The 72,089-nt window shown below is 46.1% G+C and overlaps 1 protein-coding gene across 1 annotated transcript; it reads left to right on the forward strand.

The window, feature by feature from the left end:
• The first annotated feature begins 14,722 nt into the window (after positions 1-14,722).
• ankrd50 (ankyrin repeat domain 50) lies at positions 14,723-38,285 on the forward strand. The gene is made up of 5 exons (XM_029252057.1): positions 14,723-15,000; positions 15,961-16,991; positions 22,982-23,211; positions 27,871-31,190; positions 37,902-38,285. The coding sequence occupies exons 2-4, from the start codon at positions 16,525-16,527 to the stop codon at positions 31,185-31,187; spliced, it is 4,014 nt and encodes a 1,337-aa protein (XP_029107890.1). The 5' UTR covers positions 14,723-15,000; positions 15,961-16,524; the 3' UTR covers positions 31,188-31,190; positions 37,902-38,285.
• Positions 38,286-72,089: the final 33,804 nt, after the last annotated feature.

The raw sequence follows: 72,089 nt of genomic DNA on the forward strand, positions 1-72,089 counted from the left end.
ATCAGTGAAGTGCTTCAGATTTGTGATCTCTGGCATCCCAGACTCTGAAATACATGCGTACTGTGCCTTTGCCTGCGGCATCTTGTAACTTTCCATCCATTTTTCATTTTAATTTTGCTACACGTCGGAAATCAATCAGATTGATTTTGAATTACACTTTTAAATGGGCAAAAAGCGCTGAAAAATGGCAAGCACCGAAGGCAAAGAAACAGATCAATTTTTAAAAATGGTGAGGTACAGCTTCTAGGGTAGCGGGGCGTGTAGCGGTTAAGGACATATCCTTATAATCTGGAGGTTCCTAGATCAAATCCCCACTCCTTCTGTAGTACCCTTGATCAAGGTACTTAGCCTGAATTACTCCACCAAAAATTCCCTGCTGTATAAATGGGTGAAATACTGTAAGCATAACAGCATAACAAGTCAGTTATGTACAGTGCTGTAGGTGGTTGTGCTTTCTCATCTCTTCACTCTCTCCTACCAGCAAACAGGTGTATTTACACCAAGCAGACTTGTCGCGCTGTTGCTCCAGGGACATTTACAGCTTGTATTTGTTTTGCCAGCAGAACATGGTAATGCAGGCCTTTCATGCCAGCAACCTGGGGCGTGTTCACTTCTTTATTCCATTCCAAACAGGGAAAACCCCATGTGTTCCTTACTTCCAAGATGACAGGAACTGGGTCGAATCTCTTTACGTGGTCACTTTGGCAGTTTGACAAACACCAAGATTTCCGAACGGCAGACAGCATATGCGTTAGCACAGTTGCCTTGCAATTCAGGGTCCTGGGTTCAAATTCTGCTCCTGCTGCAGTACCCTTGAGGAAGTTACTAACTCTGCATTGATACAGTATAAATTACCCAGCTTCATCAATGGGTAAGTAGCAGTATGGAAAACTAACATCATAAGTCCCTTAGCAGAACAGTGTCAGCTAAATGAATGAGTAATAATCATAGTACCAGTCAAACGCTAAGCCTCGAAAGGTCTCAGACATAAAATATAGATTCGGAAAAGAAACATAATATTTAGTTATCATAAATACTGATATGTCCTGTACCAGATGCAACGCTTTTAAGTGTATCTGGCTATGCTCACATTGCATAGAAGCACGCATGCACAAGCTTTAAACACTTTGACAGGAGAAATAAAAGGATGTAAAGGAGGAAAAATGCTGCATTTACTAGTTGCTCCAATTCTACAGCCTGGGATCACAGTGCACCACGAGGGGTTTCTGTTTTCATTCTGTTTTTGTGTACCTGCAAGATTCAAGCAGTGTTGGGCCCCACACACACTGGGATTTCCCCGCTCGGCTGTTTATCGTGGCCCCTGTGATCCGAGCAGTCCCAGCCTTGTACTTAGACTCTCACTATTGACTACAGTGCAAACAAATTTGAGCACAAACAGATGGTAGCAGGGAAATTTAAAAAAAAAAAAAAAAAAAAAAAACTGCAATCCACCAAATCTTCCAAAAACAATCTAATCCAATTCATTCCTTCCTACCCAAAGTTTCTTGTGTACAGTATATAAACATTTGTCTTGCTCTGTAATAGTAATGATTTAAAAACAAAAAAATGAGCTGTTGGTTTTGTCATGAGGAATTTATTTTATATGTGAATTAGTAATTTATAGTGTGTGACCAAGAGAGAATTCAAATGGTACGTGCATGGAGGGGTACTGGAAAAACAGCAATAGGGGGCAAGGTGGTCAAGGCTGGCACGCTGCACTCAAATTCCTATGCCTTTTAGAGCACCCTTGATCAAAGTACTTACCCTGAACTGAAACAGTAAAACTTACCAAGCTGTATAAAGGATTAAATCATGGTAAACAGCTTAAGGTTGAACGTCGCTTTGGAGAAGAAAATGAGCTAAAAAACTAAATGTAAATGTTTCATTGCACCCGATTCTCTGTCTTGGGAAACTTTTATGCCATCAAGATGTGACGGATACTCTGTCCTCATTCCCATCGTGGTACTCTGCAAGTGTTGTGCAGTTGCATGGTCACCGGAGCCCCCAGCCCCACAAGTATTGCATGTAAACATGCAAAATTTAGTGTAAGAGTTACCTTAATATAACTTTATGTAAAAATTAGCAATCCCTCTCATTGGTTATTTAAAGAATTTCCATGTTTTAATTTCTACGGCCATTTGCCACCATTGTGGCATAATGCAAATTTACCATTTTCCATGTTTACAGTGGTACACACATTCACTGTCATTACATTTCATGCTCATGCCATTTTTCCCATAATTATAAACATATCGGTTGCTTAATAATGAATCAAATATTCTGAATTTACCTATCGCATTTTGTCTTCCGTCACTTTTTTCTCACTGTTGTGTCTCTTTTATTCCCAGAAAGTTTGTTGTTAATATGTAATGTGATTACACTTGTCAAGACCATAAAACACTTGAAAACCAACTTCACAAACCAGCTCCTTTTTTGTAATTTGATATCTTTACAATGGTAAATAGCTTGAATGTAAATGTTAGTGAAAGAAGATATTATTTGTACATGGCTACAGCATTCTAATACCAGGAAATTGACAACATCACTAATAACATCAATTATTGGTAAAAAGTCAGAAAATTTGCCAGTGACCGAAGTGCAGTGGGAAACTGGTCGATGCAAAAGAGGCCATATACTAAACCGTGCGTTTCCTGACCCATTCGTGTGAGTTTGGATGACGGCAAATCCGTTAAGGTCCATCTGCACAAGAGCTTGCTGATGTGCTAATGTGCCAATGCCCTGCCATGTTGCTCTCCACAAAGGAGGAACATCTCCAAGCCTAGCACCAGGGAAATGTGATTTGTTGGTAGGCATCTTTTCCTCATGCATTAGCAAAGTGGCCCTGCTGAATCGAAAAGCCAAAAATTGTATCCATCTCATTTATTTAGCTGAAGCTTGTCTTTTTTCGAAGCAACTCACTGTGAATTGCTCATTTGTACAGGTGAGTATTTTTTACTGTATTTGTTTAGGGTAAGTACTTCGATCAGAGATACCACAGCAGAGGCAGAGATTCGAACCCGGGCATTTCAATTGCGAAGCGTTCCTGGCCATTTGCACCTCTCCAGCTGCATGTCTCCTTCCTGAAGTGGAGCTCTGCAGCACCTTAGTGGTTTCTCTACCCGTCAGTCTCCGCATTTCCACTTCTCCAGGGCTCCGATATCCTTTCAGAACGGTCTCTCACTGGTCGCTCACCGTTTCTCGCCATTCCTGCCATCTTCATGCCCGCAGCAGTGTCAGCGAGAACAGGGCGACAGCAGCGGTACCCTCTGCCAGAACCACGAGCCGACTTCAGCAGATTGTGAATTGTTTATTAAAGATGCCACAGCCCCCCCTCCCCCCACACACACACACACACACACACACACACACACACACACACACACACATACACACAAGCACGCATACACCAGACCTTGATTCTCCTGCCACCAAATGTGCTCTGTCTTCAGTGTGGCTGCCAGAGCATAAAAAATGATTTCTTTACCCGTGGTGCATTTGGCAGAGAATACCACCCATTCAAGAGAAAGACAAATGAGGAGAAGGACTCTGTGTGTGTGTGTGTGTGTGTGTGTGTGTGTGTGTGTGTGTGTGTGTGTGTGTGTGTGTGTGTGTGTCAGTACAGTCTTTGAGGAGCTCGGCCCTCTGCACTGTACATTAATAATAGGCTTACTGTGTCAGCAACAAGGTCTTGTGTGTCCAGTGACTGTCGTGGATACAAACAACGGCCACTATCCTAAGTGTGGAAGCATTTACTGAAATAAAAAGCAGCCCTTGTACACGGCTGACATCGGAAGCAGACACACATTAATTTCTTTGGAATTAACTGTCCTTAGCAGCTCCTGCCATCCTGATGTATGCAAAAGTCTATGCAAATCAATACTGTACATTCAGTTAATTAATCCTTGTGGCACTGGCAAATCCTTTATTCGCAACAAGCAGTCCAAGAGCTCCAGGTTCATTTTGGGTCGCCTTTAAAATTTTTTGCTGCCTTTATCTATTTAAGAATGTTTTAAACCGCGTTTAATCATGATTATCTCGGAGAAATTAATCAAAGTCATAGTAAAGCGACTATGAAACAAAGGAAATCGTTTTTTTTTTTTTTGCATATTCATTTTTCGAGATTCACAGATAAAATGTCACGGTTTAGTAACCAAGTGGTGAATGCTGAAGATGCATATTGTGTTTCTTTGAAATCCAAACCGTGGGCCAAGACCGATACAGTACAGAGAAAGGGTCTCACCACCAATCACCTCGGGCTGCATGAGCAGCAGAAACTTCAAAGGCAACTTGGTTCTCCAGGGGCACAAATAAAGCAGCAGCAATACGGGCGCACAGCTTGAAGTTTTAACAAAAGCTAGAGCGAAGGCCATGCATGTCTAGACAGGATTTTCTGTGCTGCGCTGAGGGCTGTGACCGCATGAAGGGCGGCTCAGTGGCACAGCGGCGAGCACCAGTGCCTCGCAGCCCCTAGGCATGGGTTCGAATCCCATTCGATCTGTTTGGCTATCCTCCGGGTGCTCCCGTTTCCTCCCACGATACAAGGAGATGTGTTTCAAGTGAATTGGTTGCTATAAATTTCCCTTTTTCTGCATGACTGCTGTCCTGTCCAGGGTGTGCCGTGCCTCATTCCCTATGCTGTCAGGACAGGCTCTGGACCACCGCAACCCTGCATCGAACAAGCGGTTACTGAAAATGGATAGTGGTGCAAAAAACATTTTATTCATAACAGTAGCACTGATGTATGCATATATATGTGCATATATATATTCTAATTTACTAGCGCTCATTTGTACACTTTTAAATCCATCGCAAGGCATTTTGCAGGACACATAAGCTACTGCTGATATAATCCCTGATTTCCCCATGGACTCTGGTCAGGACTGACCCTTTTTGTCTCGATCACAGGAGGTGGAAACAGTACGAAGCCAGCACAGTTTTACCATAGCAATGCGCAATTGTTTTTGTCCTGGTTGAAATCAAATGCAAGGTACTGGTACTCTTTTAATGTGGTATCTTCTAGGCAAGGCAGTTTCTCAAGTGCCTTATTAGAAATCTTCCAGTGAAAAAGAGCCCTAATATTTTCTGGAGGAAATGAATGGAGTTACTGTTCTGATTTCATTAAATAATTTTCAGAGCTGTGGATGACACACAGACCAGTTTCCTTGCAAAGAAAGACAGATTCACTGACTAAACGACAGTAGGGGAAACCAAGATACCGTGGCATATGGTTCAATCAGAGGACGATAATGTTGCCGCATTAAAGGACACCTTGACTGACAGCTGAAAATGCACGTTTCCCAGTGACAGGCAAGTGACATCTTTTTCCTGGCCCCTACACCATCGGCTGTGGTGAGAAATGACAGCGGCACGTCGTCTGCGCTGCCTCCCGCCGTCATCGCGATGTACTCCGACAGTTACAGATGGTAAGGAGGCTGATTAATGCATGCGCCATTGAAAGAAAAGGCCTCTGATTACTGCTGCAGTGACTGCTCTTTTCCACCAGCGTACAATTTTCAGCACCTGGTAGATGGTAGTAATGGTCTTAGGCAAACAAGCGCGTGGAGAAAGATGAAAAGAAATTTAGCGGTCACGTTATTAAATGCCTGCGGGACAAATTACGGTGCAAAACATCGCGCTGAATGAAAGCACAGAAGCTGTTTATCACGAGTATTTCATTCCTTGGGGGATGCAATTTTATGCACGCATACGGGATATTATACCTCCTCAAAAGTGTTACATCAAGACGAGGCTTGAGTCCTCATCCGCAGGGCTTTGGTTTTGTATTTGTATTACTATTCCCTTGACATTGAGTTGTTTTAGTACACTCCTTAATGTGCCGTGAATTACGTCACGGGAATGTCCGATGCTCATCACATACCTACTTAATCGTGTATGTCGACTGAATTTTTATCTCTCGTACTCTTGTTAGCGAAGAAGGAGCAACAATAAACCAGACACAGGAGTATCAAAGCACAGTTTCTGCATCTGATACCACCTTGTTGCTTGTTCACATCACGCAAGTAGATACCCGTAAAACTGTGCAAACTGACTGATAGGACTTTGTCTGAAATGCACAGCTTGATGTATTCAAGCAAGCACATTGTATGCTGAACAAGGTGTAAAATATCAGTCGTGATGCAGAAATATGCTTTACAGGCACCAGTTTTTCTATTAAACTGACATATGTTCAGAATTCGAAGTTTGTCTTTTACACAAGAACTGTGGTGCTTGAGGAGACCTTTGTTGGCCAGGAAGGCAAACAGATGGATCTTGGATCCTTTTAAGGATTCTTTTGAACACTAAGGACACTAGTGGAGGACGGAACATACTGGAAGCCCTCTACTGAGGTGGTCGACAAGAAAGGACTTAATAGCATTTAATAACAAGCTTCCTATCAGAGTGAAATAATTATTGTTATTCACCGCTGTATATGGTTTTAAACAAATGTGTGAAGAATGCAGTAGATTGCGCACACACACTTGCTGAAGCCGCTTGTCCCAAGTGGGGTCGCGACGAGCCGGACCCTAACCTGGCAACGTAGGGCGTAAGGCCGGAGAAGGAGGGGACACACCCAAGACGGGATGCCAGTTCATCACAAGGCACCCCAAGCGGGACTCAAACCCCAGACCCACCAGAGGGCAGGACCGAGCCAAGCCTGTTGTGCCACCGCGCACCCCCTAGAAGGTTGCATGTCTCCGTAAATATACTTTTTTTATCATGACTGCCATGGGCGGGGGGTTAGGTCTGAGCCAGATGTCCGGCTCACCCAGGGAAAGTGCACGTGCAATACATCGCCTCTCCTTCCCGGTCTACTGATCGTCGTGTAGCTACTGTCTGGCTCACCAGGCAGGAGGTCGCTGAAAATGGCCTCGCCTGCACTACTGCATCTGTGGCAACACCTTCTCGTCGGTCCCCCCTCATTTTCACAGAGCTTGCGACGTCATGATTCGAGCAAGTGTCCGGCGGTATAACTGGATGGGTAGGCAGGACACATTCGCCTTGGTTGACTCTGACTCCAAATCCAGGCAGATGGAGCTTGTTAGCCCTGTCAAGCCATCCATCTAGAAGGACACTCTGATATAACACTTATGACCCAGGAACCTCGCTGTCACCGTCCTAGCTTGCTAGGCCATGACAGATGAATCCCTGGTATAAAGGCTGGGGCCAGTACTGTGCACGCAGAACTCTACCTAAAAACTCCACTGCGCAAGCTCGAATGGCACGCCCATGTCTACGAGCAACATCATCCCCGGAATAGACTTTCCCTTGTAGCCGCTTTGGCCAGACCTGCCTGTCCCATACTGGCCTTGTCAGCCACCAGCGAGCTCGCAGCAGACGTGGGCAGCCCCCTTCCTAAATCTTCATTCGCAAAGCCAAGCCATGATGATTGCCGGAGCCATGAGCGAGTATCTTTCCTGGTGACAGGATAATCGGGGAATGCATGGAGTCCATTACAACTGGTGGTCTTTAAATGACAAAGCGATCTTTGAGGAGTATCTGTGGCATGAATTGTTTGCTAAGAGAGTAAGATTAAAGGAAAAAGCTAATATAGTTGTTACCAAGTGTTATATGCATGTATATATATATATTCCTAAGCATAAGTCTTGTTATGAAAATTCTGCTTCAGAATAGTATTTATGTAACCACAGCAATCTGTCTATCTATCTATCTATCTACTGTTGATCTACTAAATCTGCAGACTCTTAGACCCTGAGCTCATGGCACAGTGAGAAACACACATGTGTATACCAGTGTCTTGTGTTCAGTCCTTGCTCTAAGCATGAAGTACTGCTGAAAAGCTGTGAAAATAAAGAAAATATTTATCTATCATTTACATAATATTTTTCATGCATTGTGTCTGTAACAAAAGCTGAATTTAACCAAAAACAAAGCATTTACCTAAATTGCAAAAAATATATGAGCATTTTATCCAAAAATCACTTCTTAATGACCCATCTATTAAAGACACTGTCTTTACGGTGGACGTGAAAAATACTGAAGAGCCAGTTGCTGACCTCAGCGAGGTTGTGACCCACAAAGGCCCAAAGCTTGCAGGCAGGTTGCACCCATCATTAACCCCTCTCTCCTCCCCTCCCCTCCCCTCCCCTCCCCAAGGCGGTCAAACACATGACCCCCTGCCACAGAACCAGTCATGCTGGGGGCTGGGGTGGGGGTCGCGCCAAGGGGAAGGAAGCTTCAGGTCTTTGTTTTGTCGAGTGTGAATGAGGAAACCATCAGGTTCCACCCACAGGGCTGCTCGCTATTTCCTCTTTCAACTGCTAACACAGCCTTGAGTCTAATAATGCATACCTGTTCTTTGTTTCCTTTCACAAACTGATCTGTTTTATTCCAAAGAGAGTAACAAAACATATTTTATAATATTTGTAACTAAACTGTCGCATTCTATCAGTTGTCATCCAAATGATTACAATCGGTACCCTGAATTGTGGAGGAGAGTCAATCATTTTTGGACCGTCAGTATCGCCTTCAAACTACAACTCATAAATCAAAAAGGAATCACTTCATTTGGCATCAGGGTGTTTGTGTTATAAAAGCTTGTTATAAGATTTAGGTAACTGAGTTAATATTTAGATGCTTACACAGTTTATTTCTGTAAAAGTTAGTACTGATTCTGCTATTTAAGTTATGAGTTATGTTTACCATAATCAGTGTCGTAATTGGTCATGATTGTCATGTGACTGGAAGATGCAACCAGGAAATAAGAGGAATATATATTGTCTTTATTATGGAAGATGCTTAGTGTTGACATGCCTTGCAGAATGAAACGTGATAGGCAGTAAATATAATACCTGTTGGGGATGTAAAATTACCCTGTTACTGAGAAAAATGCCATTGTACTGAATAATGAGCTCCTTTGTATGAAAAACAGTACATATTTTTCGTAAGCCGTTATAGCGATTTTTCTTAGTACCGGACCTTGTTATATGAGGAAAAGGTATACTCTGTTTATTTAGGTTCCATAAATAGTAGTATTAAAGAACAGAGTTTTTAAATGAAAGCCCATCACTGGGGACAGAGCCGAGGCAGGAGGCAGAGGTCTTGTAAAGATGCTATAAGATAACGATTCTTGGGTCCACACGGTACGGCAAGCATTTTTATTTACGTAGCAACATACTTCTTGGATATGCATTATCAAGCACTTTCGTTACAGATGGCAAAATTTCTCCATATGCTAAGCAGACACGCTGAAATAGTGAAAAGAGTGATTATGCCTGGAAAGTGGAAAGTCTTGTCGCCTTGCTATCAAATTCCATCTTAAACTGACAATTCATATTTTTCTTCAATGACAGCATGGCTGTAAAATACAGAATTGACTCATCAGAGCAACTCCTGCTCACAGATTTTTTTTCCCTCAAGGTTTGCGTTGGCTCCAGCATTGTTCGGCGAGAGTAGCGGTTATATAAGTGGAAAAATAGGAACGAGTGGTTATTTTTGAAACCAAAACCCTTCTTGCATGTCGCCAAGGAGCGCACATCAAACATCCATCTTGGTTCATATCAGTCTGGGGACTTGGTGTGGGTTCTTTGATTCAGCGAGCTCTCATTCAATTATTCAACTCCACGTTGTCTTACAACACGTATAATTCAGCTTAGTGTCCTACATTTATAAATATAGCATATGATTCTTTGTTCATTTATTTAAGAATTTATTGTGCACTGCTGGTTGAGTAGTTAACATAGCATGTAGCAATGTGCTTGAAGGGGTAAAGTTGGCACATCATAGGTGTTTTTTATCTTTATAGAATAAATGTAAATGCAGATCTTATACTTCTAGATAACTGGAAATGTATGTATTTCCACTTAAGCAGCACTTTTATCCAAAAAATGTACTGTGCCTCTTTTATCCAAAAAGTACATCTGTGCCAATTATTTTTACTGGACTAGTCTTGTTAAGCACGGTGCTGAAGGGTACTAGAGAAGAGCAACTCCTGGGATTTTAACCCACAAAATTAGGGTTACATGTCTGTATCTTCCATCACTATTCTACCAATTGAATGAAATCTTGCTGTTAATGTGAATTTGCATGGGAGATACAAGAGACAGCAGTGTCCCCTCAGTATTCAAGAAAGCCTTTGTATAACTCCATTCATTTACATTTACATTTATTCGTTTAGCTGACACTTTTCTCTAAAGCGACGTACATCTCAGCATTCAGTACTGTTGCATTTATGGTCAACTTCGTGGTTGATAAGTCACGTCACCATGAACAAGGATTCATCACTGCACCACTTCTTGCACTGAAACGTACAATTAAAATGAAATTCGGAAGCAAAAAACGTAATGAATAAAGCAACGAATCTAAAGAATATGAAGCTGTATTCAGCTTCAAAGCTACAGAATCAGTAATGTGTGAGACTCCAACAGCATGAAATAAAAAGTGTTTTATGATAACTAGAATAACATTACTACTGGAAGGACAACTGTGAGCTTAAATCACCTGAGGTCCATCTCTGTCCCTCTAATAACGTATCGCCCGTGTCTTCTCCACAGACAGCTGACCATGTAGTCACACTCCAGGGATATGAATATTTCAGCGAGAAGCTGTTAGTTACAGTCTAATGGACCCTCAGCGCTGTCAAACGGTACAGTATCATTGCATGGTGTCGGTCATCTCACATGTGGGGTACTGTAGTATTCATGTTCTATTACAACAGAAGATAATAAGGTAGAACTTCTCCTTGGTGGTAGGTTAATTTCGTTGTCACTTTCGCTGTGACACGGGAAGAGCATTCAAACTCTATGCAGTCTGAGCTGGATTTGAGCCCAGAGCCGTGAGGCACCCATATTGCGTATGTATATGTTCATATTTTCAAAATTGAAATTTGAAAGGGCCCACGTGAACATTTAGTTACAGAGCACAGAGCTGACCAACACAGACTCCAGCCCCCGTAGTGGCGTTTAGAGGGGAATCGGATCGGTGGCGCGCAGAGGGTGTCATTGTAACGTGCTTGTGGGCCGGCTCGCCGCCGGTTTCGCCGATTGCCAATTATTGCCAATCAATTATTCAGAGTCTGTGTACGCTGGAGCAGAGCAGCATGGAGGTGTGCATTACCGACTGGAGTTAATCAGAGCTTATCAGTTCACCACTTACTTCCATTAATCGAATTAATTTCAAAATAAAAAAATTAATAAAACCTATTGCACATAAGAACATGGTTTGTTGTCATGGGGACATTCACAGATGTGGCCTGTAGTTATCCTCAGGGTACCAAACTGTAAAAATACCTTTTCCGCCCTTTCTGGGATGTCAATTAGTATTCAAATACACACTAGATATTAATGTTATTTTTCCAGCTTTATTACAGTGCAGATGATATATCATTAAAATGTAGTGCAAATAGTTGTCATACGTGTCACATAGCGGGGCCAGATTGAGTGAAAATAATGGTTAGCTTGCGAGTCCTGAGTCCGTTTTGTTTTATGAGTTACGGCCATGCCAGTTCATGTTTAGCGGCCTGGAAGAAAATTGTAGCAATTACCCAAATTGGCTCCATTTGCCTAGTCGACGTGAACCCCATCGAGCGCTTTCCGTGCCGCTCAAACTGGCAGCGCGCCGCTTCGACATCGTCTTGGAAGGGGGTTTTAACTCGGTCTCCCCTGACGCTGAAATTAGGGCCCTTGCTGTTCTGTGAAAAAGAGCCGTGGGAATGTTAAAAACACCTATGAATACAGCTTATTTGTCAGGTCACGCGTTTCGTTCAACCCGCGGACAAGGTCGAGGACCTTTCCCTGCAAAACAATCTCTTAGCAGAGAGTTTATTCACGACAACATTTCGTTTATGAGAGAAAAACTCTCACCCCGTTAGCATTTAAACCGTTAGCATATCCTCCTTAGACCCATCCGTTCATTTTTGTCCACTTCAGCAGACATGTGTTTTTAAATGTATCTCTCAAACTGTACATGCTACAATGCTGAGTCGTAAAGCACCTTTCAAAGAACAGTCAGAAGAGTTGAAATGATGCCACACGTTTGGGAGTGGGGCTTAGTCAACTTTTTTGCTGAGTGTCAAGGGAATATTGCAGTGGTCCGTTCCGTCAGCAGTGCCTCGTTGAAACATACGCAGCGAAAAGTTTGCCGCAAAACTAATGTCCTCACAATAAATTGGCAGAATGTGCTGCGAACCGATGATCCGTAAGCACAACGTCTCCGCCTCACTGGGTTTCGGGCAAAGGGACGGCTGTCTGCAGCCCGTTCTCTAACCGCCGAGGCGGCCGAGGCCACAAAGTCCCCGGTATCATTTAATAGATCTTGTGTATTTTGAAATGCATTGGCACCGACCGCAGTTTATCCATCTTTAAGCCCCACTCCCTCATAGCTTACGGGCAGAGTTTGACACTAAAGCACACCTATACGCAGACGTTTCTTCAGGGAAAAGAAGATAAAATAAAAGTCTGTAAAAAATATTGAATATAACACATACCACATTACCCCAGCAACGTGTAAAAGAAGAATTTCTTTCATGTGCTTGGAAAGAGCCATGTTTGAAGACAAATTTTGCTCTCTGCCAATCATGAATAGTTACTACAGTGCTTACAAATTAGATGACGGAGATGCGCAATAAAGCAGGATATGTATTATTTCCCAGAACTATATGTCGTGGATATAAAAATGATCCATATTTTTAGGAGTTTGAAGTAAAAGTGTAGCATTTTTTTTCTTTTGAGCATTCATCATTGAAAAATCATCAATTGAAGCAAGCTGCACAATATAATAACACAGTAGTGTTGTGCCATTCATAATTACTGTAATCCTGGCCTCGGTAACTAGTGGGTCTTGCACCAACAAGACTTGGGTGCAAAATCCTGCCAGCTTCTATTCCAGTCTCAGTCTACATGTGCTTTTCTGTGTCGATCCCATTTTAACGTGGCGAACACATACACAAAGCACCACTACAATTATTTACCTACTTTTACAGCAGAGTAATTCTTGCTGTGCGAGTTCAAGGAAGGTACTTTCCTCAAGGGGGGGGGGTAGGATTCAAACCCAGGTTCTTTGAGCGAAAGGCAACAGCTTCGAACACTAGGAAAATCGGTTTCCCGTTGGTAATTAGTTCCTCGGTGTAGCAAATAATGAAATCTAAGACAATTACATAAGTACAAAATATTAACTCGCACATAGGTGGCCGATGTATTTTAGCAGCAGCGGCCTGCAGCTCGAGGTGTTCTTTTCAATCCACAAGGGAGTTTGGGGAAGAGGTACAGGCCTTTCCCATATGTCATACCTGAGCGTTAACTGATGCTTTTCTCCAAAGCAACTGACAATGTTACGTTACGTACAACTACTCACCTATGTATAAAGCTTGATAATTTTACTGGACCAATTTAGGGTAAGTACCTACAGGTGGGGGGTGGCACGGCAGGTTTGACCGGTACCTCGCTGTTTGGCGGGTATGAGGTTCGAGCCCTGCTCGGGATGCGCAGCGGCTCCGTGCTTCTCCCCGTGTGTGCCTCCCCCACTATATACAGAAGACGGGACTGGCAACTGCCCTCCGTTCCTCCCTTGCCATGAAAACCGCGTGGTCGCTATGGGTCTGGTTTGACTCGATGACATCAACAAGTTACTAGTAACACTAAATAGTATCCATTGTGAGTCGCTTTGGAGAAAAGCGTCTGCTAAGTGAATAAATGTAAATGTAAAACAAACCTGCAGCCGGAAGGAGGACCTTTGGGTCCAAAAGCAGCAAAGCTACTCACTAGGCTACCAACTGTTCGTTTCTTATTTTCAGTATATAATAATAACGAAACTATAGCATGCAGTTTATGCTGTTTTGTAGTCTTTAATGGATTACAATACTTTTAAATGTACAAATAAAATAGCTTTCTTTGGATTATTACTGTGTTCACATGGGATTATAGCCCACTTAAGGTAGTAAACAATGTACGGTACTAATTTTGGATGCTGGGTCGTCTGCAGAGCTGGAATAGGTTAATGAAACTAATGAGAAAAGTATGCTTTCAGGTGGAGTAAAAAGTATTTTTGACATATCATGACATGATATATGAAATCCATCATAGTATCTGCAAGGAAACCACTGAATTCCGGACCAGTGTAATGTTTATGTAGATGAATAAAAATGTCTGTAGTAATTCATTTTTGTTTTTGCAACTGCAATTATTTTCTGTTTCAAAGCAATGTAGGGAGTATTTATGGAGATTGTGTATGTTCTGTTTTCTTTAAGATTTAAGTAGAATAAACCATATTATATCTAATATATTTATTGTCAAATGATATTCATAATAGCTTTTAAGAATATGACTTAACTCTTCTACAATTTCGATGAGGTTTTGTGCATGGAATTAACTGACATTTACAAAAACGCCTTTCCCCCAGCTTTTTTCATTTGTTGCCTAGATTTTCGTGAGTAAAGTTTTGTGTTGTATGGACAAAAAGGTTATTTTCAGAATTCCAGGTTTTCAGAAATAGTATTCCCCTAACCGTTAATGACAAAGAGACCTCCATTTTAGAGCGTCGTCCAATCAAAAGTCTTGTTGCACTACCATGAAACTTCAATTCCCATAAGCACGCGAAAGCCATGTTGAGAAGTTAATGGAGAAAACTACAACTCCCATTACGCCTGGAGAAGGGCGCTGCTGTTGAAAAATACAATTCCCACGCTGCCACAATACGCCGTTGTACGGAGCGACTAGTAAAACATCAACTCCCATAATGCCATGCGCGTGCCATTCCGCGTGTGTCCTGTGGGTGTTAGCGAAGCGTTTCGAATGTCTGTGGGAGGAGAGCTCGACGCAGTCCGAATCTGTGTGGGATGGCAGGAGGAGCCGGGGCGGAAAGAGGGGGAGAGGAGGGGTAGACGCCAACGGATGGAGTGAAGGAGAAGAGAAAGGGAGACGCTGCATCGTAAAGTGCGTTGTCGAACTTAGCACAGCGAGGTCCAGAAGGCGTGCGGACGGAACGGGACACCGAGACAAAGAACGGAGGAGGGAAGACACAGCGGAAAGGAGCGGCGAACGCGCGAAGGTGAGCTCAACCACCACCACCATCGCGCACCGCACCGCACCGCACCGCCCCGCGCGCGCGCACACACACACACAAACAAATCATCTGCCGGATCTGGAAAGTGAGGAGGCAGCGAATGTCGGGCAGTCGGAGCGTGTTATTATGATATGATTATGATTATTAAGAGTTCTGGGTTCCTGTCCACGAGGACTCTCCCCGCCGCGCGCCGCCGCGGACAGGACAGCACACAAAAGGTCCCGAAATGACCGCACGGGTGTGTGTTTTCTCACAGCGGTTCTTAGTTAATTCGCCGCTCGCAGAGAGGAATTCTCTCTGGATTCCTTATTGAAGAGAAAAAGGGTGGACGGCGGCCGGTGTACGGAGAGAGAGCGCCCGCGCGTGTGTGTGTGTGTGTGTGTGTGTGTGTGTGTGTGTGTGTGTGTGTCTCTCTGTCTGTCTGTCTGTGTCTGTCTGTAGGGGTCGAGGGACAGGAAAAGCCACAGCAACCCGCACCGCTACCGCCCCCTCCCCGGCGATGATGGTGATGTAGCGTTTGGCACCGCTTGTGTTCCTGCGTTAAACTGCGTCGTACGAGTCGTAACGGTTTTTTCGAGCTCTCGGTCGGATGGAGCTCAGTCAGTGTGATTTAAATAGCCCCATCGGGGGCGGGAGGAGGGGGGGTAATGGGCGGAGAGACCCCCCCCCCCCACCCCCATCGTGTACTGTAGATCCAGTGATGCCATGGCATTGTCTCATTTCCACATCTGGGTAGTCTTTACTGTGGTAATTCAGCATAGGCTATGCCATCATAACCACCTTTCTCAGTGGTACTGCAGCAGGAGGCGAAGTTGGGTCTCAACACAACAACAACAACCTTCAGGTTACGATTCCATGTCTCTCACCACTTTGCTGTTAGTCGCAAAAAAAAAAAAAAAATTGCTGATAATTGTATTGCGAATGATCCCGTGTGTTTCCTGGCAGCGGCCGAAGCGGAGCTTCTCGCGGGGAGCATGACGGAGACGCTAGGAGATGCAGGAGCTGCGCGAGGCGATCCGAAGCCCCGGCACCGAACCGTTTGACACAGTCCGTCGCGCTCTTCTGATAACGGATGCAATGCCTGCGCCCCGCCTGGCTGCGAAGTATCGGCAGGAACGCGGCACAGACGTCCGGGGACCGCCGAACACCGTTTGGTAGAGGAGATAACATCGCGGGAGTGGGGAAGAGCACCGGTAGAAGCTTTGCGCTTCTGGAGTGGCATTTTGGTGCTCGGCTAGAGGTTTGAGGCACTGAGAAGTTTCTGGAAGTAAAGTCGTCGCAGTTATTTGACTTTTGGAGTAAAAGTCAGTGAATTCTGAGCGCTGCCAGCCATGTTCCAACTTTCCTAGAGGAGAGGGGACGGAGAAGCGCTCCTGGATAAACGCCCATGCAGAGCCGCTGCGCAAGGGGTGCCGAGGACTGAGGAGCGCTGGGCAACCCAGGGTTCGAATTGTTGGCGGAGGATGAAGAGAGCCGCATGAGGCGTTGCCGGAATTGCAGGTCTTGGTCATGGCACAAACGAGTCTGCTCCAGGGTAAGCGGTTCTACTGCAGGGAGTGGGTTTTTCACAAGCTCCAGCACTGCCTGCAGGAGAAGACGAGCGCTCTGAGCGGCACCCCCGGCAAGCAGACCGGCGGCGCCTCCCCTGGCGTCGCCTCAGCGAAGGGCTCGACGTGGGGCGTGCTTCTGGTGGGGGGCCCGGGCAGCGGGAAGACGGCTCTGTGCACAGAGCTGCTGTGGCCGAGCTCACCCCAGGGCGCCCAGCGCGGCCTGCACCGCCAGGTTCTGGCCTTCCACTTCTGCCGGGCGGAGGATGCAGACACGCTGTGCGCCGGCAGCTTCGTGCGCGGCCTGGTGGCTCAGATTGGCCGCAGCAGCCTGCTCCAGGGCTACGAGGAGAAAGTGCGGGAGCCAGCGGCACGCGGCACGCTGCAGCCCGGGGAGTGCGAGAGGAACCCTGCGGAGGCCTTCAAGAGGTATGTTTTTCCAACGCTGACCGCCCTCCTCCTATTGCTTCATTGCCTCTACACATTGGTGCGGCAGGATGGCACAGGAAGTGGTGTTTATTGTCCTGCCTACGCCGGGTGCTCTGCCAAGAGCCCTTCTGCCGCCAGCTCTCGCATGTGGAAAGGTCAGGGTCCTCATCTAGTATTTGGATCTGGCGTTCGGTCTCGGATTGCTGCGCTGCACATCTGGGGGGACGGACCAGCCCATGTCCCCGGTGTGAAATGTGATCTGGTGTCTGACTAGGGACTGAGCGCTTCTAAAAAGGTTGGGGAGGGGGGCACTTTGCCAAGCTGCCGCGTATGCGAGTTAGCGGCTCGACTTGTTTGGTCTTTGGAAGCGGGGCGCCCCGCCATGCCGCATTCCACTCGAGCGCTTTTGGTCTCCGGCCATCTGGTCGCACATGGTGCTGAAATCAAACGTTGCCCTGGAAAAGTAGGTCAAACGCATGGGAAGGTGAACCGCTAGGTAGCCATCGTGTTTTCAGAGCGGGCGCAGGAGTCGTTCCTGAGACATCTGATGGCACAAGAACAAACGGCGAAACGCCAGGCTTGTCCCCAATTCACTTGGACCCACAGAAAGTTTTAGGGCTTTCGCAAGTTGACGAAAGTGAGAGCATTTTGGCGACTTTCGTGCTTTGGGCCCAAAGAGAGCTAGAGTTTGAGCGCTCTCGTCTCGGCGTACTTTGGAACGGACCTTCGGATGGTCTGCGTCATACTTCCCACTGCGTTTGTTTTCCAAGACACGTGGCTCGTCAACGTGGCTCCGGCCAGCACAGGCAAACGTATATTTTGTCTGTCAGTCCAGGCTTGCAGGTCTGAACTCTGCCAAACGCTGAGATGGGAAGGAACCGCACATGCCCAAGAACCAGATGACTAGCTTATTGGTAGAATACGCAGGGTCTCTATGCTTTGTTTGTTTTTCCCTCTTACTCTAATAGAAAACATTTGCATTTCACAGAATGCTTTATCTACATCTTTGTAAAGACTAAAGTTGCTTAAAGGTAATCTACACAAAGCCAGAAGAATTCAAAGATTATGAAGTTTTCAAGGAACAGTGTGTGGAAGGAGAAGTGAACTGGCTTTTTATTGCCCTTTGAAATGTAATCTTAAATTGACTCATCTGCCTGCGTTTCCTGCGGATTCTCTTTTTCCGTGTGTTAAGGCAAAAGGGCCTCTGTGTAAATAGTTCTTTTATTGTTGGGATTGAAATGACTGATGTGGTTATAGATGCGGGATGGATAAGGGTTGGTCATATTGACATTTACATTTAGCTGATGCTTTTTTTCCCCAAAACTACTTAGTGTTAAGTTACTTAATTATTTACCTATTTATACAGCTGGGTAATTTTACTGGAGCAATTTAGGGTAAGTACCTTGCTCAAGGGTACTACAGCCAGAGGTGGGAATTGAACATGCGACCTTTTGGGTCCAAAGGCTCTAACCACTATTCTGCCAGCTGCCCTTTATTTAAGAATATACAGCAAATCAGAGTTGCTGTAATCACGGTATAAAAATGGATCATGGTGCAGTTTTTCCACTGTTGTCTCGTGGTAAAATATTGGATGCGTTAATCGGTAACTAGCTAGTTAACAAAATGTTAGTTCTTGCTTGACACAGTGTTGACACCGTAGTTTGAATATTGATTTTGTGCGAGCTGGACTTGATCCATTTGCGTCTGCGCTTTGTGGTTGGTCTCACTCTTTGTGGTTTTCAAGCCTTGTTGCTGTTGTCCTGTCTCGTTTCTTTGCTGTGGAGTGCCACTCGTGTCCATCCAGCGCACACCCCCTTTATTTCAGTTTGCCTCCTGATGACTTACATTTATTCATTTCGCGGACACTTTTGACCATAGTGACTTGCATCTCGGAGAAAAATACAAAGTAGATAGCGTTCCATCAACAGAAGGAGAGATTTGGATGGAGACTCGCGATTCTAGAATAGATCCATTTGTCACGTTCCACCATATGAAACGGTATACGGTCCAGGTTGGACTTTTCATCACTAGAATGGATTGCTCGTCGTATTGTTGCCTATTCGTTTTCCGCGTTGAAGTTAACAGAGGAGTTTTGCCCATTGGGTGTGTCTACGAACGCACGCTCAAATGTTGCGACTATGTGACTGACAGCCTGGAACGGATTAACCTTGAGCGCTTTGCCCTTGGCTTGTGAAAAGAACGAACGGCGACCTCCCCTCTGACCCAAATAGCTCTGTCCTCTTCCTCACCGATGAAGCATGACTCCCTTGCAACGAGCTTGGTGCGGACGTAGATGCAGATGGAGTCGGCAGACTCTTCCGCATTCAGGTGCCGAAGTCGTGTTTTAGCCCCGAACTTCTGAATGGAAGCTGTGGAGGTTGGTTTCAAATAGGATCGTGCGCTTTACTCTACCTTGACATCATTTCTTTGTTTTGTTTAAAATGTGCAGTACACAGTTCTCGTGGAACATAGAACTTAAATCTGTATCATCTCTGAGGTCACACGGTTATGTCATCAACACACATTCACTTTGTATGTCCAGCTATGCTTGAGTTCTGTTTTGTAGGGAAAAAAAAAATCCTACAGGGGGTCTCCTGAAGTATGCAAACCTTGGCAAGTCTGTAATCCCTTAATGTTCTTACATCTAAAGCATTTCAAAACACGTCTTTAATACGCTGGATTTACAGAGCTTAGAGCGAATCTGTATTGGCATAATGATATAAATGATAAGGTTATTGGTGGAGCGGTCTGCAGACCCTCTCTGAGCCCAAGGCTGAGGGAACGTAAACAGAGGTTGAAAGCCCCCCCCCCATCTGGCACGCAGCTGTGGGATGCGCAAGGCCCGCTAGGCCTGCTATCTGAGTGACGCCAACTGGACGCTTTTGGAGACAAAGAGCAGGGCCGGCCGTGATTCGGCACATGCGGGACAACCCCTCGTTCCCATCAGACTCCACGAAAATGGAAAGTTTGTCACACCTCCCCCAGCAAAATGAATAACGACCCAAATGCACCCGGGAGGTTTTGCGGAGTGCGGAGAGTTAGCTGGTGTGGAGGTGCACCGAGGAGACTGCAGTCTCATCTTGCCATCAGCTTGTACATATTGCCTGAGAGCAAGGCACAGCTGGCATTCGGGGGGAGGAGGGTTGACAGGTCCTCGCCCCCCCCCTTGCGAATGCCATCTGAGGTCCCGTTTGTTATCGCCAGTAGGATGCGCACTTTCTGGCAGACACGTCTCTTGAGTTGAAACGACGCGTTCGGTTTGAAATCGGGCGTTCGTTCTCCGGACAAGCCGTAGGCCCGAGCTGGAAGCCACACTTCCCCTGCCTCATGCCTTCTGGAGTCTGCATATAATAAGGTTTGTTGAATGGCATTTAATTGGATGAGGGAACCACGCGGTTGAATGTAAAATGCGGCGGGGGGGGGGCAGCTGGACGACAGGAAATGCAACATTTCGAGCATGGTAACCCAGTCTTTCTGATTGATGTTCTGCATCTCCTTTCAACGCAGAGGGTCGGGGACCCTCGCTTTGTCTTTAAGACAGCAGTTTAGTCTTCTGCTGTATACAGGCTGCCTCCCAGTTCTCCATCCTGTCCTTAGTGTTTTTGTAATTCCTTCTGATCTATTCTTAATAAAACTTATTGATTTTGTTCTCTCTACATGGTGAAAAAGAAATGCAAAGTGGATATTGGTGTACACATTGTGGAAAAAAGAAAATCGTTGTTTGTGATGACAGTTTACAGTTGGCAGCATATCCAAGAAAGTCTGAATGTGCTTGTCTTCTGTTTTCGGTCGCTGCCAGCAATTGGTTGCCTGGACTGCATGGCTGTGGTTGTCAGCAATTGGTTTGTTGTTGGCATAGAGCTATTGGTTGTCTCATGTTGTGTGCCAGCGATTGGTGGTCACCTGGACCTGGTTACCGGTGACCGGTTGAATGACGGTTGTTGGCAGCGGTTGGTTGTACGATGGCGGTTGCTAACGGAGATTGTTTGACCGGCAATGTGTATCGTTTCTGGTTTTGCGATACCTTTTCCAGGCTGCTTGTCTTGCGGGTGTTGCTGTGAGCCAGAAGAAACAAACCCTTCCCCCACCCTCTCATGATATTGTAATGGGATCATTGGCCCTGGAATGAAGCCCTAGAACAGATCAGCCCTGTGTAATAGTTTGTACTGTCTACTTGATAATATAGTGTAAGAAAATGTAAGTGAAAGGTGATTGTTTAATTTGCCTTGAGTTTCTCCGCTTGGATCATAGTGCAGCTGTAAGGCAGGGTGAATGCTTGAATGTATATATTTTTGCTGCTGTTAAAACATCTTTGAACATTTTTTTTTAGAAATTACAATTTACAGGAGCTAATCTGAACTCCTGACCTGTATCTAGAAGCCGATGATTATCGTGCTTTTTTGGAACGGCTGAGTTTGCATGCCCCTCCCCCGTCTTCATAGCTCATAATTAGCAGAACAAATGACCGATTTGAAAAGGAAATTCTTGAAATGCTCTCAGCACGGCCCTGTTGCCGGCAGCCTACAAGTCGGATTATGGCAGTTTCCCGCAGCGCGGACGGAGCCAGCGATGATGAGTTGCATTAGCGAACCGCGGGCAGGTGGCCCTGCACCTCCGACCCGGACGAGCACCTTTCTTAAAAAGTGGTCGAACGCAGCTCTGCGGAAGCCAGGCGGCTATAAGAACGCGGCGTCAGCTACCGTATGACTTGTGGTCCCTTGTTCCCCTAGCGTTTCGGGTTTACCTGTCGGAGGACCTTGGACCTTGGCATCGGGATGTTTGCGGTGAATGTAGAGCAGGAAATGTACAGCATATCCCCACTGCAACCTTTAACTTTGGGTCTTTAAGAGCGGCAGCTGCGAGACGCAGCGGTGGGCCAACTGTGTGTCAATACGCGGAAGTGTTTGTTTTGTTAATGCATCTGTCCATCTACCTTTTATTAAAAATCTCCTTTTCCAATGTACAAGGTCACAGTTGCCCCGAGCTTATCCCGGAAGCACGGAATGTGAGGCAGGGTATACTAGTTCATCACAAGACAGTGTTAACTAACACACACACACACACAAAGGGCAATTAGGAGTCACCAACTGAGAGACCTGTTTTTGGACTGTGGGAGGAAACCGACACGGACAACGTACACGCTGTGTGGACTGATCCGCGTCCAAACCCACGACCCAGGAGCGCTGAGGCTTCAGTGCTACACGTTGCACCGCTGTGCCACCTTCAGTTCAATAGTGATGTGTAAAAGCACTGAAAATTTAGCATACTCTTTGCATGTATGGCTGAGTTTTGTTCAAATTTCGAACTCATGCTGTGAAAATTCATAATTTTTCTCCAGGGATAACTCCACCCATGTTCTGAACAATATTTTCACTGACGTGATTGCACAGTGTAATGTCTGAGTGGAAAATGCTTGACTTCAACATGATGAATGTAGTTTGTTGACCAGGAAATGACAAAATATTGGCACGCTGAATTTTTTTTTTTTATTTTTATTAACCTGATACCTTTTGGCTATCAGATGGATGACCAAACAGACCTACTCAAAGCGTTAAGTTATCTCCATTGCTACTCCCTGCCTCCCTCTACAGTCTGTCTGCCGATCGGGGTAGGAGACAGCCCATCAGCAACGAAGTAATTTTCACCGTCAGTTGAATATTATTTGAACGCTGCTGTTTTGCAATATTTAAATTCGTTTATGGCTGCAACGAGTCTCCCCGTTTTGGCTGCGTGCTTCGAGTGACCGTCCTCTCTGACGCGCAGCTCAGTGACTTTGGCCGTGTAGGTATCAGCAATCCGTGAGGGGAATAAGTGACAACTGCTGCGTATTTTGGGCAACGATGACCAGTCATTCTGGTGAGGCTTCGAAGGAAGTACGAGGGTCAGGGTTAGTACTCAACTTAGTTTTTCTATCTTGAGATAGCATGTGTACTTGGAGCCCACAGAGACATCAAGGTAATATATAAGAACATTGTTCCTCTTTTTTGCAGGTGCATCCTCTTGCCACTCCTGGCCATTCCGCCCCCCCAGCAGTCCTTGTTCATCTTGGTGGACTCAATCGACGAGGGCTGTCAGGCGGGCGAAGGCGAGCATCGTGCCGCAGGAAGCTCCCGAACCATCGCCGAACTCCTGGCCAGCCACCACGAGTTCCTCCCGCCTTGGCTGCTCCTTATCTGCTCTGCCCGCCGCCAGAACAAGGCAGTCACCAAGCTCTTCACAGGTACGGCCGCGCTTGCGCCCGTAGCTCGCAGCCAAGAACCATTCATGGTGGTTAGGGATTGGAAGGGAGCCTGCCGTTGTACTATGGAGAGACGTACATAATCTCGATTGCACTGTACTTTGCAAAGAAAATACATACAGGGAAATTACATAGTGTGGTTGGATGTGGTCGTTTAGTCTAAATAAATCAATATTGTTTCGTATCGTTTGAAAGGTGGGGTTCGTGCTGCTCGGCAGGTCCGGGAACCCCGCGGCCTATGGAGAGGGCCATGTTCCGGGGCGGCGGTCATGGACTTCCAGGAAGGCCCCTCTTGGGGAGATTGTGGAATGTGGCGGTGCTCCGCAGGCTGGGGGAAAAGCCTCACTCTCTTGTCCTCCCCTCATTTTTTTTTTGTTTATACTTTACATGGATGAATTTAAGTCCTCCATAAAAGATGACTTCTCCAAGTTTCCTTCTTGCTTTTTCTCACTAACAGCCCCGTAAATAAAGTGCATGCTGTTTATAGGGGTGCTGGAGTAGCTGGCCTGGCAATACCAGCAATAATGAGATACACTCGCTCGATGTTGACTCTATCTCGTGCCTCCGAGGTTCTCTGTACCCCACGTGGCACGCACAACAATGCTCTTTACTGGGGATTTTCATCGGAACGACAGACGCAAGCACTTGAATGCAGCAAGAAAAGTAACCCATAAAGGCGCGCTGCAGGAAGCTACGTGTGGTATCCTGCCTGCGATACTGGCCTTCAGTCATTGATGTAACCCAAGGTGTTGGACTTGGAGAAGGTGAAGAATGGCTCTGAAAAATCTAACGTGGCCAACTAAGTATTGCGCAGTTGGACTTTAGATTGTAAACTGCTGAAAGACTTGGCCTCTGAGCGGCAGACAAATGTTTCTGTCGAGCCTCACGTCCTTCTACAGTTCATCATCCTGCCTCCCATTAATGGTAAACCTATAGAAATCTAGTTAGACCCACATGTTTGCAAAACTGTGGGTAAACCCACACTGCACCAGGGAAGTTACATTTTCCACTGTAGCCCCAATAATGGTTTGCCTCGCTTTGTTTGAAATACACATCTCATACTAAAATAAGGAGTTTGGGTCCTTAGCAGGGGATTTGGTTCTGATTTAATTTATAAGGAACTGGCAGTAAAATTTGTTTTTGGTCCAAAACTGCCAAAGGCAGGAAACTGAACATGGAGCAGGAACGCAAACGAGGTTGTAACTAAGTAAAGAAACGTAACAAGCAACACTGCTGAAGGCCACGGGCTAATTGTGTAGCTCCAAACGAAAGGCGTCCCTCATTTCCAGTGCAGCTACCACCGAACTTTGCTCTAGTTTTACACTAATGGCAAATTTGTCATTACTAAACAGCGGTTCTCTTCTGGAGATTTTGAAGACACCCCCCCCCCCCCACCCCCCAAATAAAAACCCCAAAGATTAAGGTAAAACGCAGGTCTTTTGGCACTAGTTGCATCATATTTTTCGTCATTCGTTACGGTAAACATAATAGATACCACGCAGCAGCTGATATTTAGCGCCCCGATAACCTCTGCGTTTTATAGCATTTATTTAATTTGGATTCGATCGATCGGTGAGGTCAGGTGCACAATCTCTGCTTTCCGTGACCATGATTGTGCCACCCTGGATTATTTGCATTTAATGCCGTGGGTAAGTTACCGAGGTACGGGTTTGTGTCGCGGCCGAGTTCCAGCCCAGCCGGTTTCAGCTGGTTCTGATTCTGTGGACGCACTAGTAGGCCTCTGCTAAGTATGGAAACTGTAATTAGGGCTGAAGTATTTGTTTTCCTTGCAAGAAATGTTTGGGTGAAAGGAGGAGCAGGTTTTTATGAATGCATTGCAGGTCTATTCCGTACACAAACGTAAGCGATTGGATCGCCGAGAGATGTCCCCCACCTTCTCATGCGTCGTAGGCATTTATTTACAAGGGGTTCATGTTATTTGAAAAGTCTCCTTCCGGACGTCCCTGTTGCAGGACTTGTCCGGGTTTTCTACCCCAGACCAGGGAACAAAATAGCAGGTCTGTCTGTGACGGGGGGTGCCGGTCCCTCTGCCCCTCTACGCTGTCCTCCATTTGCAGAAGAGCCCAACATTTGGCCACAGTCTTGACATTCCTCACATTGGCATCTTGGGTGTTCTTCGTCGAACGCTTCGGCAGCATCGTAACACCATAACGTAGCTGTTTGTGGATGCGGAAGGTGTCTACAGAAGGGGAAAGAAGGGTTTTTTATTTATTTTTTTTCCCCGAGCGGAGCCAACTTGCGAAAGGATGAGTGTGTACATCTTATGAGGTACAGAATGCACTGACCCAATCGGTCACATCCCCGCTTTGTCACGGAAATTCCACAGTTTTTGCGCTCCGTCCCATACGCGTGCCACAGCATTTGCATCCGCAGTCGCACATGAGCTGAGGAACAGTGGCTCTTTCCTCTTAAATAGAATAGATAGAATTTATGAAAGCATAAAAACTGTTGCACTTGCCTTCCATGGGTCTTCATTAGTTTACGGTTGAGGCAAAATGATCGCCTCCATGTTTTTCTTGTTCTTCAGGAATTAACCCGACCTTGTGTGCCAGGGGAACGAGCGTGCTTCATTTAGTTGACATTTTTCCTCAAAGCACCTTACGGTGTTGGGCCTCTGACAGTGATTTTCATTTATTCAGCTGTGTAATTTTTACTATATCAATTCAGAGCAGGTACCCCAACAAAAGGTATGACGGCAGGAGTGGGTTTCCAACTTGGGTTCTTTGATTACTTACCACCTGCTGCTCCCACTTTAACTGCAGAATGCAGTATCCCTACACGTGGAGAATGAGTCAGAAATAACTCGGGTATATGATTTGTACCCTGGGGTTGCAGCCTAAACCAGGTGTGTGTTTGAGGATTGTTTGGGGGGGGGTTTCATTTACAGGACAGGGCTATTGCAGAAATGTCATGCGGACATGCGGTGATTCATCTTCGAACGTCTGCGGCAATTGCTGGGGTTGGCTGGAAAAAAATTACCTAGCTGTATAAATGGGTAAATTTTTATTAGATTAGTGTATAAATCTAGTGTTGTATATCGCTTGAAGAAGGGTGCGACATTAAAAAATAATAGCATCGTGAGCCGATGGATGCCGGTTGAAGTCCCTGAAGAAATTCTGCTGTTGTACCTTTCATAAAGATGCAGTACCTCAACTGCTTTGGCATAAATGTATGTCTTGTGGAGCAGTTTGGATGAAAACATCAGCAAAACAAATACATTTACAGCAACTATGATTACAAGGAAGGACATTTACTGTGACCCATCATCAGTTAGTTGTAAAGGTGTTGAGTACTTCCCTTCACGCGATTGCCATCTGGGTCGATCACACGCTCCCAGTGAGAATGTTTACTGAAGTGGCCCGAGGTTACCTACAGGAGGCCAGTCCTGTTGCATGGAGATCTGTGTCTCGTGGCCGTTCTTTGCCCTTGAGGGTCCGCACTTGTCTCCCCAAACGACACGCCGTTAACGACAAAAAGAGGCCTCCGGAGACCCCGTGTAGTTTTTTCCTTTAATGTGATTTTAGAGATTTTTCGTGTCAGTTTTTCCCAGAATTTGTATTAGCGTAGGTATACGTCCGGGCTGAAATTAGACCATAAAGAAAGTCTTTCATTCTTGTAGAGAAATGAGAGCTGAGCTGCTTTCCCACCGAGCAAGGACATATTGATTATATTTGAGAAGTATGTGAGCGATGCAGGAAAAGTTTCTGTGAGCAACATGACTGTGTCCCTCTCTTGTTTGTTTGTATTTAAATTTTTTCAGTTCCTTCGTTCTCAGGGCCATGCACGCAAATGCCCTGACCCCGCAGCCCTGCTTTTCCCTTGGGCTTTGAGACAGCTTACTGGTTTTCACGCAGCATCCCTCGTTTCCTGTCCCTATCTGGGAAGGCAGAGGCAGAAAACGATTTCCAACTTAATGGAGATGGACGTTACTGGTAGGACTTCATAAAAAGTTAATTATCAAAGATGGACTCGGTTTTCAGACATACGCCGGTCATAAAGGAAAAGTGTAGAAATGCTGTCTGTCTGCACGCGCAAGGCAGCATAAAGAATCTCCTTATTAACATGTTACAATGAGCTGTTTCTTTGTTGAATATATATATATATATATATATATATAATATAGCTTCATTAATACAGTGATGTGAAATTGTGAATTCCTGCACTATTGTCCACAAAAATATTTATCAGGTTAAAAATGAAGTTCTTCGCAGTGCTAGTAAATGTATGTAATGTATGTATTTGAAAGTTTGCTGCACCATAATGTCTCGCTAATATTTGGTGTCATTTGTCAGTCAGCGACTGTCCTCGCACGAGTAACCGAAGCTTGCAGTTTTGAAATTGACCCTATTTGATGATCACCTGTCGAACAGGATCTCGTGCCGCATACGGACAGGTTTTGCACTTTGTAGCCACGTCCCGTTTTGAAGCGTCTTATCCGAGGCTGCCCCAATATCTTTCCATATCCACGAGCAGCGTCCTTCCAATCGCTTGAGTAAAAGACCATGAGTGAGGTTTTTGTCGAATAATCGCATCACCACTTGTATGATTCAAAGTAAATATTCCTGTGGGGGAAAAATTACACTCTACCCATCTAATAAATTTCCTCTGTCACCTTTACAGGATTTCGCAAAATCAGCCTCGATGACTTGCGGAAGGCATATATTGTCAAGGACGTGCAGCAGTACATCTTACATCGTCTGGACCGGGAGGAGGCCCTCAGGCAGCATCTAACGAAGGAGACGGCCGAGATGCTGAACCAGCTTCACATCAAGAGCAGCGGCTGCTTCCTCTATTTGGAGCGGGTGCTGGACGGGGTCGTGGACAACTTCATAGTGCTCCGCGAGATTCGTGACATTCCCGGCACCCTCAACGGCCTGTACCTGTGGCTGTGCCAGCGACTGTTCGTAAGGAAGCAATTTGCCAAAGTGCAGCCTATCCTGAACGTGATGTTGGCTTCTCGCAGGCCGCTGACTGCCGAGGAGCTTTATCGTGCTGTGTGGACGAAAAACACAACACTGACCCTGGAGGAGTTTCGGAGGAAGATGGAAGTGTTGTCAAAGGTGTTGGCGGATGGCCTGGGCGGCACGAAAATCCTTTTCCACTACAGCTTTGCCGAGTGGCTGCTGGATGTCAAGCACTGCACTCAGAAGTATCTGTGCAACGCGGCAGAAGGGCACAGAATGATGGCTATGAGCTATACCTGCAGGGCCGAAGAGCTGAAACCACACGAAGTGCGGGAGTTTGCGTCGCATTTGATTAACTCTAACTTGCAAATGGAGGCCCGTGACCTCGCGCTTTGGATGATCTGGAATGGCACGCCAGCCAAAGACTCCTTGGCGACTTCGATACCTGAAGAACGGGATGTTCTGCGGCTCCTGGTGAAAGCTGGTGCCCGCGTTGCCGGTGAGGACGACCATGCATCCGGCGTAGCATGGCAGGCTTCGGAGAGGGAGGATGCACTTTGGAGTGCGCCAGACAACGCCGCCTCCGTGAACCGAATTGACTCGGATGGCAGAACTTTGTTGGCGGCTGCCGCGTATTCTGGAAACGTAGAGGCGGTGGACTCGCTCGTATCTCGAGGGGCAAACTTGGAGCTGGAGGACGGTAACGGGCAGACGGCGTTGACACTGGCCGCCAGGCAAGGGCACGCTAAAGCAGTGGACCGTCTCATTGGCTACGGAGCGAACGTGGATCACGCTGATCGCGACGGGTGGACAGCGCTGAGGTCGGCTGCCTGGGGAGGTCATTCAGAAGTGGTGTCCGCCCTCCTGTACGCCGGAGCAAAAGTGGATTGTGCCGACGCCGACGGCAGGACAGCCCTGAGAGCTGCGGCGTGGGGCGGCCACGAGGACATCGTACTGGACCTGCTTCGCCACGGGGCTGAAGTGAACAAAGTGGATGACGAAGGGAGGACTGCGCTCATTGCAGCGGCTTACATGGGCCACAGAGAGATCGTGGAGCACCTGCTGGACCATGGTGCGGAGGTGAATCACGAGGACGCAGACGGCAGGACCGCTCTGTCCGTCGCTGCTCTCTGCGTGCCTGCCGGCAAAGGGCACGCTTCAGTAGTGGGCCTTCTCGTGGACCGGGGGGCCGTGGTCGATCACCGCGACAAGGACAGCGCGACCCCTCTGCTGGTGGCGGCCTACGAAGGACACGCAGACGTGGTAGATCTGCTGCTGGAAGGCGGAGCAGACGTGGATCACGCGGACAATGATGGCAGGACGCCGCTCTTGGCTGCGGCTTCGATGGGCCACACTTCGGTTGTCGATGCCCTGCTGTTCTGGGGAGCAGCCGTGGACAGCATCGACAGTGAAGGACGCACCGTGTTGAGCGTAGCCTCGGCTCAGGGCAACGCAGAAGTGGTTAGGACGCTGTTGGACAGAGGGCTGGACGAGAATCACAGGGATGACGCCGGCTGGACTCCTTTGCACATGGCTGCATTTGAGGGACACCGGCAGGTTTGCGAAGCCCTTGTCGAGCAAGGCGCCCGCCGTACGGAAGTGGATAACGACGGACGTATCCCGCTTATTCTGGCCGCTCAAGAAGGTCACTACGACTGCATAGAAATCCTTGTAGAAAATAAGTCGAGCATCGATCAGAGGGGCTATGATGGAAGGAACGCACTTCGAGTGGCTTGCTTGGAGGGGCATGGAGACGTCGCCGAACTTCTCCTCGCCCGCGGTGCGGACGCGAACTTCAAAGATGCGGACGGGCGTCCGACACTATACGTGTTGGCACTCGAGAACCGGTCGGCGACGGTGCGGCTTCTGTTAGAAAATGGGGCCGATGTGGAGGCAGCTGACGCAGAAGGAAGGACAGCTCTCCACGTTTCTTGCTGGCAGGGACACCTGGAAACGGTGAGGCTTCTGGTGAAGTACGGTGCAGACGTCAACTCTCGCGACAACGAGAAGCGCTCGGCCTTGCAGTCGGCTGCTTGGCAAGGTCACGCGAAAATAGTGAGGTTCTTGATCGAAAATGGGGCATGCGTGGACCACGCATGCAACCAAGGGGCAACGGCACTCGGCATCGCAGCCCAGGAGGGACACGAGGAAGCGGTGCGGATCTTGCTTGAGAACGGCGCCGACCCAAATCACGCCGATCAGTTCGGGCGCACAGCCACGCGGGTGGCCTCGAAAGGGGGGCACGCTCACATCGTGGAGTTGCTGGAAAAGTACGGAGCCTCAAGCTCGAACGGCTGCGGCCCCTCCCCCGTTCACGCGACGGAAGAGAAGAGCCCTGCGTCAACGGCCAGCGATCCTCGGGCCCTGGGGCACACGTTGGGCTCTCCGTCCGCATCTCCCGACTCCACCGTGGACCGTCAGAAGTCGTCGATGTCCGACAACTCCCTAGAGAGTTCCAAGAACTCCTCCCTGAGGACCACCTCATCTGCTGCGACTGCCCAGACCGTGCCGATAGATAGTTTTCACGGACTCACTTTCACGGAGCAGATCCGGCAGCACTCCCTGCCTCGCGGTCGAAATGGACGGTCAAAACCGACAGAAGGGAGTGAAATGGGAAACGGCGCGTTGGAAGGCCGAGGCAAAGGCGGTTCGGGGGATAAGTCCAAAAATGGCAGTCGGTCACGCGGTCCGGAATATGAGATGACTCTGTTTGACGAGCGAATCGTGGTCGCGGAGCCGCCACCATCGAAAGACGGTCGCCGTGAGGTCGGGGCTCCGTCCTCGACTCGGCAGGAGCAGGGACGTTCGCGGCGGCGAAGCGGTCCGGAGAAGAAGAGGAACGGCATCGTGACAAACCCCAATTACCACCTTCAAGGCAACCGGGCGTTTGTAGGTAGAGCATCCGTGCCGGCGCGTGACGCGCTCGAAGGATATCCAATCGGCGAGATGGAAATAAGCCTTAAAGAAGCCCTCAAGCTGCAAATTGAAGGATCGGACCCTGGGTTTAACTACAAGAAGGAAACACCATTATAGCCGGTAAGAGAGCGCCGCTTGCGGACCTTTTGGTCACCAAAGTGGCAGGTATGTCATTTGGAAAGCGATCAATATAACGCGTATGTGAGTCGCAGTTACGGTGAAGTTTGCTTTTGGAGAATAAGTTCAGTATCGATCAAAGGGGCCTGTCATGGAAGAAATGTTCTCCGAGTGGCTTTCTTGGGCTGCAAACGGAGAATAAGCCTGTTAAGCAGAATTGTAGGAAACAGATGAGGTTTTGTCGAAATTGGTTTAGTACGGAACACCATTGAGCGTTCCTTAATATCGACGAGCAATTGCCAACTTTAAATAGCAAAAGAATATACAGACACCCCTTGACCCCTTACGTGAGTGAAAAGTTAGGTATGTCGGATTACTCCCCCATTCAACATAGGCCAGCCTACCGTAGGTATTTGTTGCAAACACGGGTATGAAAAAGTCACATGATGTAATTCTGTAGTAAATGTCAGACACATTAAATACTGTAGTAAGACATAGACCGAGTCAATGAAAAATATTAACGTTTGTGTAAAGCACAAGTTTAATACAAAAAATAGACTACTCCATACAGTACTGTATGCATTACCTTATATTGAGTAGTATGCCAGCATATAGGGGGCAGCCATCACACAGCGGTTGCCCAGTAATATTAAGGGTGCCGATGGGGCAACGGGCTAGAGGTCATTGACGTCTGCCTCTCGAGAGGCAAGCTCAGCAATGTCGAAAGAATTCAGGACCGCCGACGCAACTGGAATCATCTGCTGCAACATCCGCTTCTCGACTGGAACTAGGTTGATTGATCGTTCCTCGGAAATCTATCAAGAGATATTTGACTGGTAGAAAAAAAACTAATTCACAAAATGCTATGGCCATTTGTTTTGGTTGACTTCTGGTTCTGATGCTTTCATGGTTTTCCTCATCTGCAACTTTTGCAGCTTCCAGTTCAATAAGATCAGCATTTGATAACAGTTCAGCATGTATGTAATTCAGTGAGTTCCAGTTACTTAAGCATCGTGATTTTTTTGCAACCTCGGAAATCAGGAATGAAGCACGGACGGATTTCTTCACACCCCTTTTTCATACACTTTTGTGTCACATCTTCCCATGCTTTTCTAATATTTGTTACGGTAAAGTAAATGTTACGCAATTTCTGGAAATCCCTTAGTTGTATCCAAACCCAAATCCGGCGCTTCAGTCTCTTGGGTTAATCTTCTCTGTAAATAATGCACCTTGAAGTTCGCAATCACAAATGAAATTTGTAAGGGCTTCAAAATGGCTTGTTGGTGGCGAGAGGCTGTGGGATGCAACGTGCCTACCCCATTACAGCATTCGGGGACCATATGATGATGGTTACCACTCCTCGTTTGTCGTCTAACTCAAGTAAATTGAGGAGTGTCTCGATTGGTGGTGGAAAGATGATGTGGGAGAGGTTTTGTATTAACGAGGAAGTAATTCCATCTATTCTGGAAAAGGCAGTTGAGAGCCTGGGCAGGTGGTAAAATTCTAGTTGTTGTTGGGTAATAAGAAGCAGGTTGTGGCAGTAAGGGAGGTAGTTGCAAAGGGCATTAAGAGCATCGGCGTCCCTCCTGCCTGAGAAACTGAAGTTGTGGCATCTGCTTCCCATAGAGTTCTCGTATGGGAGGTTGAGAAGCTTGAGCAGATTATTAGTAAGGCGGTAAGGAGGTGGCTGAAAATGCCATGCTGGAGCTGCTGGTGACAAGTTTGGTTGAGGATCATGTGTGCGAAAGTGGGTTTAGAGATGACTTTAGCAGTCTTGAAAGGGAGGTTTATAAGAAAAGTGGCGCTGTGGGCGATGGTTGTATGTAAGGATAGCTTGATGCCATAATGAGGTTGTTAGATGTGTAGCTGGTGGTTATTGGTGGATTCTTTGGCTGTTTGTAATATAGATAAAACTTTTGGATTTGTGTGGGCTGGAGAGAGTAACGCCACGCAAGAGTAGATGTGTCTCGGTAGGTGGAATAACAGCTCCAGGTGCCACCGGTCGTTGTCATACTTGGAGTGTGAATGGCAATTGTTAATGTATGGAGGTATGGTGTTCTATTTGTTGAGGGTTAAGAGTGTCTAATGTGTGCAAAGGGGTGGGTCTGGGATACCAGATTGCGCCGTTGAGCCTTTCGGAGGTGTCGCGGACGTAATGGAACGAAACCCCGATGAAGGAAGATGCCCGCTTGATGACCTCAATGAAATACCCATGTTGGTTAGAGAAGAGAGTGAGAATGACTGTTATTGGCCAAGTGTGCTGACGCACACAAAGAATTTGCTGCGGCAAGTATAAATAGTACATTACGAAAGTGATGGGATATTGTTGCACTGACAGGAGAGTTATAAGAGAGTGTTAAGTGTTTAGGAGAATGATGGCCTGAGGGGAAAAACACGATTCTTGTATGCGGTTGTTCCGGCGGACACCACTGTAACGCCTGCCAGAGGGGAGAAGCGTAGGGTACGTAGGGGTGCACCAATGATCCTTTCATCTGTCTTGACCAGGGGTGAGCAATTTTTTTTTTTTTTTTAATATAAACAGAGGGCCACATCAGAAATCTGCTGTGGCGTCAGGGGCCGAGCACATGCAATACTATACACCTTGTGAGCTCTGTCATGGAAAATATTATATTCTACACAGCACATAAATTTCTACTTACAAAAGCATGTCAAATTGAATCTGGTTACTTAGTTTATTGCACCAAATGTGTGAAAGGTACTTTGTCATTAAGCTTTCGGTAACCCAGTTTTACCACTTTAGGGTATTCATTCAAGGAAATACAGTTTCTGAACAAAGACAAGAACAATACATCTGTTGGAGTTTGGAGATACAGTTACGCCTCCTCGGTTATCAGTTACTAGATTTGAACAAGTGTAGTAGTCAGCACATACGGTTTCTGTGACAACTACCCATCTCGGTGGGAGGAATAAAGTCTCCGATGAGCTTGGGCAAGCGCTTTAAAGTGAGGTGTCACTTCTGATGTAGCTATGCGTAGCACAGCTGACACATGGTCATCTGTAGAGAGGATCTGTAGTACAGATGTAGTACTGTAGTTGCTATGTGGTTAGTTTTAGCACTGACTTACAAAGCACCTTGTGATGAATAATGCAATGCAAAAATATTAATTTCTACTCTGGATTAATTTCAGACACTTTATCCTACATCCGTTTCAACAGACCCATATTTTTTCCTGTCACATTTGGACTTCCGTCAGTTGCGACTCCAGCTAACTTTTCCCATATTAGTTGTAAATGTTGCATGCATAGCATTTCTGTCCACGAATGCGTCTCTCCCGGCCATCGTGCCTTTCAGTGGTCGTACGGAGGTGACTTCCTCAGGTATTTCAAAATTTTGTGTTCATCCTCATATAAAGGATGAGAAGCCGGGCTGCGTCGTGCACATCGCAACTTTCATCCGGGGCCAGGGAGTGGTAAGGGGAACTGCCTCGTTAGTGTCCATCTTGAAAGTAATATTTTTCAAATGACTACCAGGGCAGAGTCACGCCCGGGTGTGGTCTTGACTGTCCTTTGTAGCCTGTTTCTCTCCGATTCAGTAGCCGAGCAGAACCGGATCGGCAGTTCCCGTCGCGGGTTGAAGTTCTTTAGTTGGTGAAGGGAGCGCATTTGCCGTTGGGCCTTTTTCAGGATGGAGTCAATATATAGGTGTCCTACTTTGGCTTCTGGGAGATTGTGGGATCCAGGAACCTGAAGGACTTCACGGCTGACACGGTGCTGTTGCGAACGGTCCGTAATCATCTCCATTGTTTTGAGTGTTCAGCTCCAGGTTGTTTTGACTGCAGCACTCGAACGTCCCCTTCCCGTACTCAGACTTGTCACCGTCCCGGATGAGGCTGATAACCGTAGCGTAGGCTGCAAACTTCAGGAGCTTGACGGAGGGGTCCTTGGAGGTGCGGTTATTTGCATACAGGGAGAAGAGTAGTAGGAAGAGCACACATCCCTGAGGAGCACCAGTGCTGACTGCAGGTGCTGGAAATGAATTTCTCTAGCCTCACTGGTTTGATATCAGTGAGGTCTGGGATGATGGTATTGAATGCTCAACTGAAGTCTGGGAATAGGACCCTTGCATAAGTAAGTCCCTAGTCTGTTCACGTGTTGCAGGATGAAATGCAGTCCTGTGTTAGCTGCATCATCCATTGACCTGTTTGGGCAGTAGGCAAACTGGAGGGGATGTAGCAGTGGTCCAGTGATGTCTTTCAGGTAGGCCTGTGATGATAGTGGAGTGTTTGAAGCAGGAGGGGACTTGCAGGCAAGCGAGATGCCGTCGGGGCCCTGTGCTTTCCTTCTCTTGTGTTTCCGGAAGACTCGGCACATGTCCTCGGAGTAACCGGAGGGGAGCAAGAGGTGTGATATTGGCCTTTTGAAACCTGCGGTAAAATACATTAATGTATTTCAGGCCATTCCACATTGATGCAGGGTTGCCAGCAGAGAATTTGTTTTTCAGAGTGTGTGGGGCCTGATTGCGCAAGACTCCGGCCCCACCTCCGTAGGTGTCCTCCTTTACCTGACGGAGCAGTCTGAGTTTTGCTGTGAACCATGGTTGTCAGTATTCTGTTAGGTGAGTCCTGGTGGGAACACACATGTTGAAAGACACTCCAATCAGTACGGTGGAAAACATGCCTGTAGTTCCAACTCTGCTTCCTTGGTCCATGTCATTACAGTCCTTACTACAGGCTTAGCTAGTTTGTTTTGGCCTTTAGGTTGGGAGGAGATGAACCACACAGTGATGAGAGAGACTCAGGTGCAGGGGGGACAGAGCGATATGAGTCCTTTAATGTGCTGTCTGTTTGGGCAGCTCATGGGTGAGGTTTGCTCTGTTAAAATCTCTCGACGATAAGTCTGGTTATAGTTGCTGTGTGAGTGAGAGATGTCATCAGCCAGCTGTTGCAGTGCTGCAGTCAGTAGAATAAATGACAAATTCCTGTGGTGAATGAAATGGCTTGCAGTTCATGAAGAGCGCTTCTTGATGAGGACGGCATATCTTCTTTACCTCTATATTTGTACACCAGCCCTTGTTGCTGTAAGAACAACGTGCTGCCTGTGCAATGCAACACAACACGCTGTCTGGAACGGCTACAGTTAGCCAGGAAGCACAGAATAGTGGAGTTGGAAAAGAGGAAGGAAGTTAAGCTTCTTGGTCTGCAGTCATGGAGATAAATGTTGGCAATGCTGGATGATGTTCTCTGTGTACAGCTGTTATATATGCATGGGGTGTATGTATCATCTTGTCCTGTCTATTTCGAATGATGGGGGGGGGTACACCACTTATACATTGGAATGAAAATGGGCAAAATCTTTAAGGTAATGTCATCTTCTATGCAATATTTTTTCACTTCTGGAATGTGACCGTTGATGAAGTCTGAAATATTGTTAGTCATCTGTGCTTTGTGATTGGGCGTTTTGCTGTATTATGAAATGAGTCTATATCATGCTAGGTGTTTGTTTCGTGTGTGTGTGTGTGTTGTGTTCATTCGTTTCTTGATGTAATATTGAAAGCAAAAAAATGAGAAATGGCTTTTTATTGTTCGAGCACACACAAAAAAGGGGAGTTATTAATTTTCTCTTTTTGTTTAATCATACAAAGTGTAGAAAGGGAAATGTCAATACGAAATATGATGAACGCCGTAAACAGCACAATATTTCCAATCTAACAAGTAGCCTAACGAGGTGAACGGGTGCTGAGAAACAGTGTGGGTTTGAGCGCTTTCCTTAGTCTGCATGGCTTTCTTCTTTGGGCTCCGGTTTCCTCCCACAGTCAAGAAATGCTGTTCAGGTTTACCCATGGTGTGTGAGCTGACATTACATGGAGTGAGCTCATTGGAAGTTGCTTTTTGAGAAAAGCACAGGTGTTGAAAGCACCGTGAAGGTATAGGCTCTGCTTAGTTCGTAATAAGATTCTTCAGAAGTAGCACCTGACAAATCCTGCTGATTTTGTCGGTGGACATGTCATCCTCCCTTACTGTTGTTGAAGAGCATATGGTGAAGCCACTGATGGATTATATGTGGTTTCCTTCATGTCAAAAGATGGCAAAGTATAAATGAGGCATCTTTTAACTCCACATTTTGAGCAAAACAAATGTTTGTTTTTAAAAGAAAAAGGAAGGCGGCATCCTTCAGAATTGTTTACAGTTGATATGACAAAAACATGACTACAATGAGAAATGTAGCTTCCTGTGTTAATGCTGTATGCTTGGAGATTTAACCATATTCAGTAGTGAAGTGAACAGGCTAAAGGTGATATCCGATGTTTCATTTGGTAAGTATGATTAAGTGAAAAGAATTTATGATGTTGGAAGTGTGGGATGTGCTGTAAGAAGGTGGTGATGAATCTTTTTTTTCCAGGTACAGCTTGACAGACTACAGCACACTGAGCAAGCTGCGCAAAAGCTCCTCTAATGCTCGACTTATTTTGGAACCATGTTCCATAACATGTTATCAATGAATGAAAAGGTTAAGCATCATGATTGGAAACAGTGCTGTGCATTGCACGTACTTTATATGTTGATGTTTTATTAATTTGTCCTATATAAAGGTACACTGACTGCTGTAAGGTACAGTTGATATGTCACAATGAAACATTAGCCATGTGATTTGCGAATGCTGTAGCAATAGTAATGGTTTCAAAGTATGTAGAACATATTTCCCTTTGTGGTCATTGTAATGCCCCTGAGTCATTACGGTGTTTTGTTTTTGTAGGTGTGTGCAGTAATCCATGGCTGAAGAATGTCGTCATCTCTTCGTGAGGTTCACAGGTGGATGCTGCGATGGCCTTTGTTATTTAACTGTGTGCAATTTGTCCAGAGAGGGTTTGTCATGGAGTGGTTGGGATGTGTCAGTAAGTGCCCAGTATTGTATTTATTATGGATGGGGCAAGGGGTAGCTGTATAGATAGTGTCTGTCTGTCCTGGGCTGTTTGTTTTGTGTTGCTATGTGTGCCTTTGTACATGATGTAAGATATGTATAATAAAGTGCTTCATTGGTTTTACTGCAATGTGGGCGGTGTAGTTTTTGTTGAAGTGCATCTTGCGATTTCTGAGGCTCTCTGACTTTAGGTACCTACAGTCCTTCCCAGTTGTCCCTCACCTCGGACATGTTACTTCGTTTGGCAAAGTACAACAAGAAGTCTTAGTGCATGTACAACACAAACACACTGGAGCTGTTTCTTTGGTGGGAAACACTTTCCACATGTTGCAGTGGAATCTCTAGTCACAGAAAATAGTAGTACAGTCACTTTGTTTCCGGAAGTAGCTACATAAAGGTTTACCTAGCCATCTGGGCACAATCAAGTTATAGTGCATGAACATTTACATCACCACAAAGTGGGTGTGGAAGAGGTGAGTTTTCAGACCCTTTTTCCGTGTGACCAGAGTTTCAACTTTTCCTCCACCACCCCAGAACTAAGACCCTCCATACTTCACCTTTTATCCGCGGAAGAGCATAGCAGCTGCTCAAGTCTTGTAGATAGCTGGCAGCAGCAGGAAAGCCAGACAGGATGTCACCATGGCCTGCACAAGTAGTTAAGCAGAGTGTGTGATGAGGTAAGGACGGTTCCTGTGGATGTTATGCACGATGTATCTGCAGGTCTGGGTTGTGGCGTCGATGTGTTGAGAGAAATGCAGACTTGACTCAGTCAATCGTCACTCACTCCCGGACTCTTCGGAGGTCAGCAAAATGAGCGGGTTGTCCAGTTTGAGAGACTGACGGAGACAAGCCTGCTGGGAGGTCTAAGATCTTCGTCTTGGACAGGTTGTGTTGCAGGTGGTGATTTGATGTCTGCGTGGAGATGTCCAACAGGCAGGCGGCAACAACAACACATGCAGAAAAAAGGAGAGAGAAACAACTAGGGATGGTCAGTATACTGCTGGTACTGGTGGTATTGCAATCCATGAGCAATAGATGACAGGGCCAAAGGAGGAGTACATTGAGAACACAAGAACACCACACAAGTGTTGGGCAACTACCTTTGCTGAAAGCATTTACATTTCCATATGAAGTATCACAACTCCATACGACCACCTTGTAAAGTGTCACTTGCTAAATTCTGCCTTTTTTTTGTAATCGTTCAATTTTTCATTTGAGCTAACTAATTTAAAGGTCTACTAACAAAGTGCCCTTCCTTCCGTCTTATCAGAGGAATTGTTTCCACCATCTAGGTCCCATTGAGTACGATGATTGATAGTTACTTCTCGCCAAACTGCCAAAATCCTAACGCCACCATTCCCATCATTAGAGGAGCTGCGTGACCTCCCTCTACTCCCACATAATTAAACCCTGCATAAGTTTACTATTAATTAATTGATCGAGCGATATGCACAAGCCTAAAGGCCAAGCAAACGGGCCCAACGACAAGCCGACAACTCAGATACGGCAAATTCCTTACAAAGGCGCCCGTCAAACTCACCGAACCTTGGTTCTCCCCACTCCTCCGAATCTACTGTAAGTGCTGTCATGTTTTCTGCTTTTTATTTGTATTTATGACAAACAAATACTTTCAACGATGCAGTCATTTCTTCAAAGTATGATGATTAGATACACAACTTAAAATGGAAGTAAGTTACCTTGGTGAATAAGGTGTGTGGGCTGATAGTTCATTGACAGTTGCTTTGGAGAAAAGCATCTGCTAAATAAGTAAATGTACTTCTTTGTAGGTTGCAGCAATCCATAAGGCCACCGCTCCAGACACACGTTTCACCTCCCGACCTCCTATCTATCTAGCTTCCTGTCTGTATGGACAGTTACTTAGTTAGAGAGGTACAAGTAAGTGTCCAACGTAAACAAACAATTTAAATAAATAATACATTTACAATGGCATGTTAAAAAAATTAAATACCATAATAATAATCCTGACACATACATACCCAAGTACAATTAGTACGATGATATGCATACTTTTCCTCCATAAACAAAGAAACCAATCATTTCATTAATTCTCATCTTTGACATCATTAATATGTGGAAAATGCATGTGCTTCGAAAGAGAACGAAACCTGTGCTCATAGAACCTTTTCTTTTTTAAAAGGTAAACTACTAATTCACAAGCTCGCTTCGCTCAAACGATGCCGATGCTCACATCCTAAGATTCCGCCCCCGAGGACACCGTCGTATAAATGGATCCATCACAACCGACCCAAATTGAGCCCAGTTTCGCCGTGTCCGCACTAATAAAGATAAATACAACGTACCACGAGACAATGCCACGACCTTATATATTACGTACAAATTGCTACAGTTAGTTTACCATCTTTTCAGCTAATTCGTACATATTTACATGGCATTTGACCAAACACTTAAGTATGACCTCTTCTCTCAACGTACAATAAGATAATGATAAACTCAGAAACATGTTTTACATTTTTGGCCCATGAAAGATGAGCAACTGTAGACAACAGTAAGTGCATATTTAACAGTAAATGCAAAGGTTTCATTCAAACATACAACAAAAGTATCTCAATTTACTACTTAAAACAATCGCAAGTATTTCATGTGGTGCATTTCCTTGGTAACCATTTAGATGCTTAGGGCCATTTAACAGCTTTGTAGTCTTCTTTTACCTTTAAAGTAACTGTGATGCTTTTCATTTAACGCACCCTTAACAGCATTTCATCCAAGACAGGCACGTGCGGACACAAACCGTTACATTCGCCGTCATGTCCATCGCAAGTGCCCCCCTGCACGACAATTTGCATAACTCTCAACATAGTTGCGCTACATTTTACTTTTTACCACATCTGCCCATGCGGCTCTTACCTTAACCAGCTCGTTTTAGATATTTGGGGTTTCGCTTCGCTTATGCGCATGCTATAATAAATAACATTCATTCAAATAAGTAAGTCAGTCATTTCAGAAAGTACTGAGATCCCTTGACTTTTTTCCACTTTTTACATTGCAGCCTTATACTAAAATCATTCAAATGTATTATTTCTCCCTTCACTGAGCTACACTCGTGGGGTACTGTCAAAGCAAATACAGGATTTTACTACAAATAATAATCGCAAATTTCTTAAACATTACACACACACTGACGTAAGTATTTGGACTCTGCTCTGTACTCGGTCAAAGCACCGTCGGCAGCGATTACAGCCTCCAGTTCTTGGGTGTGATGCAGCAACCTTTGTGCGCCTGGATTTGGGGATTTTCTGCCATTTCTGCTGATTGGGGACCAGCGGCGAATAGCTACGTTCGGGTCAGAGCCCGGAGACGTTCGACTCCGGGCTCCGGCTGGGTCGCTCGAGGACATTTGCGGAGTTGTACCCGAGCCGCTCCTGCGTTGCCTTTGCTTTTTTGCTTAGGGTCGTCATTCCGTCGGAAGGTGAACTCCAGGTCTGGGAAGAGGACCAGAGCACGTTTTCGTTAAGGAAATCTCCCTACTTCGGCTCCATTCGCCTTTCCCGGCCGACAGAACGAAGCCGCGAGGTCGTCCCAAAGCCGATCCATGTCGTCGAACCGAAAAGAGCGATCGGAAGCCGCGAAGACATCGTCGGTTTTGGAACGCGGAATGTCTGTAGTGCGAATCCGGGAAAACCGGACGCTGTCAAAAATTAAACGGATGAGGCGAAAGTCGATTTGCTCGGTATTCGGTCTTTGTCCCGATACGTAAAAAAGCAGATTCCGAGGACTGCGAAAACTACTGAATGATTGCGCTCGTCTCTCACGCGGGCAAAATCTTGCTGAAAATAATCCGGTGGCGACCGCGATCGTACGCAGACGGAGGATTGCCGGAAGATCAAGCACGACTTACATAAAAGTACTTACTGCGGTATTTTTCCCCATCGCTGCGGCATCCCTGACGCGTGTATCATTTCTACCTTGAAAGTTTTGTGAGAAAACAGGTGAGCGAGAGGATGTCGGTGGAATAATCGAAAAATCCTCAACCTAATGCTGGAAAAATAAATGGCATCGGGAACAATGCACGCAAGTAGCGACAAAACCACTTGATTCTAGCCCTCCTCCGCCACCACGGCATGTTTCGTGGCACTTTCCGGAATGCGTAGGGGAGAACGGGGTAAGATGAGCCAGTGGGTATCTTGGCAACTATGCACATTTGCTGCCATGTGACCATAAATTTACAAAGCTTGGAACATTTCTATCTGGCTGTATCGGATTGAAGCGGAAAGTACTTTTTGACACCCAAAAATTGTTCTTTGCACATCAAAGTAAATTTTCTGCATGCAGGTATAATGTCTATTATTTTAAAGCAAATTTATCCAGGTCTAAAACAATGTATCGCACATATTGGTGATTTACTAATGTCTAAATCCACATGGATAACTTAGCTGAAGACTGGTCTGAATTGCTACGCAATGCATTCTTTTTTTCTTTTTTTACATAACAGTGGCCATGGTGAAAACTGAGCCGGCGGTTCAACTTAATTCCCCCCAAATATGATTTATAACATTGATGAAACAGGTGTGATGACAGTGCAGACACCAAAGCAGGTAGTGGCAGAAAAAAGGAAAGAAGCAAGCGGGAGACGTTTCATCTCCTGAAAGAGGAGAGCTTGTGACTGGTCTGCGCAGTCGGTGCAGTTGAGAATGCAGTCCCTCCCACCTTTATTTTCCCAAGGGTTAGATACAAAGACCACTTCGCTGATGGCCGGATGACATCAAACCCAGGCAAAACAGCCAGTATATACACCGAATCCCTGGACGTGTGAATGAGGCCTTTGTGTCAGCAATGATGCCGCGGGCTATCGCTAACGGATTCAAATCCACGGGGATTTTCCCTTCCTACAGAGATATTTCCTGCGATGCAGAGTTTCAGCCATCCACGGTGTCGCATGGGCCAAACCCTGAGCTGCGGCCCGTCGCTGCTCCGCATGATTCGCCTATGGTTTCAACCTCCGTCTCTGCCGAGCCGCCTTCGCCGTACCCTACCCGTCAGAGCGTTTCGCGGAGCAAGCCGGATTCGCGACCCAAACGCGTCGGATACGCGTCTCCTGCCGAGATTCTAACCTTACCCAAAAGTCGGCATGCCGGGGCACGAACGAAACGAAAGAGCATAAAAACAAGGACGCCGGTCGATACGCCTGAAAAACAGGCGACTGAACGGGCTCAACGAGAGAGGAAAAATAAACAGAAGGGGGGAAAAATAAAGTATTGTCAAAGAACAAGGAAATCTCAAGAGGAAACCAAAGAAGAAAAAAATTTCACAGTGCACAGCACCTCTGAGGACAGTAATGTTCCTATTCCGCTCGATGACACTTGAGTACGAGAGCTCCGAGAATGACAGAGGTGAACCCGACATCTCAGATCTGTCGGTCGGTGACCTTGCAATAGTCAATTATGCAACCGAATGCAGGAGCTATCGTTACGTTGGCTTGCTCGAGAGCCTCGAGTTCGACAAAGCGAGCGAAAGATTCTCGAGAAGAATCCAGGGTCGCGTCGGCAGCGAGAAACCCAACGCCGCGCGGGTTCAAAGAAAATGTGCCGAGTGACGTGCTGATGAAGCTACCTCAAGCTCAAGAGGCTGGAGGAACTGCAAGGAGGGAGCAACAATTCATATTTCCTTCTAACCCTGATAAATGGAATGTCGAACGCTTGTTTTTGTCGTGCAGCGGTCTCGACGCTCCAACTGCGGCATGTTTGTTAAGTTCAAAACCGTGATCTGCTTGTTAATTAAATTATGTTCGATTTTAAACTTTAAGAAGTCCGACGGTCAATTTAACCCCCAGACAGCTCAACTTACTTGGATCTACTTACCCGTAAGTTGCAGCAAGCTGAGCCAGATAACCTCTTTTTTTGACAAGTCATAGTTCCTAGGCTGTTTGCCACAGATGCATTCTTATAAATTTTGGTTGATGATAGATATCCTGAAATACAAGTACATGCTTTTTTTTTTTTTATTATTATTTTACTTCTTTCTCATTTTTTCCTTGCCTAGAGGACAAGATAAGTTAAAAACTGGCTCATCTTACCACGCACAAAACACCTATATATTTTCTACACGTGTTGTCCGACATCAGAAACGTTGCCTAAATAAAACGCGGGCCATTTCGGTCTCCTCCCGACGGCGCCTCGGTGTGGTCGACAGTGAGTTCTGCGAGCCGCTCGAATTCACGCCTTTCCCCCCAAACCCCCCCGGCACAAGTAATGAGATACAGGCAGGCGGGGAATGAAATAATGTCCGTGTTGGCAGGCGAAGGGCCGGGCCGGGCCGGGTCGGGTCGGGAAACGTGCCTCTCCAAAGGCTGTGTGGACCCCGCCCCCCTCCCCGCGAGCTCCGCACGAGCACCCCACGAGCCAACTCGAGGAAACGCTTCCACCTGCTGGACGGTGAGCGATACTGCGAGGTTCCCTTCCTGCCTTGGAGTCGGAGTCGCACGGATCGTTTCTGCTCAGTCACGCAGTGACTGTTCGGCTGTTATTCGGAGAAAGACGCCGCCTGTATTTCAGAGGGGTGAAGTTCTGGCAAAACACAAACAACACAGACAAAACACCAGCAAAAAAAAAAAAAAAAAAAAAATCGACGCACTATGTGAACCGTTTCCTTTTTTGATTATTATTATACAACATGTTTAGAGCACAACAGGTTCCAATTTCAATCCGAAAGGAAGCTGTTCATTTAAAACTATTTAAAACACACGCAGGCATCCAGACCACTTACCTTCTCGGAGTGTGAGCGCGTCTCTGGGGGGGGCGGACGCGGGGTCGCGCTGCGCGTGTCCGCAGAGAAACGTTTCCGTTTTGCCGCTGACCGCCTTGGCGTCGCGCCAACTTCTCTCGCGGTCGCGCGCTGCTGCAGGTCCACCTCGACTGGGTTCTTATCCCGTCTTCCGCTTCGAAGGTTCTCGACCTCGTCGAGGCCACGGACGAAAGTTAGGGGCCCTTCGTAGAAAATATACGGGAATATATCGAATATATTAGGATAAAATGCCGCGCTACATTGTTTCGTTGTAACTTAATCGCTTACGCATCGATGTATCGTGAGCGGTAACAGCATAGTAATACTGCTGTTTAAACTTTATTTAGGCCAAAGGTTCTCTTTTACGGCTCCCTCCCGCCTTCCCTCCGAATCGCTCTGGAAGTTCAAGCCAAGGCGCCTCTCGAAAGGCATCTCTTTCTTTCGGACTCGCTTCTCTCCCAAAAACGGCGGGCTTTTTTTTTTCTTTCCATGAGCGCCTTACGATTACTCTGACAAAATGATAAATACCTCTGCCAAATGGAATATTGTTAACAGGTGTCGGGAAATAACTGCTGGGCGAAGAGCACGCGTGTATCGAACACTGTAAGATGAATTTCAGTTTTCAAATCCACGGTCACCTAGTAGTGTGTTTGCGAACTCAGAACGACAAAGTCAGGACTCGCTCTCTTATATTCTTGCCTCTGTGTGTTGTACTCACGGACAGATGAGATCTCGCACACACCCCTACTTCGATTTTAATTGCTAGGCATTTTGAATGTCTTGGGGGATTTTGCAGCAGAAATTAGCTTTTTAGAAAAGGATACAAAGTTTCACAATGGAAAAAAAAAAAGATTTATGTAAAGTAATGACATATGGGAAGAATGTCATTGGCCACAGAACCATGGTAAGGGTTCTAAGCTCTTTCTGCAATTTGCAAAATTATCCAGTTTGCCTTCTCATAGTCCAAGACACACACACACACATTTTCAGAACCGCTTGTCCCATACAGGGTCCCAGCCGGAGCCCACCCGGTAACACAGGGCATAAGGCCGGAGGGGGAGGGGACACACCCAGGACGGGACTCCAGTCCGTCACAAGGCACCCCAAGCGGGACTCGAACCCCAGACCTACTGGAGAGCAGGACCCGGTCCAACCCACTGCGCCCCCTCATAGTCCAAGAGTACCCTTAAAACCTTTATTCATGTAGTAAACACTTTTTTCTTTAAATCATCTATCACTTTAAAATATTTACCCCTTTTTACAGCAGGGTCATTTTTACTCAGTCCACTCAGCATAAGCTCCTTCATCAGGGTACCGCGGCAAGGGAAGGGATTCGAACCCGTGTGTGTCCAATGCGAGGGCTTCGAGCGCTACGCCACCTGTGTAAGATAACTGAACCGAAAGACAAAGATGAGGCCTTAACGAAACAAGTAACTGCATGCAAATACTATTACTAGGCTGCCCAAGTACTCAGTGTCCGCAGATAATATATATTCTCATTCCACGTGTATAGAACTACATACATTGGGTTATTTATTTCTTTGTTACATACTTCATGAGATTGGCATTTCGTGGCCAAAAACTAATAATTCCATGGCCTTACTGCCATGGTTCAGGGGGTGCAGTGGGTTGGTCCTTGTCCTGCTCTTCGGTGGGTTTGGGGTTCGAGTCCCGCTTGGGGTGCCTTGCGACAGACCGGCGTCCTGTCCTGGGTGTGTCCCCTCCCCCTCCGGCCTTCCGCCCTGTGTGGCAGGTTAGGCTCCCGTGCCCCGTATGGGGTGAGTGGTTTGGACGGACTGCCACGGTTCAGGTAAAGTAAGGTACTGGCTGAAAAGTACCGTACAAAGTTTCTTATAAAGCCTTCGGGTCGCTCCTCTTTCTGCTACAACACGTCACCCCTCCTGTGGTCGTTTACGCATTCGGAGCGGCGGCCCAAGTCACGTCGCGTGGAAACGGGCAGCACTCGCCAGGTTCTCGTCTGTGTGCGGAACTTGGACTCGATTCTCATTTTAAATCGCGATGTCCATTCTGCTGCTTTCATACACCATCTATCTGTTGCGTGCCACTTCCTGTGCTGCCTTATAAATTGTCCGAAGCAGCAATCGTACAATCCACGCTTCGGTACTTGTGCTGCGGCTCGCACCTGAAGCCTCGCTTAACTCAAGCGTAACGAGCGAATGCTCACCGTGCTCGCGTTTCCTTCTCAAGCACCAACCCTGCGCCGTGCGGTGTGGAAAGTTCGGGCCGTGCTCGCGCCGCTTTCATCTATTACGGAAGGCTCAGCTCTCGAGCGAACTGAAATGCGGAACGCGGGCGCGCCACTCGAATCGCACGAACGCGGCGTGACCTGCAGGGGGAAGTGCCGCTTAACAAGTGCAACTCCGTGCGCCTGAAATTCCACTGCTCTGTAGGCATCTACTTAACAGTGGAACCGAAGGAAAGAAACGCGGAACGGTTTACACACAAAACTCGAGGCCTTTCCGTACCCGTACATCTGCCGGGAGCGTGTACGTGTGTAACTTCTGGGATGCGGCGAGAGAGGTGCGCGAGTGCAGGAAAACGATTCGTGCCTGACTACAAATAAAACGGCTCCATAAATCTCCAGCATTTTCTTTGCAAATGCTGCGGCTTTCAAGTCTTCCTCACTCTTATCATGTGCGCAGCAGATGCCACGTGATTTACCGTGACAGCAGATAAAGAGTAAAACCGTTTTATGATGGCGTTTCATTGATTCGTCCATCGAGGCCGGTCACAAATCTCGTCCCGCAGCTCGTGCTCCTTATAACCTCTGCGTCAAAAAAAGTGAGTTAGAAAACAAAGACCTATTTCCCATTTCTCAACTCTTCAGCCGCTTTATCGTCGTTGCTCAAGCACAAAGAAGACATAAATTTAAGAAAAAAAAAACCCTCAGGCATAACACACCCAAATCCTGCCTGCTATTACATCATTATATTATGAAGGACTCCCGATGGCACCTTGCTCGGTACACCTGGTTCGTGATCGGATGGCATTTTGCTACATCGTTCCTCAACTTGCTACTTGCCAAACATACTTTTTGGACATTTACGTGAATTCAGATGTCATTATAATACGAACAACGAAGGCATTTACATTGTGTCGCCTGTTGAAGCACATCACACTGACATGGCACAGCTTTAGTTGAAGAAAACACAACGCCGTATTGATAACTGTAACAAAATAACTCATCAAACACCGTAGGCTTTCGCGGTTCGAGTCAACTGACTGGAGGTTTTGCTCTTCTGAATTAAACCGCGTACGGTATGGGACATTGGTTCCGATGTTTCGCTTCTCTTGCTGGAAGCATCGTCAGGGTGTGACCACGTGTTGTGGAGGTTAAATGTGAAACGGCGAGTTTGACGAGGGTGGGTGTATTTATGGACGGGAACGGGGTCGGAGGTCATAGCGGGTGGTCCTAATAGGCGGTGCCCCCGCTGTGTTTTCCCTTTGGGCTGTTTCCTTCATATTACAGGGCGGCTCGCTGAACCGAGTTTTAATGAGAGGCGGTCGGGTTGTTGTCGGACCGGCGCGAAGACGTGAGATGAATGGTGTCCAGACACTTGAAAGTCTGAAGCCCTCTTCCCGATTGAAATTGTCGGGGTGCTTCTCCATCTCGATTGCCTCCTTCAATACGCGGCTCCTGTACCCGGGAGCAGGTGCGAGCACTGTGGTCAAAATAACTACCAACAGTACTTCACTGGTGGGGGTGCAGTGGCGCAGCGGGTTTGGCCAGGTCCTGCTCTCTGGCAGGTGTGGGGTTCGAGTTCAGCTTGGGGTTCTTTGTGACGGACTGGCATCCATCCTGGGTGTGTCCCCTCCCCCTCCAGCCTTACGCCCTGTGTTGCCAGGCTAGGATCCGGCTTGCCTCGAACCTGCTTGTGACAAGCGGCTTCAGCCGCTGCGTGTGTGAGTACTTTGCTGTACAGCAAATTTGACAAAAAAATGCATGGTGAAAAGAAAGCGTTCTGTTCTCACATAAAAGGGGAAAAAAAAAAAAAGGGAAGAACATGAAGGCTCTACGCAGAGGTCGAATAGAAGCCTGATATGATCCCGGTTGGATGCACTCCACCACCTAGTGGTCACTGCTCTATACGACAGCCTGTACCATAGTACGAACTTTTGTCACTCCGCCTGTCTCTGGTGTGCCAGTTCACAGTGACGGTAGCAGACACAAGCGCTCAAAGTTTAACACGATCTAAGCAATAAGCTAACAGTGAGTCGCAGGTGAATTCAGGTGTTGCACCGATGAGGAATCCGAGTCCTTCGAACTCCTTTCGCATTCCGCGGCATCCGAAGGATCTGAGAAAAGACGGCGGCTCCAACATCATTTTCCAAAATGCAGTCGCGTAAAGGAAGCCGGTAACGCCTAACGCCGTGTGACCTTTTACCGTAAGCAGCTCGGACTTACAGGACTGTTGCCTGGGTATAAAAAGTAATGTACTTAGAAGACCCGCTGGTCTCGGGACCCGCTTATTTTGCAGAAGGAATTTAACGGCCACCGTTGCCAGAGAATGCGACATACGTCGCTTTGCAGATTTGGCCACAAACTTGATTGGATTACGGCTACAACGGCACCGTCTCGACATCGATGGTCATGTACGATATCGCTCCGGAGTTTTGACCCACTCTCAGTTTCAGGCCTCACGTTAAATGAAAAACGTTACGTACGTATGCCAATCGGCCAAAATTTTTAAACCACTTGTTCAATATTGTGCAGGTCCCCCTCGTGCCGTCAAAACAGTTTTGACCTGTAGAGGCACAGACTCCACGGGACCTCCGAAGGCATCCCGTGGTATCCGGCACCAAGACGCTAGCAGCAGATCCTTTGAGTCCCTTAAGTTACGAGGCGGGGCCTCCGTGGATCGGACTCGTTTTTCCAGCACAGCCCGTGGATGCTCGATCGGATCAAGATCCGGTGAATTTGGAGGCCGAGGCGATGCCTTGTGAACTGTTTGCTGTGTTCCTCAAACCGTTCCTGAAAAATTTTTGCAGTGTGGCAGGGCCGCTGCCATCAGGGAATTCTCTTGCCGTGAAGGGGTGTACACGGCCAATCTTTAGGTAGGCGGCACATGTCAAAGTAACATCTGCATGAGTGTGGGACCAGACGTATCCCGGCAGAATGTTAGCCAGAGCATTACTCTGCCTCTGCCAGCTTGCCTTCTCCCCATAGTGCGTCCTGAACGACGCGTGCGCGGTTGGCAGTCCGCATGATCTGAAAGAAAACGTGATTGGTCGAACTGGGCCGCCTTCCTCCGTCGTGCCAGTTATATAGTCCAGTTATGACGCTCGTGTCCTCGTAATAGGCGCTCTTGGCGGTGGATGGGGGTTGGCGTGGCGCTCTGTGGCTACATGGCCCCTTACATGATGTACCGTGTGTTCTGACACCTATCTATCATGGACAGCATTAAGGTTTTCAGCAATTTGGCTACAGTAGCTCTTGTGTGGGATCGGACCGGAAGGACTAGCTTTTGCTCCCCACGCGCATCAATGAGCCTCGGGCGCCCATTACCCTGTCACTGGTTGTCCTTCCTTGGACCGCTTTTGCTAGGTGCTAAGCACTGCGTACCGGGAACACCCCGCAAGACCTACTGTTTTGGCAATGCTCCAACCCGGTCGTCTAGCCGTCGCAATTTGGCCCTTGTCAAAGTCGCCCGGTTCCTTGCGCTTGCCCATTTTTCCTGCTTCCGACACACGAAATTCAAGAACTGACTTTTCGCTTGCTGCCTAATATATCCAACCCCTTAACAGGTGCCGTTGTAACGAGATAATTAATGTTATTCAATTCACCTGTCGTGGTTGTAATGTTTTGGCCAATCAATGTATTCTCCCTATTAACGTAAATCAATAAAACACGAAATGTTTTGAAGAAAATGATGTTTATGTTGACGTGAAAGCTTCGTCATAAACATCAGTGTAAATGAAGAGAGCTACGACGGCCACGTGTCGCGGGGATGTGAACTCCGCCACCGGCTTTATGCATCGGGCGGCGATGCCGAAGCACTCCTGTCTTCGAGTTTCCTGAAAATGGAAAAATGCAGATGGGGAGGGAAACGAACTTACAATGCCAAGGGAGATTGAAGAACACAGTACAAGTAGTACTTTGCGGGTGGGAAAGCGTGCCGCGGAGGATGCGGATGTCACTCATCCTTAAAAGACCCGCCGTTATCGCACGTGCTCTGGGGAACACTCTGATAGGCTTCCGTTTCACTCTTCTTGAACTAATACGAATTGCGTGGTGAACGACAAGTCTCGGTGAATGGTCGCAAACCGCTCTGAGAACGTCCCCGTTTGTCTACCTCTCAGACATCCGTGACATTCGGCGTTCACGCCGCGATGCATGGTTCGCTCTTGAGGCGTACGCCGCATGTATCCTTACGCTCCGTCCCGGGGGTCTTGTTGATCCTTTAAGGTGTAGAGGGATGACAGCCCGGAAAGAAGGAGAGCGAGGTAATGGGGGGCTTCGTTTTTCGACCGCGGGCAGACACAAAACACAACCGTTATGTTTGCTGCCGAGTTCGAAATGAGAAAGTCCCTGGAAATGCCACTTAATTTGCAATACCGTCAAACCACATTTCCCTTCTGAGGGGACTCTGACAGAGAGGTCCGACTTGGACGTTTTTGAGGACCTGAGGTTGGCGTTTCTATCTTCCAGAAAGCTTTACCACTACCCACAGATGTTTCGACGGAATGAACACCAACTTTGATGTTTCGCATTTCTATGAAATGTATGTCACTTGGGAGAAAAGCATCTGCTATATGAATAAATGTAATGTAATGTTTTGATCACAAGTCTTTTGTTACTCTTGAGACGATCCAGTGAACGCGGATGTTAACGGGCTCGCCATTGACCTCGTCCCATGGCTTTTGACCTCTTTTGGATTTCTCCATGTGCCAAACCTGTCCGGCCTGGATGAGTCTCTGCTGTGGCTTGAAATAACAGATGAGATAGGCTACAGCACACATTATATTAGTAGTCGCTGAAGACAATACAAGGTATTCAAAGTCAAACCAGCTCATTTCATTTTCAGTTATAGCTTTGAAAACAATAAAGGAAAAAGAAAATCGTTCATGTTCTATGCTTCACGTAACTGATGTGGGTAACGACAGCGCCGTGACCAAACCGCTGGAACAAATAGTCATTTCGGGGGCAACGTTTGCCTGGAAGCGCAATGGGGGGGGGGGGGGGTTTGACATTTGCCTAACCGCAGTTTTTGGGCAACCACAATCCAATTTGTCTGAAGGTTGCTTAGAACTCCGGTATGAGCGCAGTGGGTTTTTTCTCTGGCGGCATATGTCTGCAGATAATTACCAAGCGAGTCACCTCCATGTTGGTACACGTGGCCTAGCGCCGCGTGGCCGTAGTTGCTCGCGACGAAACCTTGCGTATCCAAATCGGTTCGAAGTCAGCATATCTGTTGGGGCCGACTTCATTCAGCGGCAGTTTATATCTAATCGCGTAGACTCGTAAACTGCCTAAAGGTCTTCTTGTGGTTTCCGTCGGATTTATCAGAGTCATCTTGCCACGTCTCCATGCCGGTCCGTCCGAACCTTCGGTTGCGATCGCAAGGAGAGGTTCTCCTATAATAAGATCCCACGTACGAAAGATAAAGCACAAAGGTTCTCGGTTCTGGAAATGTCATGGTGGAACGACCTCCTCCTCTTGCTAAAAACTGCTCAATCTCTGTCCACTTTTAAAAAGGGTCTTAAAACTTATGTCTTCTGGACTCACTTAAATTCATTTAAGGTGTAAATGTTCACGCACTCTCACTTTAAGATCATGCCCGGATAAACCCTACTCCTGTAACATAACAGGAATGTTTATACTGTGGCACATAAACCGAATAAGGAGGCAGAGGCAATGTTCACCTCGTACAGTTTTACTGAACATTAGCATACGAGAAAATAACGCTCTTAATCCGAGGACCCCGTTTCCTCCAGGACATGCGCTTCAAACCAGCTTTCCCAGCCTGCTTAGCATCCCCAGACTCTCTCAACACACTGAGAAACACGGTCACCCCATCATTTTCCCCAGAAGCGCCCCCAGTGGTTGCACACTTACGTTCCACATTTTTCCCCACAATGCAACTATTCACATTGAACAGGTTTCCCAACCAGTAACGCGGGTCATTACAATAATACATATCTTCCAAAAAAAATTTGTAGGAAGAACATCTGGAATCGTGGATATCAGGATAAAGTTCTATATACAGCTCCTCGCGTGATGAACATTGGTTCGTATGGTGGAAAGAAAACAAAGTACTTAAGAATCACGGGTCTGCATCTTTGTATTTCCGATGAGATGTACATCGCTTTGGAGCAAAGCGTCTGCTAAATGAAGAAATCATGTAGCTCGCCAGGACCCTTCCGTTCGGCATACGAAGGCTTGCCAGAAGCCTTGAGAAGGTCTCTCGGCGATAACACTCGCACGACTCAGCCACCGCTCCGTGACATCGTCCGTGACATCGTCCGTGACGTGATACAGACTACCCTTCCTATCAGAAGGCGTCGCTGTGGGAAAAGACTCGTCAAGCAAACTTTCTGCACGCTCCGGGTCGGGTCCGACTTCCTGAGATCGGGGGAGAAAAATGTTAAATTGCTCGACTTCTATTCTAAACCGCATCTGTAGTGTGGAGATATTTCCTAACGAAGCCTCGACATAATTTAACTGATCTCGCTAATGTACAACAGCCCACCGGACTTCCCTGTGCCTAAATCTTTTTGAGGAGCTTTTGCGAGATGAGGTTTTTCCATTTGTCCCAAATGCCCTCCAGGGGCAACGTGTCATAAATCAAGTACTGCCGCCCCCCCCCCCCGGGAACCTACGGCTCGTCCAGAACTTACGCGGCAAGGGGAGGAAACGGTTAAGAAGCCCGACGCTAACGAGCAGAAAAATTACGCACGGAATAAACTGAGACACGGCGGATTACTCTGGCATCAAAATAAATACTCCCCCACTTCCTTTTACAAGCTGGCAGAAACATAAATATGCTCTTAATTTAAACTGCTTTACTCTTCTATTTTTTTTTTCCAGAAACAGCTTTTATTTAAAAATAAAAGCTCACAGTAAGACTTAGAAGGTTCGTGGTCAACTCATGAGTAGTCGGTAATCTGGTAGTAATTGTACCTCTTAGGCATAACTAATATCTGGACTTTTACAGAAAGACATTTTTTACAAAATTCTAATAATTTCTTCGGATTCTCCACAAACGCTTATTTTTGCCTTTCCGGCAGTATTTGCCCAAGTGACCTCTTTTCCAAAAGCATCTTAAAACCTCGTTTGTTTTAACAAGTGGGATTTAACAGTTCTAGTATGAACAGAGGTGAGTCTGGGCTTCGAGTGCTTCTTACGGTGCCTTGCGGCGGACTGGCGTCCCGTCCTGGGTGTGTTCCCCCCCTCCAGCCTTGCGCCCTGTGTTACCGGGTTGGGCTCCGGTTCGCCGCGACCCCGCTCGGGACAAGCGGCTGCAGACATGATAAATGTGTTTGTGTGTGTGTATTTACCGAATGCACCAAAGCACCTTCTTTAAATTATGAACAACTAAAGCAAAGGCCTTTGTGGCTCAATTTTATTGAGACCGCTGCGCTTCGAAGCACCCCTGATGATGCGCGCAAGCCGGCGCGCTCCGCAGCCCCTTCGCCCCCCTTTCTCCAAGACACAGGGTCTCATACGGAAGCGTCTCGTCCCTCGCGGAGCGCTGGCCGCTGCAGACCTCCTCCGTTGTCGCACCTTCACGTGTGCGTCCTTGCAAATCGCACAGAGGGTGGGGAAAGAGATAAACGCTCCGGCCCCGCTGCGAGATACAGAAGCGGAACGCGTTTCCGACGCGCGATAGCATCTGGTGTCGATAGGCGGAGGTGACACGCAAACTCCTCCGCCCTCCGAGCCAGGGAGCTTCTCACGTATGAGGCTTCTCAGCGGCTAACGCACTAAAGCAATACATAACGTTTCATATGACTTTTGCAGAATATCACTTATCAAACTGCCCGGTGCGGTGGCTCAGACCACAGAAAAATATCTTATGAAGACGTACGGGAGTAAGAACTGTGTTAAAACTTTTGCCCTTTTCGTGGAGCAGACATGAAAGACTTGGACTTAGATAGAACATTTGTTATTCTATGCATTTCACGAGAAACATGATCAAGACGACACCGTAACCCAAAGCGCCGACGAAATACTTGCGCTGGGCTGTCGGCTCCTTTCAGTCTTTTTCAGCTCGGTCGGTGTGTCGTAGATGTTTCCTCTAGATGTTGTTGACCGGCTCTATCGCTAACTAATTCCGTTTATCGAGCAAGCAACAGATCTGACAGATCTGTCCGTGACAGGCTTCGTTGATAAAACGTGTTGCACCACGTCGGTGCAAGTTCAATCTTTTTTTTAATTCTGTCCATAACTCTGCATCTGATGAATATTTGCGGACGCGAAGCGCTCTCGATTCAGTTACTATACTACACAGTAAGGAGGACTGATATACTCTAGTACTTGAACATGTGTAATGGATCGAGATTTTTTTTAATCCACAGAATAGGTTAAGCAACACCGTAGTTAGGAAATGCACCGTTTGCACACATTTTATTAAAGATCAATTCTGAGAACTGCAATTTATCGAGCTGGAAGAAAAAAAAAAAACACAATGGAAAGAAGACGGCTCATTTCCAGTGGTATTTCTGCCAGACTCTGGGATTGCTTTGCATAATGCTGGCCCTCGTGAAGCTAAATGACAGTAGGATGTAACTTAGGAACGTGATATTTTCTGCTTTGCTTTCACATCTGGTGGTCTGCGTTTCATTAGCTTAGCCAGGCAGACAGAGGTCACTTATCTCGAGCCGCGTTGCACAATAACATGACAGCGAAGGAATCGGGCACACCCTCCTCCCGGCACCCCCACCGACACTCTCGCTATCGCATCCCTTCAACCGCTTGTCAACCTGACAGACCTATTGCGTGCCTGCCTGTTCCTGCCAAAACGGAGAGGCCCCGATCCTTATCCGGGCCTTTTTGGAGTCTGCGAAGCACATCTCGTTTGCGTCAAATAAACAGTCGTGTCTACGCGTTAGCGAGCGCTGCCGTCGCCATCTGTACTAGGAGACTCATCCAGAGATGTCGGATGATTTCTTACTATTCAAATGTTTCTGCTGTTCCTGCTGTTAGACTTGAAATAAAACACCAAATACCAGCGTCTCGATATATGGACATCTACTGTTAACGTGACGTCATCGGCCCCTCCAAGTCGCCAAGCGACGTTTCCCGAGTCGCTCTGTAGACGCGCTAAAACTGGAAGCGCCACAGGCGATCTGGCGAACGCGGACATCCGAGCGGGTGAGAAGAAAGCGAGTGAGGCTGCTGGTGACAAGCTCTGATAAGAATCCCCCCCCCCCCCACACACACACACACACACACACACACAAAATAAGCGACCCGTTGAGCAAACAACTGCCTCCACATGAGCTCTACAGCTGCGATGCCTGTATCCTGTACTTTACGAGCCTCTTGTTCCGAAGCCCCGCTCTCTTCCGAGCCTCCCGTTCATATTATACGTGGAAATGGATATTGTGGACTAACTGTTCCTATAAATATCCGAGTCATTCGTGTCCTGTTTTTCGTTAGGTCCTTCATGATTATCACAAAGCGACATTAATGCCGCAAAACAAAATACTGTCTATACTACTTAATCCTCATTTGTTCTGATGACAGCTGTTACATTTTTTTCTCGAAATTTCTTCGCACAACACAACACCGATTCAGTCCGCAATTGTTTCGAGACATTTTTAACCTCTGTGAAAGTCTATGATCAGGTGCTTTGAATCAATGCGAAATCCAGATTATCACACAGGGCACACAACATTTTTATTATTGTTCTTTCAAGGGGGGTGGTGCCCGGGTAAGTTAAGAAGAAAGAAATCGTTCCGCTTATAATAATGTCCCCGCACAGTTACAGGCCATCGGAAGAACTGCATCGGGGAGAAGCAGAGCCACAGGTTCCGAGTCGTTTCTTCTCCCGAATCTGATTTCTGGTCACTGAGTGAGCACCAAGATGGGACTCTCATATTGATCATTTCTACTCTCTCGCCTTCGTATTACATTCTAAAGGCTTTTCAGAAAAGACCCCAAACCACAGATGCCCTGGACCTTTTGCGCACACAGTGCTGTGCAACGTTTTACATCAACATGTAGGCTACTTTGTGCCTATAACCGCTGTTCTAAACTGTCGGGCTGTTGTGACACTGCGGATTCGTTCTGAAAAAGTTCACCGTTCATTGTTAAAAAGCTATTTTGGAATTTGTTTGTTCCGTTGCATTTTTTTTTTTCTTCTTCTGGATCGCACCCTTTAATGTGTGTCTTATGTACCGCTTCTTAAAAGTCACAGTGAGGCTTGCACACTACAGTTTTTAGCATTATTCTCACTAAAAACGGTCAGTTAAAACAAAGAATACCTCGTGTCAGGTATTTTTTTAAATAAATGAACGCAACTCATCATGCCTGTGTCACGGTGGTTACAATTTTACAAGTCTAACTTGGAGTTTCAGTCCTTAACTTTCCACTCTGAGTCACGTTCCTTTGAGTCTCAACCTAATTTCCACCGAACCGTCCATTCAGCCGGACTCGAGTCTGAGTCACAGACGTGAGAACTCAAACACCGGACACCGGCGGCTCATATTTGGCATTTTAAGCGGTCCTATCTCAGGAATATGAGAAACAGATAAGGCACAGAGGAAACGCTACATAGTGTCCGTTGTTAGTCGCTTTGGAGAAAAGCGTCTGCTAAGTAAATAAATGTAAATGTAAATATAAGCGGGTACTGGTGGTGAGCAGTTAAATCAGCGGTGCGATTCCATTATATCCGGGTATTTTCACTCATACCGCGTGGGCTCTGCTAAGCGAATATGAAATAAAATTTATTACATTTCTCTTAAGTTTTTCTCCAAAGCAACTTACAATGTTGAACAACTGAAATTTTTTTTTTACCCATTTATACAGCTGGGTAATTTTATTGGACCAATTTAGGGTACCTTGCTCAAGGGTACTGCCGCTGGAGGTGGGATTGGAAGCTGCGACCTTTGGCCCAAAGTTTGGATCCAAAGGCAGAGTCGCTTTAACCGCTGCACTACCAGCTGTCCCAAACTGACTTTGCTGCCTTGAAATCACAAGGTCCAGGTTTGAATCCCTCCTGCCGCTGCTGCTATCTAGAACCCTAGAACCCCGATACGGTAAAATGACCAAACTGTATAATATATGGGTCGGTCATTCGAAACGGGTTAGCGGACAAACCGGACATTGTAAATAACTTTGTAGGAAAAGGGTCAGCTAAGAAAACAAATTTAAATGTATTTGAGTCCACAAGTTCGCATTTATTAATCGTGTAGTGAGCCCATCAAGTTGAAATAACTGATTATGTACGTGAGCACGCAGAGCAGGGGTGCCGGTGTGTGGCCGGCGTGCGCGGGAGGGAGAGGGTCGCAACGGGCGGGCACCGAAGGACAGACTCGCAGGCCCCTCGGCCGCCGCCAGCATCGGGGCCCAGCGGGATAAGCCGCTCCGCTGCGTGTCCGGCCAGATAAAGGGGCCCGGGGCACGCCGCTAGGAGACAATCGGGAGAACCCCGCAGGAATCCGGCAAGTTCAAAGTGGGAGCCGAAGCCGAACCTTAAACAACGGCTTGAAAGCGGGGCCTCCCGCGGACGGCTTCTACGGCCATTATGTGGCCGGATTTCGGTTGTGCCGTAACGTCGGCCTGCCGCTCCGCTGACTTCAGAGGGAGCTGCAAAGTGGGAGGAGGAATATCTGCAGACTCTTTAATTAGGAAAAAATGTAGGGCCTTTTTATCACAGAAGGAGATACTTTATATAAAGCTCCGACAAAAGGCTCTGAGGAAAAAGTCAATTTTAATTCCCCTTTGATCAGTGAGCTGCCTTATGCCTTTGTGTCTATTTACACATTCTTCAACTTTTAAGTAAATGCTTTAAGGCGGCCGTAATTAGTAGGGACTATTCACTCGGCGTAAAGCCCCGTGGATCCCCATCGATGGCTACTGGTAGCCAGCGACATTGCTTTACAATGGGCATGATGATTTATTCAATTTAATATAGGTAAATTAACTTTATACTTCATGGCACTTCGTGGTGCACTTTCAGTAATATGTGGCATTACTTGCAGTAGGGGCACTGAACAAGTTCTTTAAGGTGTTGAAATCGGGTTTTGGGTTTGTTAATACCCAGACCTGAGAGTGAAATTCTATTTGTCACCAGCGCTCCGTTTAAGCGTGAATGCGCAGAGAAAGCTTGTTACGTAGGTTCTAATTCCTTTCCTGTTCTACCAAGAGCGACGTGCGCTTTTTACTCTGGGAACTCAATGATGGAGGGCAGGTTCTTGGAGTTGCCATATGGTGAGCGGGACCGTAAGGGACAGTTGGCATGATGGGAGATCGGTGTTTGGCTCGTGGACTTTCGGTCACTTCTCTTGACGTTAATTTGCTCGACTAAGAAAGATATTAAAAAAACACACAGCTTTCTTATAGTACCGGACTACCAGCCCCTAGAAGAGAAGGAAAACACACACTGAGAATCACCTATTATGGAAAATAAATCAAGACACTGGTTGATGTTACATTCCATTATTTCCACACAAATGCGTGTACGCACACGCGTCCTTCAGCGAGTCCGCAGGGCTGCCCTCGGCACGCCGCACGGCCCTTATAAACGAAGGCCGCGACTCTGAGTCACGTTCAGAAAAGAGGAAGCTTCGGATCGCAACGCATTTATTTAATCTACCATGTAGTCGCCGTCGGTGGTACGGCGAGTAGCGCTGCCATCTCACGGGGGCCAGGTGCTGTGAAGGAATGTGAGTTTGATTTCATGCTCGGTCTATGTGGAGTTTGCACGTTCTCGCCGTGTCTGGGCGGGTTTCACCCTGCAATCCAATAACATGCAGTTGAGGTGGATTGGTGATGCTGAATTGCACATTGTGCGTGAATGGGGGTGTGCATTTCTGGACTGTCATCCCATCCAGGTATACCCCCTTAGCCTTGTGGGCAATGGTTTTAGGACTGGCTCCTGTTCTACACGACTCCGTTCAGGACAAGCGGTTATTGAGATTGGATGGACTGGATGTAACTGGTGCCAGAAATAACACAGCTAGTGCAATATATTTTATCGAATAAGGAAACGATTTCGAGTTGGTTTCCCTTTTTTTTTTTTTTTTTAAACTCGACACCGAAGAAACTTAAAACAATGATGCACATCTGATTTTAAGTACAACAGATTTTACACACACACACACACACACACACACACATCTTCAGAACCGCTTAAAATTATCACAACTGAATTAAACCTATATAAATTTCCACACCAAGTCAGACAATTGCTGTTTTTTAATCGATTTTCTGAGCGAAATAAATATCAGTTAGGCTTATGTCGATTAGGGAACCATAATAATTTACAAATATATACACACACACACACACACAGTAACACTGTAGGAGTAATAAGCATATGCATAATTTTTACATTTATTTGCAGCAAGCAGTATTTTCTTATACTTTCTATTAACCAGCACACAAAAAATGTTACTCAGTAATGACTTAGATGTGTGTATATTTTCAGAATTTGAAACCTCCCAACAGAATTGTGAAAGTAATGAGGTTTTCAAATGTTTTTGTTCAAGATCATAATGTCTACCTTGACCTTTAGTGAACTTTGTTCAAAATAATACAAAAGTATGTATTCATTAATTTATATTGTCTCTCATTTGTGGCAGTAAAGTGACCCGAGTGACCGCTCCCACGAACACCCAGGTATGAGAACGATGTGTCTGAATGTTCCGCACCCTCTCTGCCACGCCGAATGCGACGAGCATGGCTGCGCCGTCCGTAACGACTGCGGCTGGCCGGTGGGCTGATTCCTAAAAGCTTCAAAATGTTACGATGGCTTCAAGTTTCTTGACTCTCTCTGAAGTTCGATCGTCATAAAGTTACTGCGCTGATAATTTATGGCCAAAGACGGTAAGCTGCGGTGCCAGGAAGACCTCTTCCGTGATAGCCCTGAGCAAAGTTTCCAACCTGAATCGCTTCCCTGAACTTTCCAACTCTCTGACTCTCCGAAGCAACTCAGATGTAACGTAATCTTACCTAATGCAATATTTGTGTAATTGTAGGTACCGAAAGGCTCCTTAGGGCTTTTCCAATAAGGGCCACTTCTTCCAGCTGCAGAAGCGAGGGCCCGTGGAAACAATGATGGAAGTCTTATCGTACGTTAATGCAAACCACCCGATGCAATGACGAGTCAACAGCCTGCAGGTCCCGGAGCTGAGTATTCTTTTGGCTTTGTATACATAATACCACCTGCGCTCTACAATGATACCTCCCAGCAAGGATATTAAAGGATGAGTAACGTTTGTCAAGAAAGACCCGGAGGGTTCGCAAACCTCCAGCAATGTTTCCCCGTTGCAGTTGTCACACCTGCCGTTGATAGGTGCGAAAAGAGAGACAAAACAGAGAGGTCCCTTATGGTCACACCGTGTTCACGGAAATGTCATAGACCGGAACGGCCTCATCAAAAGCATAAAACGCATTGCGGCAAAGTGCCACGGTGGTTTGGATTTATTATGAAAAATTCTGCACTTGGGCATGGCAAAATGCACCGGCAAGATGTCAAACATTAGCTGATGAGTAAGCGGCAAAACTGTCTAGAGGTCACGTGGCTTGTCTGAAGAGTTCAGTCTACAAGGAGTCTACGAGGTGAGAAAATGTGAGGACAAAGGGGCTTTTTATTGCATCGGTGCTGAATGCAGCCCTCGAGGAGCTTCTTGAACAGAAATGGCGACTCTGCCACGATGGAAAATGAAATAGGAGGCACAAGAGTATCGGACAACCCCCCGTCTGTACCTTACTCTCCTGCCCCGCAGCATATGATGCATCGCTTTGGAGGGTATTCAAAATTAAAATGCAATGTTGAAAAATGCCTTCAAGCGGTCAAACTTTCTTTAGCTTGTTCCCACCCTGGATAGAGTGAAAGGAGCCGGGGCTGTCGACTTACAGTCCAAAGGTCCCTGGTTCGAATCCTCTTCCTAGTGTGGAACCCCTGATTATGGTACTAACCCTCGATAGAAACAACATATTTATGCATTTTGGGAGATACTTTTCTCCAATGTGTAAGAATACCCTGCTGTGTAAAGGAATAAATCATTGTGAAGTCAATCATCTCATATTATAAACAACCTCATCAGGTAAAAATGTTCAAGTAAATAAAAGACAATAATAACGATACACGTTAAAGTAATTTCATGCGACTGTTGAAACTCTCTGGTGTCTTCAGTGAGGCTGCACATTGTATTTGCTATATTGAATTTGCCAGCACCTTTGCTAATCAGCCAAGACCTCCAAAGGTGACTCAGCACTTCTATGCAACACACCTGCCTTTGAACAAATTTCACTGTGGCTTATTCACATCTGTACCCATTGATTTTTCAAAAGTCACACATTTACAATAGTCACGTACTCTTGACACGGGAGGGATTTCCGTCTCAGCACCATTCCTTTGTCCATAACTGAAGTAATGACTGGCATCACATACTAATGCAGCTCATTAACTGGTAGTTACTGCTCACTGTGAATGTGCAATATCTATCTATCTAGCTAATTGTTGGACACCTTTGTCCAAGGTGACAAGAATTACCATACCTGTGCAAAGTTTAAGTATACGTGTCCAACCCGGGCAATACTTTCCAGTAAGCGGAATCAAACTTTTGACTGGAACCGTGTGTTTTATGAGGACGCAAGAAAGCAAAATGTATCGCATGAGAAAGTCTGAGGACTGCACATTTACAGTTTTTTTTTTTTTTTGTATTATTGCTCATCTTATACATTTTAAAAGGAACAATTAAAAAATGTGTAAACTATTTACATTTCGTATGCAGGAAACCAATAAAAGTATGAAAAAAACACCTGACAAATTTTCTCCACCCTCCACAGCTGAAATCTTGATTTTCCTGTGTCTGCCTGAAGCTGCGTTACCGTGCAACTGAGAAATACCATTCTCCAGCTTTTTTTGTGAGCGCGTTCATAGACGCCTTTGCTGTGTTCCATTTCGGCCCGCTTTGACCCGGATGCAGTCCGTGAATAACGTCTTAAGCCCAAACTTTCTATCCCAGATGCAAAAAGCATCTATACCCTTTCGTGCATATCTGCGTGAGCTGCAAATGCATGTTTTTACCCAGAACACCACCAGGGAGCAACGTTCTCCCCATGTGCTTGTGATACCCACCACGTGTCTGCAGTAACTCTTATAACGCTAACCAAGGCAGTGAACTCTGGATTGTCCGTACAGAGGCAACAACAAGATTCTCCAAATCATATTACACTGTATGTGTGTGTGTGTTGAGCTGATCCACAATTCTCACCGAACGCAGTGACACATGCCGAGGCCCTGTGATCGGTGTTTGTTGTTCTACTAATAAACATCCTGAAAAAAAATCAATGTTACAAAATCAGGCTCAGTTCTGACTGATATATTGTTCATTTAAAATTCCTGCATGTTTACAAAACCTTAATTGGTCAAGCGCTATCTTTCGTTGTTTTTGAACAACAGCCAACTGTCACCATCAACGTGTGTTTAGTGTGTGTGTGTGTGTGTTTACGTGTGTGACAGGCAAAAAAAAAAGATCAGAGCTCTATGTCATGTTCCATAACCTTGGCAAGGCTCATCTGGAGCTTAAGTTTGGGAGGAGGGGGACAGTTCCTGGGGGCCTCAGACAGCTGCGGGGCCTGAATCCTGCTCTGTCCTTTAGGGCCTTTGGGAAGGCGTGTCATCGGCGGCACCGAGCCTAACGCGTCTGTCACCGGGGGAACGCTCCGAGGATCCGTGACAGATCCGAATGGGAACTTTTTTCCTTTTTTTAAAACTGGAGTCGGGAGTGAAAACACATAAAAATCTGCCAGCTGTCATAGCTGCGAACCCTGATCCTGTTTCACTTCCTTTTTTTTTTTTTTTTAAGTGAATCAAAGCCACGTTGAATGCTGTCCAAAACCAGCATGTTTGGCCTTGCAGCAGGAAAGACAGCCATGTTATTTATTTTTCAGCTAGAGGTTGTACTTAGGGAGGTGTTGATAATGCTCAACATGCCATATTGTGGCTTCGGAACAACCGTCCTAACGGCGAGCTCTCGGAACGGTCTCCGTGTTTGCACGTAGAGCAGTTTGTGCAGACAAATGTCACAAGTATTTGTCTTCTCAAAGCCCCCCGTGCATATTTTTACGACTTATCAGATTAAAGAAGTCACGTGGTACTGTCAAAATAAGTAATACAGCTTCTCGACATTTATGCCTCCAATGCAAAAAAATAAAGTGTTTATGCTAGGGTAGCACATAGCATGATGGTTACAGCTCTTGCCTTGCATTCAAAGGACCCTTTAAAAGACCTGGGTTTAAAACACTGCAAGCAGCGTGATGTCCAAGCCTAACATCGTAAATTGCCTTGGTGTTAACTGTCAGATAAATGAATAAATAATAATTTTGCACTAAGTACAAAGAGCAAAACTGTCAAAAACAGTGTGGTAGACAGTACGAAAAAAGATAAGGACAGAAGAAGTTATAGTTACACTTTTTATATATAAATGTTTGCATAAGAAAATTATATCAAGCTTTCTTGGTGGACCTTTATGGCAAAAATATTTCATTTGTTAGTTTATTTTTTGTGGGCTAAAGAGTGACGTCGAGATGAGGAGATGTTGGAAAGGACCGGTGTTGAAAAGAGAGAAAACATGCTTCAAGCGCATTTAACAACAGGTAATAGCATCATCTTCAATCTTTTCCTTCCTCCTCCGTGGTTGTAGATGTGGAGCTTGTGCATTCATCCCACGAGGGCCGTTAACAGGCTTTGTAAGTTTAAGAAGGGGGGAAAAAAACCCCACTTGTTAAACTTCACATTTTTCAATATGTCATTTTTTCTTGTTATTCCACCAGATAAAAGGACTTTTTGAATAAAAATGACACTAGCTCTGCTTTTAATATTTCTCTTGGGGATTTTAAGTTCATCTATAGTTTTCAGAGATGAGGGAAAATTTACTCAACTCCCAGTGTATTATCTCACAATTTAAAATAAAATAAAAAAAAAAAAATTTTCATCACTGTGTTTTGTTCAGCAGACACTACAGGCAGCCAAGCCAGTGTAATAAATATGTATAAGTGTATTCATGTATAGCTTGGCTGCAGAACAGAGTACTCAATGTGAACTTCGGCGCAGAGTAATATGGTGCGATAAACATGAATGTAACCATAGCGCAGCCTGCAGAAGCAAGACTGAACGCATTAATAAAGTACGGCACAGCTCTATTTCACTCTGGCGTGCCGAACCTGCTCCACGTGTCATCGATATTTTGCTGAATGCCAAAGAACTGGAACCTTAAACAGTCAGACTCATGAAATGCGCCAACTTCCACTCTAACGCACACTAGCGAGGAGGTGTCCTTGGGCCGATGACCTCGGGAAGCAGAGGTTTTTCATATTATTTATCAAGTTAAAAATCCAACTGCATGGAACACTTTCGAGCGTTTGTGCGCACGCCCGCCTCGGGTGAGGGTGACGGGAGGTGAGGAAGCCTGCAAACATTTGTTTGTCATTGCACTTTCCAGTAGTGTGTGCTCTCCAGCCACTGTGACTCAGTGGCTTGAGTTTCTTTGAAAACAACCTGCAGTTCCACGGTGGAAAGAAAGTCGAGAGCTACCTCGGCCTGTTTTCTCAACATTAGCGCATAAGCTCACGCGGGTTGCGGTAATGTTTACCCAAGAACGGAAGGAAGTAATGAAGTGCTGGCATTGAGCTTGCCTCAAAAAACGATAAGATTGTTAACCCACTGCTAGCCGACAGATGACCGTTGATCTGTTTCACACGGCGAATCACTGTATTTAAGGCGTGAGAGTGAGTGCACATGAACTGGAGCAAAATAATACACAGGTAACAAACACTGTTGTACTTTACAATATTTTAAAAAAGCATTCAAAAAGTACTGTGTAACAGCTCTGACAACCTGTGGACCAGTTGTGAAATTGTTGTTATTGCTGTTGAGCTTTTACCTCAAGGCAAAAAAAGGAGAGTACTGTGACCTTTTCTTGACACGATCTTGCAATAAGATTTACTACTTTTCTTGGTAAGCAAATGACATTACAAATTTTAAGCTTCAAGTTTAAAAAGGCTGTACTGGATGAAACACCTGGCTCTCTGTGCACTCTCTCTCTGCCGGAGCACTTCCAACACCCGTAGTTGCAACAAAATAAAACCGCTGGCCAACGATGACGCTCGGCCAAGCCAACACTGTGGCCACATCCTGAAGAAAAGTCACTTGCTGTAAACCTTGCCAAACCTAGCAGAAAGGGAATCAATATTTACAGTTCCAGACAACTCGATTGTCTATTGTTGGTTTGCAATAGGCAGGATAACGGTGTTATGAAATGTCTCCGGCACGCTTCAAGTAGTCATATCTGGTGTCATGCAGCAGTAACTGTACGAATCCCGACGGACCTGATACACTGTACCATTCCACGCTGTCAATGGCTAAACTCCAAAGCCCATTTTATTTAATTTTCTTGCCCTGAAACATCTCATTCTTTCAACACACATCACTTCTACATGTATCGTTCAAATTTCTGGACCGTCAAGTGACCGCCTTAACCGTTCAGCCAGTTATTGTGAGCCCTTTGAAAATCCCTAAGCCCTCAACTGCAAGAAAATTTCCTTTAGGAAAAGCTTCCTATGGGTAAATGCCATCGGCACGGGGGTAACACACCGTGTGTTTGGTGGAGGGGAGATTGCGGTTTAACTCCAACAAGTGGAGTCCTGCAGAGCAGTACCCACAGGCCTTTGCTTTGAATATCCCACGTCAATCAAAATAGCACAACAAACTGCCGCCCGCCCCTCTCTGTCCCCAGCATCGCACTCCATCCTGGGGCAGAGTGGAGGGCTGGTGAGGGCCCCATGCGTTAAATGTGACACAATGGCCCTGCGGTCACCCCCATGTGCCCCATCAGCGGTGATAGGCTGTCTAAATGAACAGAAACAGAGGCACGACAGAGCATGCTAATAGAGTTATTGTAGAGGGATTTCAGCCTGGATGACGGCTCACAGAAGGACCATTTTGGACATGCAAATACCTCTTTCCTTATTAGCTGTTTCAGCCACAATGGGTACTCCTTATATATTTAAGCAAGGCAAGTTTTCCGTAGGCCATTAAAAAAAAAAAAAAAAAACTAAAAATGGCTAAAGAGGAAACAGTAGTCACCTTTCTTACATTTCTCATTGATGCCATGTCCCATCATGGAGAAATAAATCGATAATCAAAAGCATTGAAATGCTTAGAAGCTAGTCTTTCAGTTAAATTCAGCATGTTTTCTACGCACGTGGCCAACCACGTACAGGAGACTGCATTTGCAGCGGGAGCAACACCAGCTGCTGGGAACCTGTTGTGTAAGTCCAGGGGTCAGGGGTGATTAATGAAGGGCTTGAAGGGCCACATTAGTGAAAAAGGAAATGGAGGGCAAGTTATGCTCCAGTGGTCTGGGAAAGGGCATCCACTGGACCATTGTTGGAATGGCAGCCAATTAAAACAGGACGGAGCACTTTTACTGCACAAAAGTATTATAATTTGCTTATGAGCAGCTAAATATCAAACACTGATAAACATTATAAAACCACAAATTTGAATCCGTTGCTGAAAACTGGACAATCACGAATTTTTTGTTTTAACATTCATTGCAAATTAGCATTAGCCGGTACCTCTCAGTAGATGTCTTTAGTAATGGAAAGTGCTTCTTGAACTTACAAATCCAAGACCTTCATCGCTACACTGTCTGTTCCACTCGTCATCATTAACCGCCTGTCCCGAGACAGGGTCACGGCAGTCTGGAGCCTATCAAGAAGAAGAGTCCACTATGCCTACCTGCTCCATTAAAGGTGTATATGAGAGGCAGCCAAAATCAACGAAGCGATACTGGAAGCGTAATGCTGGACAAGTCAGGGGGAAAAAAAAAAAAAAACACTTTGGACAGCTTGAACGTATCAGCTGTTCAGCGGCTCTGCAGTACATCAGCTCGTCGCAAACGTCCCGTGTGACACGCTCCACAGGCCTGGCGCCCCCCAGTTCCCAGATACCACCCCATTCAGTTCAGGAAGCACTTAAATCTGGCAAACAGCATTTCCTGGGAGTTTGTTTACCCGGGGCGTCAAGCTCACGGCCCCGTCCCTCCTCGGATCGGCCCGGCCCAGCACAGTTATGCGCCCGTCGGATAATACGGACCATCTGGGCGGATTAGGGGTGTCAGGCCAATCAGGACCTTGCTGACAGATCACAACGAAATGCCGTTCCGCAGCTGCACCAAGCATTCGCTTCCCAGTGGACTCTTCTAATTAGCCGGCCTACTCCATCGCGCTCACTGTAGAGGAAGCGGACAGAAAGAAAACATGGACACCTGCTCCGGGCGTCTCTGGGTATAAATCTCAGCCGCTGGGTTCCGCTGATCTGTATGGGCTGCAAAGGAAACATTTGCAGTTTTGGGACAGCTGACAGAAAACACTGTGGATGGGTTGGGCACTGATGATGGGAAACGAGGGTGAGGGGAAAGGGGGGGGGAGAGAAGAAAAAAAAAAAAACACACCGGTACCTTGAATTTAGCTGTTAATCAAGTGTGTTTCTCCTTTGGCAACATGCAGATGTGTGATGCCTGATCGTGACCAGCTGCTCAGCAGACATGGGACCCAGTGCACTTTACCCATTGATGCACTTTACCCACTGGTTAAAGAATGACATCCATCCCAGGGCACTGTTGTATTCGCTTCCTCTTCTGCAATTTCAGATTTATAACTTAAAAGTAACGCACTAACGCCAAACGACATTAGCAATTCTGCTCTTAACAGCCCTGGATTCTTTGTAACTTGCCTGGCACATGGTCGAGACAAACAAAATATATGGTACTTTGTGGATAGTGGAATTGTTATCCCCCCCTGACTAATTAATGGAGATAACCCCACCAATCTCGACAAAATTCTGTAAAAAGTACAAGCACTCGGTACAAATTCCTTATAACTAAACAGAAGTAGCCTTATGATATTTGGGTACTCTGTGAATTATCATTTTATAGCCGAGGAGGCTGTATGAAGACTTCCAGTAAACTGTACAAATGAGAATGCTTCCTGTTATAGCTCATCCGTCCAATTTGCGAAGAGTTGCATGATGGATTTTCATACTTACAAAAGGCTGAACTAAATAAAAATCATAGATCTGTCAACTGTTATGGGGGAAAAGTAAAAAAAAAAAAACAATGTATTAAGTTAAAATATGTGACCTACTAAATTACTACTGATGAATTTTACTGGCAAAAATATAGACACACCCTTGCTGGATTCAGGAGCGAAAGTGCTACTTCTGATGGAATGGCAGAAAGGCACCTTTTCGCGATTCTCGTCTTCCGGACCAGGTCACCTGGCAGTTATTTCACACAGATGTAATTAGAGAAGATCGGCTGCCAAAAGAAACGTCTGCTGGTTGACCAGTTGTGCGGAGCGACTGCAACCCCTGACTCACTGACTTTGTCCTGGACCTCTTCCTTTATTAATCAAATGGTTTATATTAAACACATGCGCTGGACTTCTGTCTACGGGTCTTCACGTTATATGTGCGTGCATGAAGTACCTTTACGTATAGAAGCATTCCTCCATTCACAAACTTTATCAAAATTTCGGTACAATGGCCCTTACCTTTTCATACCCAATTTACGATTTATGAGAACACAGGGGAAAAAAGTCATGTCCTAGTATAACAATTATCCAAAGCCTGCCCAAAGAAACATTTAAAAGTCCAGTGTCACATGCGTGATGTGTAAGTACAGCAATGTACTATTGTCTACTGAAGATAAGGAAAACATAAGCAGTTTTCAAAACTTACTGCCTGGAAATACCATTTAATGACCTCATTAATCAGAACCTCAAGTGTTTGATTATCATGAAGTTTTTAATCTTATGGTCAAATCACGAGCTGATACTTATTATAGGAGTGGCGGAGGAAGCTGTGGCTCTATTATAATGGAGTGATGCCCCTGTGTGTGTATAGAGTTGAACAAGCAACCGTTTTGTGGAGTTAAGGGGGAGTTGACGAACACATTACTATTTTTCCTATTAAAAAAAAATGGGAAATGGTCTTTCTGGAATGGAACAGTTTTGGTTATCAAGGGATACCTGTGTGTGCGTGTGTGTGTATACACACATACATACATACATACATGTATAATGTGTATATATAATATGTATAATTTCTTTCATGCAATAGGCTCCATTTTCACTTTTTTCAACACTCTGCTTTCTCAGGACTCTTGTCTATTGTGGAAAATGACCATGCGGCTTAAAACAGCAGCTGGAAAGGTTATGAAATATGGCCAAATGTGCTGAGCTGTAGAATGGTGCACCGGAGAGTATCTGGCTCGGTATGACAAAAGATCATTCTGAGTTTTCAAGGATGGCCCACAATCTGCTCAGGATCCCCGTGGCTACCAGCAAACGCAGTCTCCTTCCTCTCGCATTTCCCGAAGATAACAGGCCACTTCCTTGGCTGGCACGCCGTCAGCATACCCCCTTCCTTGAGCTCCACTCATCTCAGCATACCTTTCATTCCCTCTGTCAGCAGCTGCTCAAAATGCAAATGCTCCTCAGAAAAGCTCTGCTAGTTACCTTAGCTTGGCAACTGATCCTCAGCAGATCACATCAGTTACTACGGCATGCGGAGAATTCAGTAAAAACCACTAGCTTAATTTGACTCTATTATACTTGAAAGGGGGAAAAACCAAAAATTTCAGACACATCATGCCTCTGGGAGTTACAGGAATGTTGAATGTAATATCCCTGTATTCGCTCTGAAAGCAAATTTGCTCACTCCACTTTTACTGAAACATAGAATACCCATTAATACATTTCAACAAACTGCCTGCAAAATCAAATTTTAAATGTATTTTTCAGCAGGCTGATTAACATTACTCCATAGAAAAAGGAAATTCCAGTTCATTGCAGATGTGTGTCACATTCATTCATGATAAGAAACTAGCTGTAAAAAAAAAAAAAAAAAAACAGATCCTGGAATGCAGAAACTTGAGAATATAGCACTGAAAAGGCTTTTCAGTATACATAAACTACAGTTTGCCTTTTTAAACCCTAAACTGCCATAATCCATCAACAACATATCTGTGTTCAACCTATCAGGTTGCGTACACTCCGTAGCCTAGAAGAAGCCATCAAGCTATCTGTGACACACATGCTCAATGTGCACACGGTTGCGACTATAGTCCCAGCTGCAACTAGACATATGGACGGGGCGCACGACCTTAAAATGGGTAGAACTCTACCTTGACCTTTGACACGCAGAGGTTACGGCCACGTAAGAGCTGCGCCAAAAAACAAATTGCATTAGAAATATGTGGGCCATAAACTCCTCCAAACCTCATTGCATGTGAGGCAGGGCATGAAAGCCCGACACGGAACGGCCGTAAAACAAAAAAAGACCACAATCCTGCTGGTGTGTGATGTTTGCAGCTGGACAAGAGCAGTCCTTCAGCTACCCTTCATTATGAGGCAAAATCTCTTTCCGAGAGCTTTCGGTACGCTAGTATTACTGGTTACATTTAACCTTAATTGCACCAGTTTAATAACAGCGCTATAACTGGATGTGCCTTATCCTTACCAATTTGAAATAAGAATAAATAACTTGTTAACAAAGAACAGTTATTATATGCATTTTCTCTCACTACTTGGTTCTTCATGTGTCATTTTGTGGCTTCTGGCATTTTTGTTGATATTCTTTTATTACTTCACTGTTCAACATTCCACACACACAACATAAATTACTTTGTGCCTGTTGCGCAAATGATTTCCCAACATTTTCTCTTGAGCCACTTTAAAGAGTTGAGCTATTTTGATAATACCAAGATATATCTTACACATTTCAAAAAATACTGTATTTCTGTATCTTAAATCATTCCTGTAACAATTATGGAACGTTATCTATAAATTACAAGTATAAAACCGCTTGTCCCAAGCGGGGTCGCGGCGAATTGGAGCTTAACCCGGCAACGCAGGGCATAGGGCCGTAGGGGAAGGGCACACACCCAGGATGGGACACCAGTCCATTACAAGACACCCTAAGCAGGACTAGAACCCCAGACCCACCAGAGAGCAGGACCCAGCCAAACCCACTGTGCCACCGCACCCCCCACAAGTATAAA

The sequence above is a fragment of the Scleropages formosus genome, chromosome 5 (genome assembly GCF_900964775.1).
Source record: "Scleropages formosus chromosome 5, fSclFor1.1, whole genome shotgun sequence".
Classification (NCBI taxonomy): Eukaryota; Metazoa; Chordata; class Actinopteri; order Osteoglossiformes; family Osteoglossidae; genus Scleropages; species Scleropages formosus.

Excerpts from the sequence above, each read along its gene's own strand:
- ankrd50 (XM_029252057.1), top strand. The coding sequence starts at position 16,525 with ATGGCACAAACGAGTCTGCTCCAGGGTAAGCGGTTCTACTGCAGGGAG. Across the intron at positions 16,992-22,981 it reads CCTGCGGAGGCCTTCAAGAG|GTGCATCCTCTTGCCACTCC; the intron begins GTATGTTTTTCC and ends TCTTTTTTGCAG. Across the intron at positions 23,212-27,870 it reads AGTCACCAAGCTCTTCACAG|GATTTCGCAAAATCAGCCTC; the intron begins GTACGGCCGCGC and ends TCACCTTTACAG.